The 72,089-nt window shown below is 18.9% G+C and overlaps 4 protein-coding genes, 1 non-coding gene and 4 pseudogenes across 5 annotated transcripts; 4 read left to right on the top strand and 5 right to left on the bottom strand.

The window, feature by feature from the left end:
* Positions 1 to 1,194: 1,194 nt before the first annotated feature.
* On the top strand, positions 1,195 to 1,268 carry trnar-ucu. The gene has a single exon. It is a non-coding gene; the product is annotated as a tRNA-Arg (tRNA).
* Positions 1,269 to 4,516: 3,248 nt separating this feature from the next.
* LOC125290207 (60S ribosomal protein L11-like) lies at positions 4,517 to 5,062 on the top strand. The gene is given in 1 exon segment (XM_048237130.1): positions 4,517 to 5,062. A coding segment is annotated over 1 exon segment (525 nt). The 5' UTR covers positions 4,517 to 4,537.
* A 2,754-nt stretch (positions 5,063 to 7,816) lies between these two features.
* LOC125290189 (rRNA 2'-O-methyltransferase fibrillarin-like) lies at positions 7,817 to 8,747 on the bottom strand. Its single transcript, XM_048237118.1, is given in 2 exon segments — positions 7,817 to 8,543; positions 8,740 to 8,747. Coding segments are annotated over 2 exon segments (735 nt in total).
* Positions 8,748 to 11,038: 2,291 nt separating this feature from the next.
* Positions 11,039 to 16,198, bottom strand: LOC125290190 (myosin-4-like). The gene is given in 3 exon segments (XM_048237120.1): positions 11,039 to 11,221; positions 11,693 to 11,839; positions 16,190 to 16,198. Coding segments are annotated over 3 exon segments (339 nt in total).
* Positions 16,199 to 28,725: 12,527 nt separating this feature from the next.
* On the bottom strand, positions 28,726 to 29,616 carry LOC125290191 (serine/threonine-protein kinase 24-like). The gene is given in 1 exon segment (XM_048237121.1): positions 28,726 to 29,616. A coding segment is annotated over 1 exon segment (891 nt).
* Positions 29,617 to 50,178: 20,562 nt separating this feature from the next.
* Positions 50,179 to 50,796, bottom strand: LOC125290192 (annotated as a pseudogene).
* An 11,439-nt stretch (positions 50,797 to 62,235) lies between these two features.
* LOC125290193 lies at positions 62,236 to 62,688 on the top strand (annotated as a pseudogene).
* Positions 62,689 to 66,384: 3,696 nt separating this feature from the next.
* LOC125290194 lies at positions 66,385 to 71,448 on the top strand (annotated as a pseudogene).
* LOC125290209 lies at positions 67,133 to 67,696 on the bottom strand (annotated as a pseudogene).
* Positions 71,449 to 72,089: the final 641 nt, after the last annotated feature.

Raw genomic sequence — 72,089 nt, forward strand, 5'->3', positions numbered from 1 at the left:
CATAATATAAAGTTTTTTTAAAAAAATTAAATGAAAAAAAATCTTCATATTTTTCATGATACTATTTTAATTTATAAGATTTTCAATTTATTCAATTTAAATATTTTATTCATATAGAAGATGGTAATTGATTTCATGGTAATAATTTTTCACATTTTAATTTTAAAGTTATATTTATTATTAATAAATTAAGTGAATAAATAAAATCCTCAATTATAAAAATATTTTCATTTATTTCATTAATTTCTGATACATAAATAATATTTGAAAAAATTAAATTTTTTATAACAATAAATTTATTTTCAGATTTTATAAAAATTTTTCTATTCTATTTTCAATTTCTATATAAAAATATTATACATAATTCTATTAATGTATCTAATCCAAAATAATTAATTGCATTCTTTAAATGATTTATAATTTTTCTATTATTTTTTATAAATATATGTTTTTTATTATTGATAATATTTCTAATAAATTGCTCTTTTTTTAAATATCTAAAATTTTCTATTCAAAATATTGAATCAATATAAAGATTATTTATACCCTTTAAATTCTTTATATATAAATTAGATAATTTACATCATTTATATATAATAATTCCTATAACATTTGGAAATCTAAATAAAAAATCTTTAATAATTTTTTCTAAATTTGCTTTTTTTCTTCACTCTTTTAAATTAATTTTATTTATTTTATAAATATTTAAATTATATCAAAATATATTCTAATTAAAAACATAACAAAGTGCTAATTCTAATACTGTTATTGGTGATAATAATTTTATATAATTTATTTTTTCTATATATGGTGATAATAAAATAATATCTGAATATAATTTTAATTTTCATTTATTTGGTAATATTTCATATTTTTCATTTCTTAAATAAAAATAATATTTTCTAATATGATTTAATCGAATTTCTTCTATTTGCTCTATTAAATCTATTAATAAATATTTTCCATTAAACTCTATTCCACTACAGTAAATCTCTTTTTTATAGTTATTTTTTATTAAATTATAATCACCTTTTAATATTGCTGATATATTCTCTAATCCATCAACCCCAAATAAGTTTATTTCTTTTTGATATTTTTTATATAAATTAAATTTCATTTTTCACAAATTTAAAAATATTTTATTTTTATATAAATTAATTTCCATATATTTTTATTTTTAAATAATATAATTAAGCCTTAATAGCTTAATTGGATAGAGCTTCTGGTTTCTACTCAGAAGGTTTCAGGTTCGAGTCCTGATTAAGGTGTATTTTTTAATAAAAAATTAAATTAATTAAATCTTAATAAATTCTAATAAAATTAATTTTATTTTAAAAAAATATTTTTTTTATTCTTCGATTTTATATATTACATAAAAATCTTTTTTAATACCATAAAAAATAATAAATATTTATTTATGATTCCTTTACTTATAATAATTTATATATTCTATTTTATTTTAAATGCAATCGAAATTCCAGAAGATAAAAATTATAATTTAATAGATATAAAATATAATATATTACTTAATATAGTATATGATATGTTAAAAAAAAATAATATAGTTTTTATAGAAACTATTCCTAAATTTAAAATTTTTAGAGAATATGAACTTATTAAATATACTAGTGGCTCATTAACTTATAATTTAACCGCAGAATTTCAATATGCTATGTATAATATATTAGGAATACATAGATTATTGATTAATAAATTTTATATTCCATTAATATCTTTATACTTTATTTGATTTGAATTGTTTTTATATAGTAGAGAAAAAAAATTTAGAATTTTTTGAATCAGTTTATCATAAAATAAAAATTAATAATAAATAGTTACAAGGATTAAAATATTTAAATTATTCAGATAATAATATATTTTATAATTAGACATGACAATTATAGCTTAATTCAGAATAGATTGAAAAAAATAGTTCAAATCCTATCATAAATTATTTTGTAAATCAACATAATAAACAATCATTTATATTTAATATAATAAGAGATGATACCGAAGAATATATTATAAGATTTAAAAAATATTCTATTATTAAAAATTTTACTAAATTAAATAAATCTTCAATTTTTGTTTATTTTAGTACTCCAACTAATAATATACAAGAATCTCCCCTTAGTGCTATGATTATTCTAAAAGATGTTTATTTAGTTTTCGGTCAATTAAAACTTACAAATAATTTTCAAGATTTTGATTCAATAAAATCAAAATGAAAAAAAATAGTTTTAAGAAATGATTTAGTTATTCAAAATGGTTATGTATATAAATTAGTAGATGATTTAGTATTCTCTTATAGAAATACATATATGGTTAAAAAAAATGAAGAAGTAGATACTAATTACGATTTATTATGAGAAAGTTTTATCTCCGTAAGAAAAAGAAGAGAAAATGATAGATTTTTTTAGAGAAACAGAAGATGTTGATAAAATGTATTCCGGATACTTATATGATAAAAATAAAAAAAGATTTTATTAAATTATGTATTTTTTATTTCTCTTATTTTTTATTCTTTTAATTTTCAATTATAAAGTAGGAAAAAAAGAAACTTCAATGCATGAATATATTTCTTATGAAATTCATCTTAAATAGTGCAGTAAAGAAAGAAGATTAGAACTATTAGAACATCTTTTCCCTTTAAGACATAATTATGGTGAAATCAATAAAAAATATACAGAATATCAAAGAAAAAAATATAAAAAAGATCTTCATTCAGTATGATTAACTAAAGAAGAATATTCTTATATTGAAAATCATTTCTCTGATTGCATAATGCATACTCAAATAAATAATTTTAATGAAGATGAACTATAAATTAATTCTATTTTTTACTTAAATTTAAAATAATTATCATCTAAATTCCATTGGAATATTAAATTTTGTTATATTTTTATTTAATTCTAATATAATCATAATTTTCTTTATTAATATTTCTGTATTTATTTCTCCACTATAGAAATTCTAATTCACATTGAAAAATATAAACTAATGATCTTCCGATATTCTCTATCATGTATTTATATCTAATCCATGCTTTAATACTCCTTTTATTAATTCATAATCATAAATATGAGAATTTCATCACTAAGGTAAATTATAAATTTTTTTAAATCCTTTTTCTAAAATATTTAAAAAATTTTTTTCTCCTTCTTCTGTATATATTTCATAATAATCTAAAAATTTTTTAATACATTCAAATAATTCTATCTTATTTAATATTTTCTATACTATAGTCTTATTAAAACAATACTATTTAATACTTGCACATTCATTAGTAAAATTTTTACATATATTTATTATATTCTATATTTCTAATTCTATTTCTTCATTTGATTTATAAGCAATACTATTAAAATTATTTCTAATTTTCTATAATTCTTCTATTTTTTTAAAATGACCATATCATAATATAGCTTTAACTAATATTAATCGAGTTTTCTTATTTCATCCCTATATTAAAACAGGCTTTTTATTATTTTTTATTTCTTCATCATAATATTTTTCTCTCTATATAAAATTAATTCCTTCATTCTAATAATTAATAAATTTTCTTTTATTTTTTCTCTATTCTATTAATGTCAAAAATATATTTCCTATAATTTCATATTCTTCTTTTCACTCTTCTATTCCATTCTACTTTATATTATTAATAATATCTTTAACGTTATCCTAATTATTATTATATTCAAATAATTCCATAAAATTAATAGTAAATAATACAATTATTTTCTTTATTATAATTTCTACTTCTTCAATTTCTTTTAATTCATTTTCAAAATATAATAAATTTTTTTAACATTAAAAAATTCTTCATTAACATGAGATAAACAACATAAATATAAAATATTTTCTAATATTAAATATTCTTTTTCTTTAGCTTTATTTAATAATATTCTTACATAATATCATGTTAACTATCATAATTCTATCTACTATAATTTAATGCCATGTTCTTTCTATAATGTTTCACTATTTGTTATATTAAAAATTCCTTTTTTTACTATATGATAAAATATAATCTTATGCTATTTTATATTAAAAATATTTGGTATAGAAATTTCATTTAATACAACTTTTATTCCTTTCATATTTCCATTATGAATTGTTGGTAATAAAAAATAAAACATTATATTATCAACTTTTATTAATGTCTAAGAAGGAATTATCATACTTTGATCTTTTTTTATATTATACATATCTAAAGAAATTATTTCATCTTTTTTATTAATAATTTTATATATTCCTATTTTTTCATCATATTCTATATAAAATAAAATAGTTTTTTCACTGTCTAATTTTATATATTCTAAATATTTATCTCCATAAATAGATGAATTATATCATAACAACTATAAGATTTTTTTATCATTACCAAATACAATTTTCTATGTTTTAAAATATATTGTTTTAAAATATGGTTCTACAAATACTAATTTAATATATACAATTTGATTTTTTACAATAAATTGTTCATAAATATTTTTCATTTTTATAAAATTTAAGTAAAAAAATAAAAATATCAAAAATGAATAAAGAAAATCCTATGAAAGAAATTATAATAGATAAAGTATGTTTAAATATTTGTATTGGTGATTAGACTGATCAATTAACAAAAGCATACAAAATATTAGAAGAATTAACAGGCCAAACACCATTATATGGAAAGGCAAAATATACTCTTAAAAATTTTAATATAAGAAGAAATCAAAAAATTTCAACTTATATTACTGTTAGAGGATAGAAAGCTTATGATATTTTATATAAAGCACTTGCTACTAAAGATTTTGAACTAGAGCATGCATCTTTTTCAGAAAAAGATGGTAATTTTGGTTTAGGAATAAAAGAACATATAGATTTAGGAATAAAATATGATCCTATGATAGGAATTTTTGGTATGAGAATTTATGTAGTATTAAAGAGAAGAGGATATAGAATACAAAAAAGAAAGAGTAGAAGATCTAAGATTGGTAATAGACATAGAATAAAAGTAGAAGAAGCAAGAGATTTTGTTAAATAGAAATTCGAAGTTACTATAAGACATAATAAATAATTTTATTTATGAATTTCTCTAAAATTAATTCAATAAATTTTTAGCACTTTTAAACAATTTTTTTTTTTTAAAATTTTTTTGTTCTATATTCTATTCATCATTTTGTTTATTCTAATTAGGATCATTTTGATTAAGGTTATTAGGCTAATTAGGCTAATTTTGTTTAGGCTAATTATTTTGATTATATTGATTAGGAGTATTCTAATTCTAATTCTAGTTTTGATTATAATCTGCTCAATTTGGATGCTAATTATTATCTGACTAATTCTACTCGTTATTATATGGCTACTATTGCTACATTAAATTTTCCTAATTTGGCTAAATCTATGTAGCAGGTGTTTTTATTTCTCTTATTACGTCTACTACACCTCTACCAATAAATCAACAATAAATTACTGATATTAAACCTGCTACTATAATAATTAAGATCATTCCCATGAAGAAAAATCTAAAGAATTTTATTGCATCACCTATTCTATCATGGTCATCTATAGAACATTTAATGAATAAAAAAAGATAAACAAGAAACAACATATAATTTTATGTAAGTTGTGTATGTTAATTATAATTATTTTATATAAGAATTATATATATCCGAAAATACATAAAAAAATATTATCTAAAAAATTTAAATAATTAATTAGTAATATTTTCATGATTCATTTGACTATATTCACTATCTTCTTCTAATGTAGTGCCTAAAATAAGACTTTTAATTTCTTCTAATGATATATTATTATATCATGCATATAAAAACAATAATAAACTAAGAAGAGAAACAACTAATAATAAAACAATAATGAATTTAATAAATGAACTAGTTATAAAAATTTTTTCTTGACTATTTGTAAAAATATTTTGGATTAATAGTAGAAGTAAAATCATTATCTTTTTATTTTAATTTTTATGTTATTATAAAAGTAATGTTATTAAAGTTAAATAAAATTATTTTTTTGAAATATAATTATTATTATGTTTTATTAAATTTTTATCATTATTATTCAAATATATTCTTATATAGGTTAATATTAATGTTATTTTTAAAATACTTTTTTTATTATGTTTGTGTTATTTAAGTAATCGTATAATAATAAATAATAATATATTTTTCTGTATAATAACACAAAATAATATAAAATTATGCATATATTAAAATTATTTAAGAGATAGTACAATAATAATTTAATAAGAAATAATTAGAGATAGGATTTAAGAAAAATTATTTCTTAGAGAGATTATAGTATTAATAAAATAAATGAAAATAAAATTATTTTATTACATAATAATTATCAAACTTTTATATTATTCGAATTAATAATAACAAAAAAAGATAATAATGAAGATTTAATAATAAATTTTTCTAAAAAAATTAATTTTGATATATCTTTTGGATTAATAATAAAACAAATTTTAGATGAAAATTTAAAAAATAAATTTATAGTTAATATAGATATTTATACAAAAGATGGAAATATAATAGATTTAATATTTTATGGAATAAAATATTTATTATCAGAACATATTTTTTTTTTTTAAATTTTTATTCTTTTACTTTTGGATTAACAGAAGAAGATATATGATTACAAGATTATAATAATGAAGAAAAATGTATACTTAAAGGTATATTAAATGTTATAGTTTATTTAAAAAATAATAAATTATTTATAATAGAAAATATTTTAAAAAATAAAAAAGGTATTAGTATATAGTAGTTATTATTTATACGTGATATTTATAATAATTTAATTGAAAAATTATTTTAATTAATTTTTAGTGCTTTAAAATTTTTATTTTATTTTAAAATGATTTTTTTAATTTTAATTTTTTAGATAAAATTTATTACAATAGATTTACCAAATTGTTCTTTAAATAATTATGAAATAATTATTAAACCAGAATAGAAAATAAAATTTATATGTGGTTCAAGATCTTTAATATATTTAAAGTATTTTATATAGTTACAATATAGTATTAATAAGGAGTACAATGATAAATATTCTTTAAGTTTTTTATATGGAGAAAAATGTTTATAGGATATTGATATTATTGAATGAAAGAAATTAAATAATAAAAGATCAGTGAATGAATAGGGAATAATATGTAGTTCAAATGAGACACATAATGGAACATGTAGAGGAATTTCTTCTATTAATATACCTGAAAAATAGGGACCTATTTGTTTAATAATTAATTGTGAAAATGAAAAATATAAATGTTATTTAAATTTAGAATTCGCATTTTAGAAAAAATTAAATATAGTATAGTCAGATTTAGGTATTTAGTTAAATGAAGCAAATAATATTCCTATAAGAGGATCTGGATTTAGTATTTATCCTTATGATAATTGATTTTTATGTAAGGATGGAAGAAAAAAAGCAATTCAATGTGAATGTACATATGTTTCTAAGGATATGAATTAGTTAACATTAACATTTAAGAAATTATCAATAGAAAATACGGGAATATTATCTGTATAGTTTAATGTAGATAATACGGGAAAAACAAATGCTTTATAGATAGCAACATTAATAACATCTACTTATTAGTATCAATTATTTTTATTATCTATTTTATTATTTTTAATATTTTTTTTCATTACTTATAAAATTTCTATGTATAGAATTTTATTAGATAAGACAAGTTTTTATATGAAGAAAATATAGGAAGAGGGAGAAGATTACAAGATTTATAGTGAAATATAGGGAGAAATAATGTAGCGTTTAGATGAAGAAGAAGAAAGTGATAATTAATTAATTAATTTCCTATGTATCTACTGACTATCATTGCATGACCTCTATGATATAAGGACATATCAAGTAATTCTAAAGGTTGAAAATTATTATCTTCTAATATTTTCATTTGTTCTTTATAAATGACGGAAGGTTCAGAAGTAGATTTTATACATAATGCTTTACAGGAGATTAATAATAAGCCATTATGTTTTAGGAAAAATAAGCTATTATTAATAGATATTTTAGTTTGATCAGATTGAGATATATCAGCGAATACTATATCTACTTGATCTATAAGAAATCTATAATTTTGAGGTTTTCTTGCATCTTCTATTATAGGGATAATATTTCTTCTTGACATTGACAATTGAACTAATTCTCTACCGCTTCTTTGACTAAATTCTACTGCAAAAATTATTCCTTTATTTTCAGGATCTGTATATAATATATCAGAGATATGGGAGACAGTAGTACCTGAAGCAGCACCTAGATAGAGTATTTTAGAGGATGGTTTAATACCAAAATTTTTTAAACCTAGGAGGATAGAAGCGCCTATTTTAGATCTATATGGATTTCACAATCTATATTCATCAGTAGATTTATCAGCTTTAATTATTTTTATGAATTTTTCACCGTATACACTAACAGATTTATTATAATTTAAGGTGCATAAAGTTTTATTATTATTAGAAGTAGAGATAAAAATTCCTTTATAATTATGAGGAATAACTTGTTTATTATTTGATCTTCTATTATTATTATTATTATATTTTCTATCATCATTTCTAAAATTATTAGCTGATTTTTTAACGTGTTGTTTTACTTTTTTATATTTATTATATTTACTTTGTTTTTTCATATTATAAAAATATCAATTTTAGGAGTTTTTTAAAAATATCAATTATTAAGGATATTTATTAACAAAATTTAAAAAAAATTATTTACACCAACATTTAGAATCTAATTTAAATTATTATAATCATCAAGATCGTTACATATTAATTCTAATTTTATATTTTCAGATTTAAAATCAGATGTAATGAGTCAATTATTACCAGTATAAGTTCTGAAAGAATTTATAATAAATTTTAAATTATTAGAATCTGAAGTTAATTTAGTATGTTTTAATTTATATTTATGTTTTAATTCATGGATAAAGAGATATCCTACTTTATTTATTGAGATATTATAAGTATTTTCATTATTATTTATAATTATTTTTATTAGATTATTATATATATTATAAGAAAACAATAGTTCAATTAATTTATTTTTATTAAGAAAAGATTCATCAGTATAATCAGTATTTAAATTATTAAAATCTAAGATAATATTTTCTTCTTTTTCTTTTTTATTATTATTAGATAAATAATTTTTTATATTTTTAAATAATTTACGAACTATATTTAATCTACTATTAATTAATAGATTATTATATTTATTAATAATTTTAATATGATCTTTAACATTTTTTAATAATATAATTTTTTCATTTTCTATTAGATAAATATTTTTAATTAGTAGGAAAGGATCAGATTTTTCATATATAGAAAGAATATCTTGTTCTGATATGAAGTTATTAATATTATTAATTAATTTTAAGACAAGAGTATGATATTTTTCTATATTATTTATATTATTTTGAATAGTATTATAAGAGAAAACATGATTATATAATTTCAATATTTTTTGAATTTTAAGATTAAAAGAATTTAAATAATTTTTAAATATTTTTGAATTTATATCAAATATAAAATTTGAATTTATTTTTTCTTTATTATTATTATTTTGATTATTAAAAGATTTTAAGTTTTGTAATAATAAAGATCAAGATTTTAAAATAAAAAATTCTTTTTGAAGATTTTCTTTTAATTTTTTATATTTATTTTTTAAAATATTAAATTCTTTTATTTCATTTTGAATTGAATATTTTAATGAGCATTGTTCATTAATTAGATTAGTATGAATATCATTTCTGATATCAAGTATATATTGACTTTTATTAATTATAGTAAAAAGATTTTTTCCGTAAAATTGATTTTTATTATAAAGTTCTTTTGAAATAATTTTTTTATTAGGAGATTTCTTTTCTTCTTGTTTTAAGTTTGTTTTATCTGAAAGTATTATTTCTTCTTTTTCTTCTTCTTTTATTGGTTCTTCTTCTTTTATTATATCATTTATTGATTCTTCTTCTTCTTTTATTTCTTTTATTTCTATTTTTTTATTAGATTCTTCTTCTTCGGCTTTTTGTTTTTCTAATAATAACTATTCGGCTTTTTGTTTTTCTAAAAGTTCTTTTAATTCTTTTTGTTTTTCTATTCTTTTTTTAGAGTATAGCATTATATGTACAACAAAATTAACTAATTTTTTCAATTTTTTATAATTATTTTTTCTTTTATTGAATAGCATTATGGCTTGAATTATATGGATTACAATTTTCATTTTATCTATTATTTTATTTAGGCATTCTACTCTATATTTTTCGAATATTTCGAATAATGTCTTCTCTAAAGAATATTTTAGTTTTTCCTATTTCTATATTTTTTATATTAATATTTTCTTTTTGTTTATTTATTATATTATTTATTAAATCTTTATAATTTTCATTTTTTAACAATTCTTTTTGTTTATAATAATTATTATCTCATAGGAAGTATAGGTATCTTTTTACGAATTCATCGAATGATCTTCTTTGGGAGAAACCTTTTTGTCTTATTTTTATTGCATCAAAAAGTCCGGAATTTTTAAGTTGTTGTAATACTTTATGGCTATTGTAGTTATGGGGAGTTTTTTCATCATTAGGTTTTATGCATCTTATGAAGGAGGGTTCTGTTATTTGAAGATCATTATCTAATTTTTCTAGGGATTTTCTGAATGAATTTAGAAGAGTCTATTTTTTAGATTTATTTTTTGATAGGATGTTTATATTTTGTAAATCTTCTTTAAATAATTCTAGTATTAATTCATCTTTAGCTTGATTTAAACCTTCTAGGATATTTTCTGTTAATTTATCTTTATTAGAGTCTAAAAAACCTTCTTTATTATAGAATACATCATCTGCGTAATGTTTAATACCGAAATCATCTTGTTGTTTTATATCAAATATAGCGAATTGATTATTTTTAAAATTTGATTTTATGGTTTCTAAAAGATTTTTATCTGTATTAGAGGGAAGAATACAGACTTCATTTATAGTATTAATTATACTAGGACCTTTTTGACTTTCTATTAGATCAAGACATTTCTAATTATCAACAAAATCAATAGTACTAATATCTATTCCTTCTTTTGAATATTCCTATTGTTCTAATTCAAATAAAAATTTATTAAAGAATCTTTGTAATTTTTCATTTGTTAGATTAATACAGAATTGGGAGAAATGATTTTCTCTAAAACTTTCAAATCCGAATATATCTAATATACCAATTTTTAATAATTTTTTATCAGTTGATTTTAATTCTAATTTTTTATTTATTTGAATATTTATATAATCAAATAATTTTTGATATAAGAATTTAGCGATAGAATCTCTTGAAGAATTACTTACTTTTTCACTACAAGAAATATATTTTACTTCTTTTCCTATGACCATTTTTCTTTTAATTATAATATTTTGAAGACTTTCTTTATCTATATTTCATTTAGATGAAATATTATCTAATAAAGATTCATTTTTTATAATAGCGGATTCATTTTCATCGCTAATATTAACAATTTCTAAATTTCCTAATTCTAATATAGAAACTAATAATTTTAAAATATTATTAATTTTATTCTATTCAAAACCTAATTTTGAAAAACAATTAAGAACATTTTTAAAATCTTTAACATCATCAATATTTTCTACTTTCATACAGTTTTTATGTTTTAAATAATTATAATCTTCTAAATTTTTTACATTAAATTTATTTTTTAAATCATTATCTAATCCTTGAATTAATTGATAAAAAATATGAAAATTTCTTTCACCTTCATCTTGAAATACAACTCTTGGTTTTTCTAATAAATATGTAATTATTTCGGAACCTGTAGCTGTTCTTTTAGACTAATCAAATAATATCTAAGTTCATTTACCAAATCTAGAACTATTATTATTTCTTAAAGTTTTAGCATTACCGAATGCTTCTAATATAGGCTAAGTTTGAAGTATTTTTTCTTCTAAACTATCTTCATTATTTATACTATTTATTGATTTTTGATTAATATAAGAATAAAATTCAAATAATTTTATAGTAGCAATTGTTTTACCAGCACCACTTTCTCCACTTATTACAATACTCTAATTTGTTTTTTTATCGAATAATCATTTATAAGAATATGCACCTATTTGATATAAATGAGGTTCATCTATTTTTTCTGATCTATTATATATACATCAATCTATATATTTCTATTTTATTTCATCCATATATAAATTTGAAATATCAAAAAAAGGATTTATTGATAAGTTAATAGAACCTATATTAATATATATTAAATCTTTTAAATACTATTTTCTAATCTAATGTAATAATGCACCTTCTGTTAATTCTCTTAATCCTATTAAATCTCTAAATTCCTAATTTATAGTAGTATCGATAACAGGTAAATATGTTTTAAATTCATTTTCTGAACAAGTTAATTCATGATTGTTTATATCTAATAATTTTCCTTTATTATTATTCATTGGTGGTGTAATTACTTTTACAGGTATTCATATATAATCATGATCTGGATATCATATTCAATTTATAAATTCTTCTTTCATTGTTTTAATTTTATGTATTTATTATATTAATGATTTAAAAAGATAATTAATTAATTATTTATGTATTATTTTTAAAAAATAATTACGTAATTTAGTAACACAAATAAAAATAAAAAAATTATTTAATAAAGAAAATGATAGATATAAGATCTTTAAAATTTCATTTGTTATTATTTTTATGAATTAAATCTTAAAGATCCTATATCTATCATTTTCTTTGTATAAATAATATATTTTCAAAAATAAATAAATAATATATATACATATAATTAACATATTAATTATGGAATATTAACACAAATAAAAATGAAAGTAAATGAAAAAGATATACAACCTTTAATTGATAATGGTGATGCTATTTTTGTTTTAGAAGTAGATGAAAATGGAAAAATACTAAAAAAATATGGGGATGTTCCCCCAACAATAGATAATGATATAGATATAAGTTCAATGGATAAATGATTAAAAACATCTGATGCTGCTTTTATAAAAACAGATTAGCCAATTGTATTAGATAAAAAATATTCATTCATTTCAATAGAAGATATTGCAGTCATATACTTTGAAGTATTAACTAAATCATGTAATGAATTTAATAAAAATAGTGGTCCAAAAATATTAGAAAGAAATTACGCTATTTGTATACAATGTTAGAAAAAAGTTTTTATATACATAACTAAAAAATCACCTGGAAGTTTTATTGCAATTTTAAACAAATTATGTTGTAAGTAACTAATTAATTAAAGATTTTTTTATAAAATAATTAAAAACACAAGCAAAAAAAGAAAGAAAAAAAAAATTAAATATAAGATTTTTAAAATTTCATTTGTTTAATTTATGAATTAAATCTTAAAGATCCTATATCTATCATTTTCTTTATATAAATAATATATTTTAAAAAATAAATAAATAATATATATAATATAATTAACATATTAAATATGGAATATTAACACAAATAAAATGAAAATAAATGAAAAGATATACAAACCTTAATTGATAATGGTGATGCTATTTTTGTTTTAGAATTAGATGAAAATGGAAAAATACTAAAAAAATATGGGGATGTTCCCCAACAATAGATAATGATATAGATATAAGTTCAATGGATAAATGATTAAAAACATCTGATGCTGCTTTTTATAAAAACAGATTAGCCAATTGTATTAGATAAAAAAATATTCATTCATTTCAATAGAAGATATTGCAGTCATATACTTTGAAGTATTAACTAAATCATGTAATGAATTTAATAAAAATAGTGGTCCAAAAATATTAGAAAGAAATTACGCTTATTTGTATACAATGTTAGAAAAAGTTTTTATATACATAACTAAAAAAATCACCTGGAAGTTTTATTGCAATTTTAAACAAATTATGTTGTAAGTAACTAATTAATTAAAGATTTTTTTATAAAATAATTAAAAACACAAGCAAAAAAGAAAAGAAAGAAAAAATTAAATATAAGATTTTTAAAATTTCATTTGTTTAATCTATGAATTAAATCTTAGAGATCTTATATTTAATATTTTCTTTATATAAATGATTAATCTAAAAGAATAAATAAGTCTAACGTTATTTAAAACGAATTTAAAATTTAAATATGGAATATTTACACAAATGGAAATGAAAATAAATGATAATGAATTACAAGACTTAATTAATAACAATGAAGCAATTTTTATTTTAGAATTAGATAAAAATGGAAAAATACTAAAAAAATATGGTAATGTTCCCCCAACAATAGATAATGATATAGACATAACCCCAATAGAAAAATGATTGAGAACAAAAGATACCGCCTTTATAAAAACAGATTAGCCAATTATATTAGATAAAAAATATTCATTCATTTCAATAGAAGAAATTACAATTATATACTTTGAAATATTAGATAAATCATATAATGAATTTAATATAAATTCTGGTCAACCAATATTAGAAAGAAATTACGCTTATTTTACATACTTATGAAGAAAACTTCATGTACATGTAACTAAAAAATCACCTGGAAGTTTTATAAGAATTTTACATCGAATAAAATTTAATAATTAATTAGTTAGTTAAAGATTTTTTTTATAAAATAATTAAAAACACAAACAAAAAAGAAAAGAAAGAAAAAATTAAATATAAGATTTTTAAAATTTCATTTGTTAATCTATGAATTAAATCTTAGAGATCTTATATTTAATATTTTCTTTATATAAATGATTAATCTAAAAGAATATAATTAATATAAAAATCTTAATTATATTATAACTTATAAGTGTTTTTATTTATTACACAATAATTATTTTTATAATATTTATCTTAAATTTAAATATAAAAATCATATAAATCCAAAAAAAGCTATTAAAATAATTATTATTCTCATTGTATTTATCATGTATCCATTGTTGTTAATTTCTCTATCTGTCTTTATTATACTATTACTATTTAACTACATTCTTAATATCACTAATAATTTAATGTTATTCATTATTTTTTTTATGTAAAATAATTATTATTTACTTATATATTGTTCTTATTAATAAGCTTTATCATCATAATAATTCCATCCATCGTCGTCGTCTTTATTGTTTCAATTGTTATTATATGGATCAAAATAATCACCCTTTCTTTTATTACTATTATCCTTTTCTCCTTTAAAATATCTATACATAAATACACTTAATAAAATTATAATGATAACTAACAATATCAATATCATATTGTCCTTTCCTTCAATAAAATTTAAAATTTTCTTATATATTCTCCTAAATACCCCCAACTATTCTTCCTCATGCTTTTCATACTTCTTTATAGAAATTAATTCTCTCATATCCTCTTTCTTTTTCTCTTCTTCATCATCCTAATCTATTTTACATTCATCCGGAATTTTCTCTCCATCCCTTAATATTACATTAATCTCTCATTCCTCAGGCGTAACCATAGCCTATTTTAATGCAAAATCTGTTGTTCCTATATTAAATATAACAATAATCTTTCCTGGACACTATGCTGTTATAGTAAATGTCATACTATCCCTCTTAGTATCACTATCAAATACAACCTTGTCAGGATTAAAATCTATTCCCTTAGCATATGGTATTAATTCTACTTGTTTAGCAGGATAATCATCCGTAAATACTTCTATCCTCTCACTCTCTTCCCCTAAATAATAATCCTTTGATATTATATCCTATAACTATTCAAAAAATCCAAATGATGATACCTAACTCTTCGTTACCTCAATAGATAATGCTGTTGGTGGATCATAATTATCCTTATTATTTCCCTACAAATCAAAATCTATACTAACATCTGTTGCTGAATCATGCGGTGTTATAGTAACATATCTATCTACAAATTTATTTAAACAATATGAACCCGGCTTCTTGATATCAAATGACTATGTTCATAAAACTAAATTAGGATCTGCCTTCCCATTACTCACATTAATTCTAACTCCAATTAATCCATTCTTATTTGGCCCCTTAGGACAACTAGAAATATTTAAACTAATTTTAAATGCTCCCCTAACTGTTCCTGGTCCCCTACTCTAAATATATTCTCTCTACTACTCCACAATAATTATCTAAAACTCAGATGGCATTATATATCTCTCCTAATCTCCAGTTTCTACCTCAAATTTAAATGTTAATTTACTCTCCGCATCTTTACTACTAGCTAATTCAAATTTACATCTCTATTTAATATCACTTTTAGGTGTTCATTGTAAATATGATGGAGTAAATACTATTAAATCTCTCTCATCCATTATCTTAATCTTTAATAAACTATCATCTCCAAATCTAGGATCTAATTTTCTACTTAAACCAATTTCAAATTCATATTTCTTGTTATAAGTTACTGTCTTATTCTTATTATTTAAAATCTTTAATCCTACTAACTATATCTTCTCTGCTATCATAATCTTTACCTTTATATCCTCCATATCAGGATATCACTCCTTATTCTATGATCTTAAATTTAAATCTATAACATCGTCAATCTAACATTTACTTCCCTTAGCTGTTATTAATAATTCGAATTCTGTCTTCCCCTTAATAAACTTTATATTATTATTCTTAAATATTATACATCCTTCAGGATGAACCTCTATTTTATATAAAAAATCAGCCGGTAATTTCCTATCTCATCTTATCTTTAATTTACCTTCTCCCCCTATCTAAATGTCAATCTCCTTCTTCTCTATAATAGGATGCATCTATTCAATCTCTACCTTTTCTATAATAAAACTTATCTCTTTAGTAATAACAACTTCCTTATTCTTTACTGTAACTCTTATATGTCCCTTAGTAGGCTCTGATCTCCCATCATACTTAATCTATATCTCTTTAACTACCTTCTTACTTGATGAAAACATTCCTGGTGTCAAATTAAATACCTTATTTCCCCCTATACTAACATGTGTAGAATCATGAACTTCTACTGTAACATTAAACACCTCTCCTTTCTATGGTCCTGGTGTTATTTCTAAACTCAACTTTTTACTCTCCTTACCTAACTTGAATTCTAATAAATCGGGTTTTAACTAAACAACTAATTCCTAACAACTAATTCCTATAAATAATACTAATCAGACATACATTTTTATATCATTTTTTTCACTTCACTTCATTTACTAATTTTAACTTACAAAAATATCCGAATATTTTTAAAAACATCGGATATTTTTTTAAATCCATAAAATAATATAAATATAAAATATTATCCTTTTCTACAAAATTTAAAAATTATAATAATTAATTTTTATATTAATTAACACAAACTAATTTATTTTTATGACTTACTATAGATTATCTTATCTTAAAAGAATATTAGTAATAAGTAACATTATTAATTCAGTAAAATATTTACTCACTTCTTTATTCTTATTTTTAGTCGCTATAGATCCTGCAAAAATGTTCTAGAAAAAATACAATAGATACTGAAGTATCAACTATATTACATTTCAGAGACGTAGCATTAAATCTTTCAATATACTTCCTATTTACATTTATACTAACAATAGTTTCATTACTCGCAATCATAAAACAAAATGTAACAATATCTCTAACAAGTATGTTTAATTTCTTCCTTTTCTTTAGCTTTTCATTTCAATATCTTTATAGCTTTTTCTCCATGTGAAAATATAATACATTTGAAATATATTATAAAAAATTACTCTGAACAGGACTCTCAATAGAATCTCAAAAAAAATTAGGAAAATTTTTATTATGCTCTATTAATGAAATATCTGATAGCAATGACTCTGTTTGTAATATAAATTTCATATATAAATTCTATATATTATGCTGAATATATTCCATTATCCTAATACTAATAGGAATAAAAGAATTATTTTATGTAAAATATTACTTAAATTATATCATTTCAATTCTACATTTAAAATAAATAATTTATTTACTTATTCCGATATTCTATTTTATTATATTCTCATTTTCTTCCATCCAAAAATTGTTATTTTTCTCTTCCTTCTTCCATATATTAATATATTTACCTAATCCTGAACTTCCTATTATCGGATAAACAGGATTTGGTGATACTGCATTTGTTACTTTCTTATTATCTCCATTCTAAATAATATATTCTATATATCCCTCTTTCTTATTCCATATAAAAATACATCCTTCATCTGATCCTGATATAATATACTCATCATTCTTTCCTAAAAAATTAAATTTCCTCATAAATGTAAAATTCTTATGTCCCGCATAATACTATATAGGCTAAACATCCTTTTCAAATAAAAATATTTTACCCCCCTAATAAGAAGCAACTATCTACTATCCATCTTTAGTATACTTTATTCCCGTACATGAATTATAAATACTCTCATTAATAGGTGAAAATTTAGATACTTTTTTAAACTATCTTATATCATACATATATAAATTACTTCCTTCTCCTCCCATCATAAATAAATTCTTGTTAATAGGATTAACATCTATCGCATGTATCTATATATCAATCTCTCCTATAAGATTGTCCTTATTAACTCAATCTGTTCTTAAATCAATTAACTTTATCTTTCCATCTTTTCCTCCACTTAATATTAAATTGTTATCTACTATAGATAAATTATATATAAAATCATTATGCTACTAACTAATAATTTTCTCCCCTTTATTTAAATCATGATATATAATAGAATAATCTGTTCCCGATGATATTATCTTACTATAATCTATACTTGGTAAAAAATTAACATATAATAATGATCCATTATGTCTTGAATCCATACTCTTCTCATACTTACTATTATTATATATCTCATTTACATTATATATATTAATAATCGAATCATTAGATCCTGATATTAAATATTCTCCATCTATACTCCACTCTAATGAATTTATATAACTCATATGTCCACTTATTTCATTTATTTTGTTATACGATAATTTTCTCTCAACTTCCATACATATACAATGATTATATACTTCCATAGTTTTCTCTATTTCAATTTTCATTTTTTTTTTTTTTTATTTTATGTATAACTTAAATTAATTCCTTATTTTTTTTAATTTAGTCCGAATATTATTTATTTAAAAATTTAAAAATTTAAAAAAATATTTAAAAAAATATTTAAAAAAAAATATTTAAAAAAATAATTTTAAAAAAATAAAATTTATAATATTTAAAAATTTCTTGGTATAATAAATCTTCATAATAATGAATCTGTACTCGCATGACTTTCCATTAACAAATGTATATTACTAGATAAAATTCTCTAATTATCTTTTATACAATTCTTAGTATATATGTCCTATTGTCATACTTTTATAGTATCATCTAAACCTGAACTTACCATTAATGGATACTTAGGATTAGGCGTTACTGTATTAGTTATCTATCTATCTCCTCCTTTTAATATATTCTCTATATATCCTCTTTTCTTATTTCATATAAAAATACATCCTTCATCTGATCCTGATATAATATACTCATCATTATCTCCTAAAAAATTAACTCCTTTAACAGTCTAAAAACTATAATGTCCAGCATATCACTAACATTCACTTGTAACTTCTTCTATATAATTATCCTACTATCAATTACTCATATTAAATAAATAAATTTTATTTCCAGAATATGTAGAAATTAATTGTCTTCCATCTTTACTATATCTTACTCCTGTAGAACAAAATAAAAATGGGTATAAAAAATATAATGACTCTTTCATATTATTAAATAATTCTTTTGGAGCTAATCTTTCTATTCCTTCATTATATTTAAGATATCTTCTATCATATATTCTTAAATAAATATTAGCTCCTCCTATAACAAATAAATTATTATTAACAGGATTAACATCTATAGCATTTATAGTTTCTTTTCTTGTTATTATAGTATTGTCAGTATTCTCCTAACATCATTCTCTAGTTCTTAAATCAAATAATTTAACTAATCCATCATCACATGAACTCAATACAATATTTCTATCAACTATAGATAATCCATGAACAAATCCTTTATGTTCTTTATTTATATTTTTAAATTCCGGATTATTTATATCCTAATAAATAACTCTTCCATCTGCAGCTGATGATATTATTTTATTATTATTACTATCAGGTAAAAAATTAGAATAAAATATATTTCCCATATGTCCAGATAATATATGTCCACTATACATAACTTTTTCTTTATCCATATCTCCTGCTCTATATATATTAATATATCAATCATCCGATCCTGTAATTAAATAATTTCCATCTTTACTTCATCTTGTAGTATTAACACAACCAATATGTCCTTCAACTACATTTATTTTCTTATAATTAACAACACTTCTAATATTATTTAATCTTTTACTAATATTACTTCCATTTATTTTATTATCTTTTTCCTAATATAAACAATGATCAAATATTTTCTTATATATTTCTACTTGTAAATTGTTATTCTACATTTATTTTAACTTTTATGTTATAGAAACACTAAAATAAATTTTTATTTAAATGTATATTATATATTGAAATATAATTTTCTTAATACAATTATCATTCTTCATATATTATGATTCAAATATTTTTTTTATAAATAGCTCATTAGAATCATCTTACATAAATACAATACTTTCATTTTCTTTATTATATATTTCACTGTTGTATCTATTACTATTAAAAAATAAAAAAATAAAATATATTCTAACCATTAAATGATTCATTGTTTCATTCATTCTATATAAAATAAAAAATCATTTAGATAAACAAATTCTTAATATAATATTTGTCTTTATTATCCCTCTATCATTAACAGTTCATTTAATTAATCTAATTTATTAATTAATAGTAATATATACTCATACTTCCAAACAAAATTCTAAAAAATAAAAGAAAATTTTCTTCTTTTAATATTAACCTTTAAAAAATAAAGGCTTATAAAATAAGTTTCTTTAAAATATACATAATTATAAATAATACAAATAATCATACTATAACAGTTAACTTATAATTTCTAGATATATGCTATATGTTTTCCATTGCTGTATGATTTATAAAAAATAAATTCTATTCTATTCCATATATATCCTTACAGATAACATCCAATAACTCATTGTGCATCTATCCTTCATTATTTATATTTTCTGTTACATTCCTTACATTCTTAATCATATCCTCAACTTCTTCTTCTTTTTTTCATTTATCTTTATTCTAATTTAACATAAATTTAAATTAAAAATATCAAAAATTTTTTTAATGCTTTCAAAAAAAGATATAGAAAAAAAATTAAAAGATAAATATAAAAATTTGTCCATAACTTCTAATCAAACTTCTGGATTTAGAAGAAAATTTAAACATATAAGAAATACTAATACTGATAGAGCAGATATGGAAAACTTAACAAAATTATTACATGCTAATGAATATGAAATAAAAGAAATATTTATTCTAAAAGAAGATAATTCTCTTATAACTATTAAAAATCCTAAATCTTATATTTCTTCTCTTCCTTGCTTCTATTTCATGGGTGAATAGTCTCAATCTACTCTTAATGATAATATAGATCTTCTCACATATATAAAACATAAAGATGAAATAAAATTAGAAGTATAATAAGAAAAAATAATTAATTAAAAATTCTTTATTTTAATAATGCATTAATTAAAAATATAATTACTATTATAAATAATATTATAGTACAAACTGTAGATCTATCCGATGTTCCAAATACATTCTCCATAGTCTAATTCATATTCATCATAGACTCATTTCTTTTCTCTATTTCATCTCCAAATTCTCCTATTAACTATTCCTATTCATTTAATTCATTTCCAATATTACTACTTAACTAATTTAATTTATTTAAATTATACTAAATATTATCTAAAGTTTCTTCTTCATCCATTTTCTATATTTCAGACTTATACTATGATGATATTAAATTATTTTTATTACCTGAAATTTCTGTCTTGTTTTCTAAATTATTTTTCTTTAAATACTATACTATATTATTTATTATCATTTTTATCTTATTACAATATTGCTCCCTCTCTTTTAATACCTCATCTGTTATATGCTTAAACTTTTCTCTATTTTTTCTTATATTAATCAACATATTGTTGATCTATTCCATTATTTTATTAATTAATTCAATGTTTTTCTCTAATTTATCCCTAGATTTAACATCTTTATTCCTTTTATAATACTCAAAATCTATAGATATCTATGATGTATTCTTCTATAATAATTCTTTTACTTTAATAAAAGGGTCTTCATTCTTTTCTTCAATCATTTTATTATACATTTGTGTTTAATAAGTAATCTTTATTTAATTATAATAATTCCTTCCATTATATCATCATAAACTTCTCCTTCTATTAATTCTGCTTTATCATTTCTCTTTAGTAATACAGGCGTCTAATATTTCTATATACATGTTATAATTTCTTTCTATAATCCTATTTGAGAATGTATATCAATATTCTTTCCTATATTAACATCATATTCTTTATATATTTCTTCCTCTGTACTATTAATATGTTTTTCTCCATCTAATAATAGTAATCAACTAGGACTTATACAATTAGCTAATAGACCCATATTAAAGAATAAATTATTGTCTTTATTATTAGTACTATACTATTCTACATTAAATAATACTGTAGGTGAACAAATAAGATAAACTAATGTACTAATACTGTTATAATTTAAATTCTAATTAGAGATAATATTTAAACTTAATGTTCCTACACCTAAATTAACTAAACCTTGACTTAATCTAACTCAAGAGTCTAATGTATCTTGTATATTAAGATCACCATAATACTATAATTTAATATTTCCTAAATATTTTAATATTTTACTGTTCTAAGTTCCACAACCAATTATTCCTAAACTTAATATTGTAGAAATTACAGTTGGAATATTTGAGTCTTTACTTATTAAACTTTTCATTATATCTATTATTTTAATATCTGGATTTGAAATATTTAATAGAGCATAAGCGTAAGGTATTGCGGGATTATTATTATAAACTTTATTATTATTATTTGAAAATAAATCTATATTTTTTCAATTAATATTTGTTTCTAAAATATTTTCTAATATTTCTGTTATAGAAGTAGAGACAATATTATTACCTATTGCTAATAAGCTTAAGCCAATAACAGATAAATATTTCTAATAATAAATAAATAAACTTTTATTATTTTCTTCTATAGAAACATAAGACAAAATCTTTAAGTATCAATTAATATATTCTAAATTACAAGAACCTGTATATATAAACATACTTAAAATTATTTTCATAGTAATTTTAACTTCATCTATACAATCTATAGCTTCTATTGACTGAATTATAACATCACCTTTTTCTTTACTTCCTATATAAAGGATACCTAATGAGATACAAAGATTTATTATATTAAAAAAATTAGAATTATTTTCTTCATAAGTAGTTACAGACAATTTTTCTCTTAATTTTATTACATTAAAAGATATTTTATAAGAATCTATTTTATTATATAACTAATTTAGAATTAAATTTCCGATAATATCATTATTAGAATTACAATAAATAAAGCTTAAAGAGATAAAAGACATTGTAGAAGTTATTATATTAGTAGAATTAGATAAATTTATTAATTTTTCATCAAAATAATTTGTACAAGTTCCTATATTTACATTAATAATACTTAAAAATGTATTAAATAAAGCGATATTTTCATCATCTAAATAGTTAGAGAAGAATTCATTAATAATATTATTACTATCTAATTGATTAGAATAAGATATACCTAACATAGAGACAATACCTGGTTTAATTGAATCAATTCAGTCTTTATTTATGTCTGAATTTAACAATTCTAGAGAGAATAAATAAGTAAAATCTTTATTTCAAAGATAAATAAATCCTAGCATCATTAATACAGTATTCATACCATTAGTATTAAGATAATATTCTTTAGATTCATTATATAATTTTTGAATTATTATGGAAATATTTTGAGTATAAAAAATATAATTAAACAATTCATCTTTTGATCAACCGCAATAGTATAAACAATTATAATTTAGCATAGGAAGAAGATATTGTAAACCGGCATCTTTATTAGTAACAGTATTTTTATTTTCTTTATTTAGAATATCTAATACGGATTTAGGATCTATTTTATTTATGAAATAATTAAAATGATTTTTTTAAATAATTTTTTGTAATAATATTTTTTAAATGATTTTCAAGATTTGAATTTAAATTTAAATTTTTTAAATTTGATAAAAATATGAAGGAAAATCTATTATTATTGGATAAAATATAGGACAATTGTTGTAAATTATTAATTGAATTTTTATTTTCTATCATTATATTAAGAATTAAGTTTCAATTTTGCAATAAAATAGCATATCGTAAGGAGGAAGAATAATTTTAAATTTTAAATTTATATTAAAAGCAATAAGTAATAAAATTTCATATAACTAAATATCATAATCATATTGTAAAGCTAATAGATAAATATAATTAGAAATAATTTTATAATTATTAGTATTAGTATGGGATAAAATTAGATCATATTTTTTCAAGTCTATTATAAAGTCTACAAAAAGTAATTCTTCTTTATTTTCAATTAATATTTGAAGAATTTTTTCTATTATTATATTAACTTGAGAAGAATAATTTTTTAAGTAAATAATTTTATCATTATATTCTGAATTAAAAAAATAAATTATATATTTTAACAATTGTTTAGTATAAAATAATTTTAAAGAATCAATATCATTATAATTATTTGATTTTATTTTAAAAATAAGAGTATCAAGAGAAAATTCCATATCATTTTCAATAAATATTGAAGTATAGGATAAGATATTACTGTATAAAAGAAGGGAATTTTCATTCATTATATTATTAATTAAATTATAATGAATTTTCAATTCATTATAAGAATTTATTAAAAATTTTATTTCTTTTGATATAGTATTAGAATTAGTTAATACATATGGATAGAGTTCAGATAAAAATTTTCAATTCTTTTTTATATTTGATTTTTTCATCAAGTAATTGATTTATTATTGTATTAATTATTTCTTCTGAATCATTTTTTGAGATATTTCTATTTTAATTTCTGTCATTGTTTGATATTTTTTATTTTTTTTTTTTTTAATTTAAATTTAAGTTAATTTTTTATTTTTTTAATTTAAGGAAAAATTAAATAATTATTTTCTAATTTCATATTAATTTGATTTAAGAGTAAATTAGAAAAATTTAAAATTTTTTGTTCAAATTTTTTATTATAAAATTTTTTCAAGGATGATTTTTTATTTATTAGTACAAGGGGAAAAGATTTATCATTTCTAAGAAAGAGGGAAGAAAAATTTTTATTAGAGAGAAATTCTAGCATAATATTTTTTAAAGCGATATTTTTTTGATCTTCTCAAGATAATCTTTTTGAATTTATATTTATTAAGGAGAAATTTATTATTCCTAATATGCAAAAAATATTTAATTTTAATTTTAAAAAATTATTTTTATGAGAAACATTAAAGGATTGATTTTGAAATTTATATTGATTTAAATTTATTATTATTTTTTGATTATTTATGATTAATTCTAGGGGAATATTATTTTGTATTTCATTATAAATTAGAGAGACAGGAATAGTTTGAATAAAATTAAATTCATTTAATTTAAATTTATAGATTGAGAGATTATCTTCTTCTAATGTTATAAGACATTGAGAAGAAGAAAATTTAGAATTATCAGGAAATAAAATATTTATTTTAAATGATTTAATGTCTGGATTATAAAATATTATTTCATCGAGAATGATATTTAATTTTAAAATTGCATTTCTATTATACATTTTTTTAATTTTAATTTAAATTTAAGTTTTTATTTATTTTCTTTATTTTTATCATAATATAATGTAGACAACAGAAGTAATAATAATGTTAAAAGCAAGAGGAGGAAAATTAGTGGGAGGATCTATATTAGCACCAAGAGTATCACCATTGGGAGTTAATGCAAAGAAATTGGCAGAAGATATATTAAAATAGATGGTAGAATATGACAAAATAAAAACTTATGTTAGAATAACAATAAAAGATAGAAAATATACTATAGAAGTATTACCAACAACAAGTTCATTATTAAAAAAGAAATATTAGAAGAGTAATTCTATAACATTATCAGATATTATTGATATTGTTAATTTACATGATAAAATTTATTCTAATTCTTTAAAAGGAAAAATTTTATAGGTTTTAGGAACATGTGTTTCATTATAGTATAAAGTAGATGGAATTTGTCCTAAGGAAATGTAGAAAAAAATAAAAAATGATTAGATTAAGTTACCGGTATAATAATAATAATTTTTTAAAATTTTAATTATTTTAAAAAAAAAATTTTTTTTTAATTTTTTATTAGTTCATTATAAGGTAAATTATTTTCTTTATATTCTTTTTGAATATTTTGCATAGTTTCTATAAATAAAGATTTCTATTTTTTCTCTATTAGTATTAGTTTGAGTATTATCTTCTTCTAGTAATTGAGATAAAAAATCGATATCATCTAAATTCTATTTTTCAAAAAATTTATTATATTTTTTTATATTACTCTACTATCAAATTATTTTCATTTGATTTTCATTAATAAAATAAGTAAAAAATATTTTACTACAAGTTCAACTACAAGGTTTATTATTATTACAATTATTACACTTTATTCAATCATTTCATATATACATTATTAAATTTAAATTTTTATAATTTTCTATTATTTCATCTATTTCTATATAAATTTTTTAAATTCTAATTTTTAATTATTTCATATAAACTATTTATTTCATTAATTTTAATTTTTGTTATTGTTATTTCATTATGATTTATTAAAAATAATTATTTTCTTTAATTATTTTACATTTTCTTTTATAATTTTTTTTTTTTAAATTTTTAAATTTATTATTAATATTTATTTCACTCATATTATTTATTATAATATCATCTTCATTTAAAATTTCATTATTTTCAGAATATTTCTAAAGATAAATTAAACCATAACTTGTTAAATAAAGTATATATAATTTATTGTCTATTAATTTTAATTCAAAATCTAATATTTTATTTTTTAAATTTCATATTTTACTTATTATAGTTTTCTAATTTGGTTTAAATATTTCTATATTATCATAATTTAAATAAATAAAATTTTCTTTTTTATTTAAATTTCCTATTATAGACTAAGAAATTCTTAATTCTGATAATTCATTATTATTATTTTCATATTTTATTATAATACTATTATAAAATCTAAAATCTCTTATTTCGATATATTTTTCATTCTATAATATCATATGAAAAATATTATTTTCAAAATTATTATAAATTTTTTCTATATTTTTAATATTTAAATTTTTCTTATTACTATCTCTTATATCTATAAAATTTACTTCTTTATTTATTGTTAATAAATTTTGATCAAAATTTATAAAATTTGTTATTGAAAAATTTTTTATTTTTTCTTTACATAATAAAATATTATTTCTTTTTATTTTTTCAATATTTTCAATTTTTAATATTGATTCATTATTATCTACTCAATAAATCGATTCTCTTCTTTTATTATATATACTATTTAAAATATTATTTATTTCTATATTGTAATTTTTATTAATTTCTATATTTTTTTCTGTTTCTATTATAAAATTATTTTTATTTATTTTATAAAAATTATTAATATTAGAATTTGAATTTTTAAATTTTCATATTTTTTTAAATTTTTTATTTTCTATTTTAAGATATTCTATTCTATTATTATTAACATAATATATTATATCATCCTCCCATAATATATTTCTTCTTATATTATGTTTTATATCAATTATTTCATCATTAAAATTAAATACTATTGTTTTTTCTTTAGATAAATTTAAATTAGTTTTATTGTTTATATAGTTAGAAATATTATTATGATATAAATTTTTATTTTCTAATTTATTATTTTTTAATATATTAAAATAAATTATGTTCCTTTTTTTTCATATTTTTATAAAAATAAAAATGTTATTATACAATTATTTAAATAATAAAAAATTAAAATTATTTTAAAAATATATAAAATAAATAAAGATAAATTAATATTAAATGATGAATATATTAAAATTAAAACAATTATTTCTAAAAAAATTATTTCTAACTTAATTAAACTTAAAAATATTGATTTATTAGTTACAGATTTTTTTATTTTTTACAGATTTTTATTTAAATAAATTAAAAATTTTTTTTAATTATTAGGAAATGTGATCCAATATTTAATTTAAAATTAAAAAATAATAACAACCTAAATTATATTGAAAAATATATAAAGAAATTTATTTAACCTAAAAGTATTTTTCCTAATTTTTTTAAAAATTCATTTGAATTTTTTTAATATTTTCATCTTCCGAAATTAATAATTTTTTAATTCCATCTTGTATATTAGATAAATATCTTATTTTAGTTGGAATTTGTTTATAATATATGGAAAACAATTCATTTAATTCATTAATTATCTAAATATCTTTATTATCTTCCATTTTATTTATTTTTTTCTTAATAGTTTCTGATATAATTTCTTGATTTGATTTAGTATTAAATTTTACTGTATCATTATCATTATTATTATTATTAGATACTGTTATTTCTTTTATAGTATTAAAATCTCATTCTACATTATGCCCTGATTCAACCATACCCTTATCTATATGAACTGTATCTGTTTTTATTATTTTTATATAAACTTAATTTTCTTATTACTTCTAAAAGTACTGTATCTTCTTTTACTTTTTTAACAAATGAATGTTTTAATAATGTTTTAATTTCTGGCCTCTTTTCAGGATCTATTTGACAACAAACAGTCACAAAATCCTTTAAATCTTTACTTAATTTTGGTATATCATTTAAATTAGGAGGATCAGATTTTGGTATTAAAAATAAAGCTTTCATAGGATGTAATGAAGAATGAGGAGGACTTCCTTTAATTAATTCTATTATAGTTATACCTAATGATCAAACATCAACTTTTTGATTATAATCTTTATGTTTAATAATTTCAGGAGCCATTCAATAAGGTGTACCTACAAAAGTTTTTCTTTTTGTCATACTTTCTGTTATTTTAGCTGTAACACCAAAGTCAGCTAATTTAACATCACCTTTAGTTGAGAGTAAAATATTTCCTGCTTTAAGATCTCTGTGAATATGTCCTTTATTATGGAGATAATCTAATGCTTTTAGAACATCTAAAATAATTTTACCTAAATATTTCTCTGAAATTTTTGGGGGATTATTAGATTTTAATGCTTTAAGAATATCTAATAGAGAACCTCCACCCATATATTCCATTACTATTCATAATTTATTACTACTAATAAAGGAGTTATAAAATTTAGTTATATAAGGAGAATTACATTCTGAAAGAACATTAATTTCTTTTCTTATTTCTTCAATATCATCTTCATTACTATCAAGATCAATTATTTTTATGGCAACTATTTTATTATTAGTTTTGTCTATAGATTTATATACTACACCAAAACTACCTTTGCCTACTTGTTCTATTAATTTATAATTTATTCCAGTAGAAGACATAATTTTTTATTCTTTGTGTTATATATGTAGACAGTAGAAGAATCAGATGAAAATATGTAGAGTGTAAAATAGAAAATAAATGAAGATGAAATTTGATTAGTATCAAATGAGGGAGATAGAGAGGGAGTATCAAGAAAAATATTAATTGAAAATAGTGTATATATAAAGGAATATTTAGAGAATAATCCAAATGAAAATTATATAGAATTTGAAAATATTAATACATGAAGTTTAAAAAAAATTTGTTTATTTTTTACATATACAAAAAAGTCAATATCTATTAAGAAAATATTAAATGATATAGCAAGACCGATCAATACATCTAATATATAGGATATATTACCAGATTATTTATGTGATTTTTTAAATGAAGAGAGAGACAATTTATTTTTATTAATAAATTCTTCAGATTTTTTAGATATAATAGATTTAACGGAGTTATTAGCTATTAAGATGAGTATAATATTAAAGTAGTTATCAATTGAAGATATAAGAGAGTATTTTAATGTTTAGAATGACTTTACTAAGGAAGAGTAGGAATTTATAGATGAAAATAATGCATGAATAAGTAAAATATAATTTTTTATAATTTTTATATTTTATATTTTTATTATTTTTTACGGTATATAAAAACACATTAAATTTATATGTCTAATTAGAATGAATTTTCAGATTTTGAATCTACAGGAAAAGAGGATGAATTAAGTGAAGAAAGTATAGATTTAATAGAGGCTAATGAGATGAAAAAAGAGGAGGAAAAGAATTATGATTTTGTATTTACATCAGATGATATTTACAAGAAGTATGGGGGATTAAATATATTTGGATAGGAGAAGGGGTTTTTATTATATTGAGAGATTATAGTATTTATAATAACGGTAATAGGATCAGTAGTATTTTTATATGGATAGGGATTTAAATAGGATAGTATGTATCCTATATTTGGATAGTGAAGGCCTGTATTATATCCTATAGTATCAATAGCGTATCCATTAATTACTATATATGCAGTTAGTGGAATGTCATTTAGATTTGGAAGAATTATTAATACAGTAATACCATTAGGATCAGTATTATGGGGAGTATTATTATTTATAGAGTTAGGAATGAGATTTAGTGACGAGAGAAAGTATTATATGGATTGGTGTATAGGAAAGCATGCTATAGTTACTGAATTATGTGATGCATGAAATTAGGCATTTTGAATATAGGTAGTAGGGGTATCATTACTTATATTAGGTAATTTTCTTAATACAGTATTTTCATTTATGAATGGGTAGTTATTAAGGGCATTAGCATAGGAGAAGAAGAGTATAGGGACTAATGAAAAAATTTAAATAATTTTATTTTATAATAATTGGATAATTAATATTTTCGGGATAATTAATATTTTATGTTTTTAATGAATAAGTTATATATTTTATTTATAATAGTAATATTATTAATAATTGGAGGGTGTAGTTCATTTTTTATTTATTATATGGTTAAAAGGAAGAGTATATAGATGGGAGAAGAGTATATTTTTCTTAGGATTAAATTTAATGGGAAGAATTATGAGATAAAGAATACGGAAATAGATTCTACGTTTTATTATTATGTTGTATTAATATTAGAGATTGGAAAATTTAAGAATGGGGGAATGTGAAGAAGTTTTATTAAAGAGAATTTATTAGAAAAATTTAGATAGATTGTATATGATATGATTAAGGAGGAGAATAAGGTAATAAATATTAAGAGAATTAAAAATAGATTAGATAAGGAGGGGGAGAGAAAATTATTATAGGTTAATTTATTAGCATCATTAATAAGGAATTAGGTTAGAAATTTTTTAAATATGGAAAATGTATATAATTTTTTCGAAAATTTTTTTAATATGTTATATTAGAATAATTTATATAAGTTAGAGGGGATAAATGACAATATTATAAGTACATTTGGGGATGATATAAAAACATTTTTAATAATATGTATTTTATTTAAGGAGACAATAAGATAGAACAGTAATAAGAATATTAAAGATATGAAATATACTGAATTATTTCTTATATTTTTTTCACCTATTACTATATAGATTATGATGGAGAATTAGTTATTAATATTTGTTGACAATAGTAATAGCGATATGATATTAAAGAAAATATTGGATGGGATAGAGGGATATTAGTTTTTTAAATATTTATAATTTACAATCTTTATTATATTGAATTAAAATTAAAATTAGTATAAGATATTATATTTAAAAAATAAATTCAGTGTTTTTTAATCAATTTTATTTAATTTGTGTTTCATAATAAATATTTTAGAGTATTATTATATGTATTTTGTAATAAATAAGATATAATTATTATGGAATTATAATGTACATAAAAAATGAAAAAAATATTTAATTTTTATTAATTATATATTAAGTTATTTTTTTTATTTTTTTGATTAAAATATTTTAATCGCATTATATAATTAATATAATTATATTAATTATTTATTTTTAAATTTATGTTTAAAAATACTTATATAAGTGAATATTATATAAGTATATATTTAATGAATATACTTTTGATATATATATATAAATAATAGAATATATATATATATTTAATATTTTTAATCTAATTATAGTTCTTTTCTTTTATTTAAACTTGTTTTATATTTTATATTTTTATTATTAAAAATTATAATATAAAAGAAAAATATATTTTTAATTAGGGTTAGGATAATTTATAAGATTTTAATTATTTTATTTATAATTTGTATAAATGTATTATGGATTTCATCTTTTAATAAAAAATATTTTAAGAATTTTTCTAATTCATTATATATTTAGATAATCTGAAAATAATTATTTTAGATTTTTTATTTTTAATGAGAACTAATTCTTGAATTACTAATGATGTATTACTTCCTAATATTTCTTCATTTGAAGTAGAAGGTCCAGGAATATTTTGTTTCTCTTCTGTATTATTAGTTTGAATATCAGATGAAAGTGAGTTATAAATTTCTTCTGATTCTTGAAATACCTATTCTCATTCTTTATTAGAATTATTAGATGTATAGTTAATAAAAATTTCAAATAATATTATTTAAATCATTTTTTAAATATAACTAATAATAATTAATTAATAAGTTCATTCATAATTTTTTTTATTTTTTTTCTTAGATTAATAGGAATATTAGAAAGATTAAAAAATCTATTATATAATCTTGTCATAGTATTTTTACTAAGATTTGCACAATTTTCTATAAATTCAAAATAAGCTTGATAAAATACTAAATTATCATAAGTATTTTCTAAATTTGTCTATAAAAAAATTTCTAGATTAATATCTTCATTTTCATCATCATCAATATCTTCATTAATATCTTCATTTTTACTAGTATTTTTTTTAAAAAAATTATCAATTAGGGGTAAAAATTTTTCTGATATATATTTACTATAATACTTTAATTTTTTTTCAAAAATATATAAATTTAATGATATAATAATATCTAATACAGTTTTTTTTTGATCATTTAAAATTTTTATTATATATTCTATTTTTTCTGACTTTTTAATATATTTTAATTTTGTTGGACTTAAAATATTATTTCTCTATATTTGTTTCATTTTCTTATATTCATTTAGGTTATATTTTAAAATATATTCTTCTATATTTTTATTTCCAAAATCATTTATTTCGATTAATTTAAATATTAATTTCTAAACAGGGATTGAACTATAACAATGTAAATAATCAAGATTCTAAGTTAATATATAACATAATTTTTCAAATCTTTCTATCTTTATCTATAATCTTTCTTCTTTATAATTATAAATTTCCATACATAAATTAAATCATATAATTTTATCATCTTCTTTTATATTAATATCAATATAAAGCTAAATTCTTTTACTATATTTTATTTTTTGGATTATTATATTTTGACCTAAATTATTTATTTCTGAGATATTATATTGTTTTAATATACTAATTTTCTTTGGCCTTTGATCATCTTGTGTTTCATCTTCTAAATTATTTATTTTTCTTTTTCTCTTATTAACATTAGTCTAATTAGTATTATCTTCTAATTCCTAATTCTATATATCTAAAGTACCAGAACATAATGGTTGTGAATCTCCCTCTGTTTCCATTTGAATTGCTTTTATTTTATCATTATCATTAGTCTTAATATCTTCTTTTAATATCTAATTTAATATATCATCTAAATTTTTAGAAACTGATTGTTCTAAATCTCCCTCTGTTTCTAATTGAACTGCTTTTTCTCTCTTATTATAAATAATCTAAATCTATTCTTCTATTAACTATTCAACTGTTTTCAATGAATCTGATTCTTGAATTATTGATGATGTATTATCTTCTAATATCTCTTCATTTGAAGTAGAAGGTTCAGGAATATTTTGTTCTTCTCCTGTATTTATAAGAGTTTCTGTAGATTCTCCTATAGTATTATCAGTTTGAATATTAGATGAAAGTAAATTATAATTTTGTTCTGTTTCAAAAAGAAAATTTGATTCATCAAGCTAAAATAACTATTCATCAAGCTAAAATAACTATTCATCAAGCTAAAATAACTATTCATCATTAGAACTATTAGATGCACAGTTAATAAAGACTTTAAATAATATTATTAAAAACATTGTTTAAATATATTTATATTTATATACTAATAATAAAATTAAAAATATCAATAATTAATTTAAATAATATAATAATTAATTAATAAGTTCTTTCATAAATTCTTTTAATTTTTTTTCTTATATTAGTAGGAACATTAGAAAGATCAAATAATTTATCATATAATATATCTATATATATAGTATTTTCACCAAAATTTAAACATATTTCTATAAATTCTAGATAAGTCTGCTAAAATACTAAATTATTATAAGTATTTAATATATTTTTACATAATTGAAAAATGCTTAATTGATCATCTCTTTCTTTTACAAAAACTAAATCTGTATTTATTCTTTTTTCAAATTGATTTAAAAATTCTTTTGATATATATTCTACCTTTGTTTTATTTATTTCACTAAAAAGAAATAAATTTAATGATACAATGACATCTAATACAGTTTTTACTTTATCTTTTATAAAATCTATAATAAAGTTTTCTATACTACTATGCGATTTTTTCCAACGAATTATTTTATAATAAGTTAAAATAGACTTTTGTTTTTCTTTATCTATTTTATTATAATCTTTTAATGTATATTTTAAAGTACAAGCTTCTATTTTATTATTTTTTCAATCATTTAATTCGATTAATTTAAATATTAATTTCTAAACAGGAAATGAACTAACATATAATAAATACTTAATATTCTATGTTAATATATAACATAATTTTTCAAATCTTTCTATCTTTATCTATAATCTTTCTTCTTTATAATTATAAATTTCCATACATAAATTAAATCATATAATTTTATCATCTTCTTTTATATTAATATCAATATATTTTAATATATATTTTTTATCATATTTCTTTTTTTCTTCTATTATATTTTGACCTAAATTATTTATTTCTGAGATATTATATTGTTTTAATATTTTAACTTTCTTTGGCCTTTGATCATCTTGTGTTTCATCTTCTAAATTATTTATTTTTCTTTTTCTCTTATTAACATTAGTCTAATTAGTATTATCTTCTAATTCCTAATTCTATATATCTAAAGTACCAGAACATAATGGTTGTGAATCTCTCTCTGTTTCCAGTTGAATTGTTTTTTTTCTCTCATTATCATTAGTCTTAATATCTTCTTTTAATATCTAATTTAATATATCATCTAAATTTTTAGAAACTGATTGTTCTAAATCTCCCTCTGTTTCTAATTGAACTGCTTTTTCTCTCTTATTATAAATAATCTAAATCTATTCTTCTATTAACTATTCAACTGTTTTCAATGAATCGGATTCTTGAATTATTGATGATGTATTATCTTCTAATATTTCTTCATTTGAAGTAGAAGGTCCAGGAATATTTTGTTTCTCTTCTGTATTATTAGTTTGAATATCAGATGAAAGTGAGTTATAAATTTCTTCTGATTCTTGAAATACCTATTCTCATTCTTTATTAGAATTATTAGATGTATAGTTAATAAAAATTTCAAATAATATTATTTAAATCATTTTTTAAATATAACTAATAATAATTAATTAATAAGTTCATTCATAATTTTTTTATTTTTTTCTTAGATTAATAGGAATATTAGAAAGATTAAAAATCTATTATATAATCTTGTCATAGTATTTTTACTAAGATTTGCACAATTTTCTATAAATTCAAAATAAGCTTGATAAAATACTAAATTATCATAAGTATTTTCTAAATTTGTCTATAAAAAAATTTCTAGATTAATATCTTCATTTTCATCATCATCAATATTTTGATTTTCATCAATATCTTCATTAATATCTTCATTTTTACTAGTATTTTTTTTAAAAAAATTATCAATTAGGGGTAAAAATTTTTCTAATATATATTTACTATAATGTTTATCTGGTTTTTTCTCAAAAATATATAAATTTAATGATATAATAATATCTAATACAGTTTTTTTTTGATCATTTAAAATTTTTATTATATATTCTATTTTTTCTGACTTTTTAATATATTTTAATTTTGTTGGACTTAAAATATTATTTCTCTATATTTGTTTCATTTTCTTATATTCATTTAGGTTATATTTTAAAATATATTCTTCTATATTTTTATTTCCAAAATCATTTAATTCGATTAATTTAAATATTAATTTCTAAACAGGGATTGAACTATAACAATGTAAATAATCAAGATTCTATGTTAATATATAACATAATTTTTCAAATCTTTCTATCTATAATTCTTCTTTATGATTATAAACTTGCATACATAAATTAAATCATATAATTTTTTCTTCTTCAGATATTTCTCTATTAATATAAAGCTAAATTCTTCTACTATATTTTTCTTTTTGGAGTATTATATTTTGACCTAAATTATTTATTTCTGAGATATTATATTGTTTTAATATTTTAACTTTCTTTGGCCTTTGATCATCTTGTGTTTCATCTTCTAAATTATTTATTTTTCTTTTTCTCTTATTAACATTAGTCTAATTAGTATTATCTTCTAATTCCTAATTCTATATATCTAAAGTACCAGAACATGATGGGTGTGAATCTTCTATTTTGAATGGAATTGATAGTTTTAAATTGCCCCATTTTTCTAATACAACTAATTTATGAATTACTAATGATGTATTACTTCCGACTATCTCTTCATTTGAAGTAGAAGGTTCAGGAATATTTTGTTCTTCTCCTGTATTTATAAGAGTTTCTGTAGATTCTTCTTCAGTATTATCAGTTTGAATATTAGATGAAAGTAAATTATAAATTTGCTCTGCTTCAAAAAGAAAATTTGATTCATCAAGCTAAAATAACTATTCATCAAGCTAAAATAACTATTCATCAAACTAACCTAACTATTCATCATTAGAACTATTAGATGCACAGTTAATAAAGACTTTAAATAATATTATTAAAAACATTGTTTAAATATATTTATATTTATATACTAATAATAAAATTAAAAATATCAATAATTAATTTAAATAATATAATAATTAATTAATAAGTTCTTTCATAAATTCTTTTAATTTTTTTCTTATATTAGTAGGAACATTAGAAAGATCAAATAATTTATCATATAATATATCTATATATATAGTATTTTCACCAAAATTTAAACATATTTCTATAAATTCTAGATAAGTCTGCTAAAATACTAAATTATTATAAGTATTTAATATATTTTTACATAATTGAAAAATGCTTAATTGATCATCTCTTTCTTTTACAAAAACTAAATCTGTATTTATTCTTTTTTCAAATTGATTTAAAAATTCTTTTGATATATATTCTACCTTTGTTTTATTTATTTCACTAAAAAGAAATAAATTTAATGATACAATGACATCTAATACAGTTTTTACTTTATCTTTTATAAAATCTATAATAAAGTTTTCTATACTACTATGCGATTTTTTCCAACGAATTATTTTATAATAAGTTAAAATAGACTTTTGTTTTTCTTTATCTATTTTATTATAATCTTTTAATGTATATTTTTAAAGTACAAGCTTCTATTTTATTATTTTTTTTCAATCATTTAATTCGATTAATTTAAATATTAATTTCTAAACAGGAAATGAACTAACATATAATAAATACTTAATATTCTATGTTAATATATAACATAATTTTTCAAATCTTTCTATCTTTATCTATAATCTTTCTTCTTTATAATTATAAATTTCCATACATAAATTAAATCATATAATTTTATCATCTTCTTTTATATTAATATCAATATATTTTAATATATATTTTTATCATATTTTTTTTTTCTTCTATTATATTTTGACCTAAATTATTTATTTCTGAGATATTATATTGTTTTAATATTTTAACTTTCTTTGGCCTTTGATCATCTTGTGTTTCATCTTCTAAATTATTTATTTTTCTTTTTCTCTTATTAACATTAGTCTAATTAGTATTATCTTCTAATTCCTAATTCTATATATCTAAAGTACCAGAACATAATGGTTGTGAATCTCTCTCTGTTTCCAGTTGAATTGCTTTTTCTCTCTCATTATCATTAGTCTTAATATCTTCTTTTAATATCTAATTTAATATATCATCTAAATTTTTAGAAACTGATTGTTCTAAATCTCCCTCTGTTTCTAATTGAACTGCTTTTTCTCTCTTATTATAAATAATCTAAATCTATTCTTCTATTAACTATTCAACTGTTTTCAATGAATCTGATTCTTGAATTATTGATGATGTATTACTTCCTACTATCTCTTCATTTGAAGTAGAAAGTCAATGAATATTTTGTTCTTCTCCTGCATTTATAAGAGTTTCTATAGATTCTCCTATAGTATTATCAGTTTGAATATTAGATGAAAGTAAATTATAATTTTGTTCTGTTTCAAAAAGAAAATTTGATTCATTAAGCTAACCTAACTATTCATTATTAAAACTATTAGATGCACAATTAATAAAGACTTTAAATAATATTATTAAAAACATTGTTTAAATATATTTATATTTATATACTAATAATAAAATTAAAAATATCAATAATTATATTTGAACTCTATTTAATAATTAATTTGAATAATATAATAATTAATCATTCTACTTTAAAAATAAATCCTTATTTTATATTAATTTAATTTAGTTAAATTTATATTTTAAAAAATATATTTTATTATTATTATATTTTTGTTATTAATTCATTCTAAATATTTAAAAATAAAATTAATATATTTATCCATATTTTTATTTTTTTATTATCATAAAATTTTTTAAAAATAAAAAAATTAATATTAAAATATTTTTATAATACTAAAAGATATAAAAATCTATTTCTATTTTTTATAAATAATTTATTATTATTAATCTAATGTATATTCGGAATATAAATAATATATTATTTTAACCAATATTTAAATATAAAATAATTTAAAATTAATCATAATTAATATTATAATTTCGGATAACTTTTAGTGTTGATATTTAAATTTTATGCTTAGAACAACAGATAAAAAAATAAATAATAATAGAATTTTCATTATTATTATTGTTTTTATTTTGCTTATTATATCCACAGTTATATTAACCTATCTTTTAATAAGACATATTAATAAAAATAAAAATACCCCTTTATTAAATTCAAATCCTGAACCTCAATAGATGCCATCAGATCCAAAACCTAAAACAGAAAATGAACCAGCAATATTAAATCCAGATCCAAAATCACCGGTAAAATCAAATAAATCCGATTTAAACTCCGAACATAGTTCAATAAACTTAGATAATAATAAACCGGATAATAATAAATTTGAAATTAATATTTCAAAAAATGAAATTGATATTATTAATGATAAATTTGAAATAGAAGAAGATAATAAAGAAGATAAAATGGAAGAAGAATAGTCTGATGATAATAATCAATAGTCTGAAAATAGTTGTTTTGTTGAAGATGAAGATCCTACAAATAATATATCTAAAAAGAAGATGAAGAAATAATATTAAATGAAAATATAAATTCTATAGAACAAGACGAAGATTTACCAGCTCCATTAATAGCTGAAGAGGAACCTTTATATACTACTATAGTTAAAAAAAATGAACCAATTGAAAATCCAGATGAAATTAATATAGAAAAACCAATTGAAAATCCAGATGAAATTAATACAGAAGAACCAATAGAAGACCAATTCTCTCTAATAGAAAATGATGATGACGATGATTGATCAATAGACGCACCTTCTGTTCCTCTTAGAACATATTCTAAAACTGATGAAAATGTAATATATGATGAAGTATCGTATGATAATGATTCATAGGAACCATAGTCATTAAAAGATGATATACATATAAAAAAAGCATCAACTGTTAATCTTAATGCTGGTATTGGTGGTATTAAATTTCCTTTAAATAAAAAATGAGTTAGTATGGGAAATTTAAATAGTATTAAAACATCATTATTATATAGAACTAAAACTAAACTAGAAAATTTAAAAACTAAAATAAATAGTAAAATGGGTAAAAATCAATCCCCTCAAATAGATTATACATTCCTAAAAATAAATTATAATCATAAAGATTATTTTTTTTGTAATACCGATATAGAATCATCCCTATACTTTCCTTTAGTATTATTATTAGAATTAAATAATTTTAATGAACATGGTATATGAAGAATAAGTGGCGTAAACTCACAGATAAATATTTTAGATAATTTATTAAAAAATTATTATAAAAAATATTCTAAAAAAAATATAAACATAAACATAGTATCCTCATTAATAAAGAAAAAAAATGAAAATGATAAAATTAAATTATTATTATCTACAAAAATATTAACAATCTTAGTAAAAAAATATATTCATAATTTTATCGGATCTAGTTCTGAAACTAAAAATTTTTTATCTAAATTAGTTGATATAATACTATCCGAAAATTTAACTACAGCTATTAATTCAAATAATTTAACTGAAATAAATGAACTCGTAAATGAAATTATTGAATCAATGAATTCAGAAGAAAAAAGTTCAAATATATTGATTATAATTCTATTTTTATTTAAAAAAACAAATAAATCTTTAAATACAAATGAAATGAAATATAGTAGTCTCTTTATATTGTTCTTCCTTCCAACTATATTACAATAGAACCCTACAACAGATATTAAAAATAAATTAGATACTATCGATTTCATTTTTGAAAAATTAATTGAAAAATTATCTAATCATAACTTTATAACATTCCAAGATATTTAATTTAAATGAATTTTAAATTTTTAAAAAATATATTTTATTTATTTTTAAAAATATACATAAAAATATAAATGTTTAATAAAAAAGTTTGATTATCTTGATATAATAAAAAAAAGTGAAAAATACTATTTACTATTATATTTACAATTCTTTTTGTTATATTTTTTATATATTTTTTAATAAATTTTAAAAGTTTACTTAATGAATCTGAAGAAACTAATAACTCACATACAGAATATGAACAACCCAAAGGATTGTTAGAATAAAATAATGAAGAAAATAAATAAATAAAAATTAAAATTATTTTACTCATATCTATATTTTATATTATTTATCAACTAAACTGTAAAATTTATCATCTTTTTATACTCATTCTAACAATGATAATATAATCCACTCTTTGGATCTGTATAATTTCCCTCCAACATACTAATTTCACATATCTTCATCTTCGGTTTGTATAATATTGGCGCCTAAATATACATATATGATGGATTGTTTTCATCAAAATCATCAAATTTTTCCATTCCTATTATCTATTCAATACTTTTATATATTTTTAATCTTTTTATAATCTCTTCATTATTTTTATTAATTTCTTCTTTCATATAATTTTTCGTGTTAACTATAAATAAAAAGTAACATAAAAATGCTTATATTTATTTTTTTATTTTTAAATACAAATCAAAATCAAAAATGCAGTCCTGATACTAAATTAATAGTTCAAAAATTAATAACTATAAATCGAGATAGCTCTTATAGTGCCTGTCTTTAGACAACTTTTAATGTTAATAAAAGAATATCCTTTATTATATCCTCACCTAATCAAAGAAGAACTAGATCCTCAATGTTCTTTGCACAAGGTGATATATGTCTAAACATAGATTATAATGAAATTAAAAATTTACATAATCCTTTCTGTACCCTAGATGAAGCTAATCAATATACTTGTATTGCTAATAATTATATATATCAAATAGAACATGATATAGATAAAGCGTGTGTTATTATAAGATGTGATAATGAAAATGAAAATTGTACCCTAAATATTAATATTTCAATCTTTGATAATTTTTATATCATGGAATCAAAAAATAATTTAAGAATGAATACTCAAATCCTAATATTAACAGGTACAGGATTTTCATCAGATATAACTATCTATAATTCTAAATGTTGATCAAAAGATGGTACTAAAAGTATTAATTGTCATATAGATAAAATTGATAATCCATTTAAATTATATTTACTCCTAGATTATCCCCTTACTCATAGCGATGCTGGTTATATTAAAGTTTATATAGAATTAACTGATAGTGGTATGGTTAGTGAAGCTATTGTAGGTATATATATTATAGATAAACAAATACTTTATCTTAGATATTCTATCTTAACCTTAATTATTTTATTTATTTTTATTTTCTTTATATATACAGCTAATAAAATAAAAAGAAATAAAGAAAATTTTAATAAAGATATTAAACAAAAACAAATAGAAATAATAAGTAAAAAAAAGATTGATCCAATTCAAGAATTTGAAGAAATTCATAAAAAAGATAAAAATTATCAATATTATTAATTAATTAATTTTTAATAAATGATTATATTCTTCTTATTACTAATATTAGTAAATTCAAATTTACAAGATCTAAAAACAAAATTTAATTTACTTATTAAATTGAAACCTGACAATAATATTCAAATAAAAAATACTTTAGAATCAATTTTTTATGCTTTAGATGAAATCAACTTAAAAAATAATAAATTAGTACATAAAAATGTAGAAAATATTAAAAACTTAATTTCTAACATATTAGAAGAAAAAAACTATGAAAATATTGATACTCTCATTATATTATTAAGTTCATTGATCCTATTACTAGAAGAAAACTCAAAAAATAAAATTGAAAATAAAATTAATATCGCTTTTATGATAATATTGTCCCTTACAATTTCAACAATAGTATTTATTCTATTTTATCTCTTTATTTTTATTCCTATAATAAATTATAGAATTAAAAACACAAAAAATATTAATGTCAAAAAATCCAAAAGAAACCCAAAACATCCCCAAATTATTATTACCAGATCTTAAAATTTTTATTAAATGTTTTTGCTTTTCAATTTTTCTTTTTTATATCAAAATTGGACATTATTTAAATTATTATTCATTAGAATATCCATATATTTTTAAAATTTTAATCATAACATACTTCATAGAATTATCTGTTGGTGTCTATTTAGGATTCTATTTACCTCTATTAAAAAAAGAGTATTCAATTAATTATTTAGATCATTCCAAATTATATATAATACTTTTTGGTTTAAATTTGTTAGTTAGTACATTATTATTATTTTATATGACTGCTCCTCAATTTCATCTCTGAACAATGTTTGTCGTATTTATTATTCAATATATAATCCATACTTATTTACAATTATTGCCAAGAATAATATAGACATAAAATTAAATATTAATTTTTATCTTAACATTAAAAAATTTATTATGAAATCTTAGAAAATTTTAAAACATCAGGAATTAGAAAATCTTCAAAACAAATATCCTATATCTTCCCATCCTGATATTAGATCAAAAAAAGATTTTTCTAAAAAATTATAGTTTAATGATTCTCTTTATATGATAACATATATGTATACATATCAAATAAAACCTCTTCCGTGTTCTCTTTTAAAATTTGATGGAATAAAATAGAATGATAAATCTTGATATAACTGAATAAAAAAACAATCTCTTAAATCATTTGATATTATTCAAAATATTGAAGTACAATCTCATGAGTCATATGATTATAATAAAAACAAATTATTAAATTTAGGAAAACAATACCATTTTATTTTTGAAGAAATTATTTTACAAATTATTAAACAAATATCCTGTAATAAAAACTCACAGTTTATTTTCAATATTCTAAACGTACTATATGAAATTATCCTTATTTATAGAAATAAAACTATTTCTAATATCATTTTAAGTTCTATATGCATATATGTTAATTTTGAAGAAGAAATTAATTATAATATTAATAATATTTCATCTATAATTTATGATATTCTAACTACTGAAAAATTCGATAAAGAATTAGATAAATCTCTTTACATTAATAGAATATTATCTTCCTTTGAATTAGAAGAATTTAATCAAACAAATGAAAATATTAGAATATTTCTCTCTGATAGAATATTTTATTCAAAATTTTATAAAAATAAAGATTATTTATTATATAATGATATTTCATACATAGATCTAAAAGGAAAATTTGATCTTAATTCTTATACCATTAAATCAATTATTCTTTTCATTATTAATAAACTTTGCATCTACTCCGACAATTCTGAAAATATTTTTGATCTAAAAATAATCTGAACCTTTCCAGACTTACAAAAATTATATGATCTAAAAATTTGAAACGAATTAAAAGATAGAAATGTAACTCTATTAGAATTAATAAAAATTTGCTCTTCTCAAAAATTAAATTTTATAAATTATTCAGGTTATACCATAGACTTTAAAATAATTTTTTATAAAAAATATTATACAATAAATGATTATGATATTTCAAACTATTCTTTCTATTATCTTAGATTGTCCTATACTCAAATTAAAAATGATTTCTATAATCTCAAAATAGAAAAATTAAATGATAGTATTTTAGAAATTATTGTTATTATTTATTTAATAGAAAATAATGGATTTCTTTTCTTTGATGAATTTTTAATTAAAAATATTGTTCCTAAGGATTTATACTATAGCTACGGTATTGATTACTGAATTAAAAATATAAAATATTTTGTTAATAAAAATAACGTAAAATCAATCCAAAATAAATACTCCTTACAAAGAGATCTTATTCAAAAATTAATAGACTTAGATAATCTACAAAATGTTTTTCAATGCAAATTTTTAAATTCAAATTTAAAAATTTTTGATAAAATTAATAATAAAGAAAATCTTCTTATCCATCTAGTAGTTATAAAAAATTATTTAATCCTTCAAACATACAATAAATTAATCATTGAAAAATTTAAACTATCAGAAATTACTAATTTCAATCAAAATAAAAATATTATAAAATTAGAATTTAAATGTCAACTCTTCCTATACATATCATTCTCCTCCAATCAAAATACTCATTTTGAATTATACCTTAAAGATATTCTTCTTCTATCTCTTATTAATCAATATAATGTAGATAATCTACCAAAAAATTTAAATGAAATATTCTCCATTTATAAAAATTTATACATAAAAAATATTTTTAAATCTTTAATTCAAAATATTTTCAATATAATCGAAAGAAAAATAAATCTAAAACTTAAAAAAGAAGAAGATGAAATCCAATTTAATGATTATCAAAATCTTAATGTTAATATTAACCTAGATTTTCTTAATCAAAATATAGATAATCTTTTAAATGATCAAGATATAGTTCTAAAAAATCCTCAATTTTTAGATAATAAAGATATACCTCATTATTCAGACATAGAATACATAGATAATGTTGATAATGAAACAATAGATCAAATTAATACATTAATATACGAATATTATTCCAAAAAAAAAAGAATATTAAAATTTAAAAATAATATTAATTACTAATATAATTTTTTATCCTTTTCTATTATTTTTCATAAATTTTTCATCTCCCAATCTACTATCTTTATCTCCCCATCTCTACTTATTATCAATGATACATCTCCCCACGTATTCATCATAATATAATTTCTTACAGATTCATTAACCTAACCTAACCTAATTTGACCTAATAACCTAGCTAGATCTAATTTGTTAACCTAGCTTAACCTAGATCTAACCTAAATTATGTTCTTGACCTAATTAATTATTCCTAAAATACTATAAAATAATTTCTTATTCTTAAGTATAATAGAAATAACCTTATTAATCAAATTCTAAACTCTCATCTTATTCTATACATAAACTATTAATCCATTCTCTTTACATAAATATCTCCTCATCTATTTTCTAAATAACTCCTTCATTATATCCCTATCCATACTATAAAAATTAATAGGACAATATAACTTATTCCCTTTCTTCAATCTATTCCTATTACAATATGTACATAAATCCTTATTATTATTTTTTAAATCTTCATATATTATATACTTAGGCTTTATCTCAATCACATCATCCTTATTATAATATATATTCTTACATATTCTACTACTAGAATAATCTAATGAATATAAATTACTCTTATCAACCCCTACCCTTATCCTAACTCTCCTATACTCTAATAAATACTTATCCTATATAATACTCTTAACCCTATCAATATATCATTCATCCTAAACTAATCTCTTCCTATTTATAATTAAAACATACATATTATTTTCACTAATAAAAATAATCTTTTCCTTCCCTTCTCTAAAATATTTTCAAATCATATTCTATAACACTAAATTCTTATTTAATAGATGATATTTTATTTTTGATATTCTTATTTACCTTAATTATCCTCTCAAATAATAATTAGTAAATTTTAAAATAAAAACACAAAATGGAATTGTTCAGTCTATTCATTATTAATAAATATGGATTATTGCTATATCATAAAAAATATAAAGATCTTTCAAATATTAAATCAACTGATAATTATATAAAATTTCCTCCGTTTTTCATAGTCTTGATCTAATGTCTAATAATCTCTTCTATAGATATAATGATACTTGCTCCATACAAAAAATTCAAGGAAAAAATTATACTCTCCATTTCTTTAAATCTGATATATCAATAATTATTCTCTCCTCTATTACTAATAGAAATTTAAACTATTTACTTAAATCAATCTATAATATTTACCTTTCTATTCTACTAATAGATCCATTCTATCAATTAAATGATCCAATTAAATCTAAAAAATTTATAAATTCATTGAATCATCTAATAGATAATCAATTACTGAAAATATTAAAAATAAAAAGTCCAAAAATAACCCATAAATAGTCATTCTTCTCTTAATTAATTATTATCTAATCCCTTTCTCATGATAAATTTTCTATCTTAATATCCTTGTTTAATATTACTGATATAGGATCCTTCTCATATACATCCTCTATCATCTTAATAAACTTCTCTATAGACTCAACATTACTAACCATATTATTGTCCTCATAAACTCTCCTTAACTCCTTAGTATCATTAACTAAAACTAATAACTCCCAATAATACTTTGTACTAGGAAATAAAATTTTTAATAATCTCTAACTTAACTTATTATAACAATAATTAATTCTTGTTCCAACCTCCATTAATGTTATATTCTTAAATACACACTATGTAACATGCGTTGGATTGTTTTCATTGTCATAATCACTCTTTATATTCTAAAATAATGAACTGACATTTAACTCACTCTCTATCTTAGATAATATTATAACTATTAATGATTTAGGATTTCTATATATAATCTTATCTATATATTCACTCTCTTCTCTCTATATTTTCTCCTATGAATTTAATTCTGATATTAAATAATTGTCAACTTCAAACTATTTAAACTATTCCCATGTTACTATAGGCTTTATCTCCATACTTTCTATCTTAGTATTTAATACCGTAATATTATTAGATACAATTTCTTCCTCCTTCTCACAGTAAATTTCAATCATTTTATCATAAATTCTCCTATTATGTCAATACATAAACACCATAATAACAGCTTCTCTAGATAAAACTTTACTATTATTATATCCCTTACATAAATATATATCTTTTCCTTCACATCCTTTAGTAGCATATAATCTACTTACATAAATATCTTTAGTTTCCATATACTATATCTTATAACTTAATCTCTCCTATATAATATTAATAAAACTTTCTTCTTCTATCATCTAATCTCTATCTAATAATTCCGTTAATAATTTTAATCCCATAATTTTAGTTAAATTCTAAGTATAATAATTAAAAAATACTCTAATATTCTAACATTTAAATAATATTTCCATTTTTTCCTTATTAAAGACACAATTTTTTTTCTCTATAATAAAATTCATATTAATTTTCTTTAAATAAATATAATATAATTTTTCATTCATTCTTTTAATAATATATTGAGACAATTTATCTAATGATCAAAAGGATTTCTCTTTATTATCTATAAAATTATAACCATCTAAATAAATATTATAAAAAATTTTATCTTTACGCTTTATTTCACTATATGTTATTGTCTTAAATAAATAATTCTAAACATAAGACTCAACTAAATTTATTCATGTTTTTATATTAGTTATATTTAATGGATGTCTTTTTCATCTTTCATATCCTTTATTTATTATAATTGAAGCTCTTTCTCATGAAAATATTTTATCTCTCATTTGTGTATAATAAAAAATAAATAAAAATTAAAAATTAAAAATTAATATTATATTCTATATCAAAATTTATATTTTTAATTTCTTCCATTCTTTCATTTAAAATATTCATTAAATCATTTTTGAATAAATTTATTTTTATAGTCTAATTAATAGTATTAATAAGATATTGGATAAAAAAATCTGTTATTATTTTTCCTTTTAAAATAATATTTTTTTCTATTTTTATTTTTTTAATTTCACAAATAACTAAATAGGAACCTTTAACAATTTTATCTATACCTAAAAATGAATTTCAAATATCGCAAAGTCTTATTAAAATAGAAAGTTTTCCTATTTTTCTATTTAATTTTGAAATTAATTTATTATTTGTATTAACATTTATTATATCTGTAAACAAAATACAATTTTTTAAATATTTTTTAAAAATTTTTATATCTTTATATTTTCAATTTTTTAATAAATTTGTTTTATTTAAAATTTTTTTAGTTAATTTTATTGAAAGTTTTTCATTATAAGATTCTTTTGAATTATTTATAGAGTTAGGAACACCTTTATGACCAGCATCATGGACTAACCCTGTTATTAATAGAACAAATTTCTAAATATTATTAATTTTGATATTAATATAGTCAAAAAGTAAAGAAATTCTATACATGACTTCAAAACTATGAATATGATTATGATATAATAATTTATCATCATAAGTTTTAGAAACTAATTTAATAAAATATTTTAGTGTATTAATATTTATATTTATATCAATTAGAGATATATTTTTAGATATAATTTCATAACATTTATTTACATACTCTTTTTTATCAAAATATTTTATTTCTAAAAATAATTTTTCATAATTCATTTTTATGTTATTTTTATTTTTATCATAAAGAAAATGAATTTTTTGAAAGAATATAAAATATCATTAATAACAGAAAAAGAAGAAGGAAAAATATATACAAGTATAGTTTATGCAAAAAATGAAGTTATAGCAAAAGCTAAATTTTGAAGAAGTATAAGAAAGTATACAAAAATTAAGAAACATAATAGTAGAATAATAAATATTGAAAATTTATCTTTATTGGATAAAAATGATAAAATTTATTTTTTTAACATAAATTTAAGATATAGAAGTAAGAGAGGAACAAAGCACAATATGAATAGAGAAATTAGAGCTAGATCAAAGAGTGAATCAGTATGTAAGGTATTAATAGAGATGTGAGATAGAGAGAGAATATTACCATAGGATATAGAGATAATAGAGGTTTTATTAGTGAGTGAAGAATAGATAAAGAAGAAAAAATGAGATATTTTTAAGAGTGATAATATAAAGAAATTAAAATTTATTATCTAATTTTTATTTATTTATTTTATTATTATTAATTAACACAAATGACTAATGGATTAGAGAAGAAATTTGGAATAGATAATAAGAAATTAAAAAGTATAAATAAAAAAATAAAAAATTTAAAAAAGATAAATTTTATTTTAGGAATAGATATGACTGAAACTCAATATAATAAAATTATATCAAATAGTATTTCTAATGAAATAGATGTTTTATTAACTGAGTTAAGGGAAAAAGAATAGAAAAAATTATTAGAAAATATGGAGAAAAGAAAGGAAGATCCTATATATAAAAGAGTGGGTTTTGATCAACGATAGATATATTAGATAGAGCAGTGTAAGACAATAGTTAATAAAATATGTAAGAGTGAAGAAGAAATAAAAGATTTATTTAATTAGATATAAATCTTTTATTTTTTAAAAATATTTTTAATTTTCAATATTTTTTTTAAATTTAAGTTTTTTATAAACTTTTTAAAGTAAAAAAATATTTTTAATTTTTTTAAAAATTAGAATTTAAACTTAAGTTAACAACAAAGATATTTATTTCCGGATAATTCTTTTAATTCAATTTTTTCATTTTCTTCTATTTGTTTAACTTTCATAATTTCGTAGCAATCATCAGCTAATTTATTAAAAATTTCTTCTATATTTTCACCGTCTTTAGCGGAAGTTTCAAAAAATTCTATATTATGTTTATCAGCGTAATTTTTACCGTCTTCGAAGGAGACTTTTCTATTATTTTCTATATCTTTTTTATTACCTAAAAGTATAATTTTAATTTTTTCATCTGTTTTACTATTCATAATATCTTTCATTCATTTTTCTATATTTTCAAATGATTTTTTATTAGTAATATCATAAACTAGAATCATTCCTATAGCACCTCTATAATAAGCTTTTGTTATTGTTCTGAATCTTTCTTGACCGGCAGTATCTCATATTTGTAGTTTAATTTGTTCAGTATCTTTTTTTATAATTTTAATTTTAAAGTCTATACCTATAGTAGTAATATAATTTTCTCTGAATTCATTTTCACAATATCTAGCTAAAAGAGCAGTTTTACCTACACTACTATCACCAAGAATAACTACTTTAATAAGCATATCATATTTGTTTGTAATGGATTTTTTTCTTGAAGACATTATATATAAAAGTAAATTAGTGTTAAGAATATATAAAAATATGTATCTTGTGGTGAACCGAAAATTTTTTATTTATTTAGAATTGATTTTATTAGGTGTTTATTTTTACTAATTTTTTGTTTAATTGATTCTATGAGTGATAAAGTCTAATTGCATTCATCTTTAGTTTTTTTATAATTATTACTTATTAGTTTATCTTTAGCATAATTCTATAATGTTATTTTTTCTTCATAAAGATAATTTAAATATTTCTATAATTTTAAAATTTTTTGTTTGGTTTTATTTGCAGTATTAGAAGGAGTAAGAGGAGTTTTTTGAATATCTTCCATTTTTAATGTTAATAATAATAATAATTATTAGAGTAATTACTAGTATAAATTACTAGTATATATTACTTATATAAATTATCTTCTTTTTTTAATAAGGATTTTTTAGATTTATTTTTTTGTATAGGGGAAGGAGAAAAAAGTTGATTAAATTCTTTATCATTTTCAAAGAGATCTTTTATTGATTTAATTTTTTTTTCTTTTTAATTTTATTTGATCTTTATTATTTTTTAATTTATTTTTTAGAGAATCTATTATTTTATCTTTTTCATCTAATTTATCTTTAAGTAAATCATTTTGAGATTTTAAAATATTTATATAAGAATTTTCTATAATTAATAAATTTTTAATTTTATTAAAGTAAGAAGAAAACATATCATAAATATTTTTTATTTCTGAAATATGTTTTTGATTAGAATTTAATAAAATATTATAAAAATTAATATTTTGTTTAGTAATAGGAATATAAAAAGTATTTAATATTCTATGTATAGGAATAATATAATTACAGTTAATAGATTTCAAAATTAAAAGTTGATTTTTATTTATTATTTTATTAATATAATAAAAAATATAAGTATTAATATTATTATGGAAAGAATCTATATCATATTTTAATTTTTCAAAAATATATTTTTTCTTTAAGATATTAATTAATTTATTTTTTTCTTTATTTATTTTATATAATTCTTTATCATAGAAATAAATAATAAATAATATAATATTGGATTTATTGTTATTTTTTCTATATATTCCATTATTTTAATTACATCATTTCAATTATTAATTTTCAATATATTATCTTCACTGTAATTGCCATAAACATATTGATTGGACATTCAATTTATTTAGTGTTTTTAATATAATTAAATTTATTGGATTATAAGTGTGTATAATTGAATAAATTAAATTAAATAACATTATTATATTTCATAAAAAAATATTATACTTCCCAAGTTACTAATTGACCATCTGATAAACCTGCAAATATTTTAGTAGTGTCATACGAAAATTCTATAGAAGATATAAATAATGGACTTGCTTTTTTAGATAATTTCTTTTTCTATTGTTCTAAAATAATATAATCATTAGGATTTCTTAAATCTATTAAAAATATTTCTAAACCTGAAGAATATGCACATAAATAATCTTTATTACTAAATTTAACATCTGTAATATCATCATTTGAATCTCAAAATAACATATTTTTATTATCATTTAAATCTTGAATTAATATCTATTTATCTATAGTACTACAAATAAATTTATCTTTATTTTTACTAAAATCTATTTTCTTAATAGGTGCTTGTATATCATAATATGTTACATTATTTTTATCCATATCAAATAAATTTAATGTATTTGTTCCATTACTATATAAGAAATAATTATCATTAATATTAGAAAATTTAGTACAATAAATTGGACCTTTATTTTCTTTAGTAAATTTCAATTCTCCATAATTATTTCATATCTAAATTAAACCAGATCTGTCACCTGTTACTATTTTATTTCCTTCTTTACTAATAGAAGAAGATAAAAAATCATTTTCCTTATTTTTTAATACTAATATAGATTTATTATATTTTTCTGTTTTATCCAAATATAATGGATTAAGCTTGACTGTTTTATCCCAAGATGCTGATAAAAAATATCTAAAATCTACAGTTACTTCTAAATCGCTTATATTATTGTAATGAATCGGATATGTTTTTAATGGAATATAATAAAAATTTCCTTTATGATCAATTTTAACTTCTGATTTTAATATATTGTTTTTAGATACTGTTAATATCTAATGAGAATTCTCTTCTATTATCTTAATATGTGATATCTTATTGTGGTGCATCTATTGGACCCCCTTGTACTTAATTTCTGTTTCCATCTTTAATTTTAAGTAGTTGATAAAAATAAAACAATATGTGAATTTCTGAATTTTTGAGAATTACGATTCCTTATACTATAAATTTTAAAAATATTAAACCTTTAATTATATATAAAAAAGAAAATGAATTTTTGTCTAATATAAATAAATTAAAAAATATTTCTCTTGTTACTCTATTAGATAAAGATTTAATTCTTAACTCTTGATCCTATTTAACTTCTGATAAATTTTTATCAGAAAATTCATTCATTTTATTCCAATCCATATACAATGAAATAAATTTTAAAGATTATATAAGAAAATTTTCTCATAAAATAATAATTTACGATAATACTATCTGATCAAATGATATATATAAAGAAATAGAAAATAATATTCCCGAAAACTTTTCTCTCTTTACTTATAATAAACTTAAATTATTTAATTTAAATTTAAATATTTTATCCCTAGCACAAAATGAAAAAATATCTTTCCCTTCGCATTCCTTATCTAACCCATATAATAAAGGAATATTTATTGCATATCAAAATTCCTATGGTAATAAAGGTTATATAATACATAATAATGAAAAAATAGATATAATTTCTCATATTTCTGTCAATAGAGCCTTCTCTGGTGATGAAGTCGCTTTTGTTAATAATGAAATTGTTCATATATTAAAAAGAAATAAATTTTATTTTTGAGGCACTATTAAAAATAATTCAAATAAATTTGATCCTATAAATAAAAAATATCCGAGCTTCTATATAAAGAATTGTAAAGAATTTGATGATTCAGATTCCGTTTATTATAATGCATTATTTTTATCTTGAAATAAAAATTCATTTTATCCCTCCTGTAACATAATAGAAAAATTAAAAAATAATTTAAATCTTAACTCTCAATTAACAGATTTATTACTTGATGAATACGATATTCATTGAAAAGAATATAATACAAATTATTATGATAATATATCAATAAATAAACAAAATTTTAAAGATAGATTAGACTTAACTGATCTCTGTATACTCTCTATAGATCCAGAAAATTGTACCGATATAGACGATGCTCTCCATATAAAGAAATTAAATAATAATTTATTTGAAATAGGTATTCATATAGCAGATGTTTCATATTTCGTAAAAGAAAATTCTTTAATAGATACTGAAGCTTTATACAGATGTAGCACCGTGTATCTAGTAGATAGAAAAATAGATATGCTCCCTAATATACTAAGTTCAAATCTCTGTTCCCTAATATCTAATCATGATAGACTAACAAGATCCTGTATATTCAATATAGATAATGACTGTAATATATCAAATGTAAAATTTCATAAATCAATAATTAATTCTAAAAAATCATTAACTTACGATCAAGCTCAAGATATTCTAAATAATAATTCAAATGAATCAAATCAAGATATAATAAATTCAATAATACTCCTTAATAATATATCCCAAAAACTAAATAAAAAAAGAATAAAATCAATAAAATTACATAATATAAAATCATACATTAGACTAAATAATAATACTTTAAATTTCAAATTATCAAAAAAATTAGACTCCCATATACTAGTAGAAGAAATGATGCTATGCGCTAATATACTAGCCGCTAATCATCTATACAATAATAATAATATAATACTTCTAAGAATTCATGATCAAATATTAGATACTAATTACTTAAATAATATTCTAGAACCATTTAAAGATACTTATAACTTACCTAAAGATTGATCTAATTCTGATGAAATAAATAATTTCCTCCTTGATCTAAAAAATAAAGAAAATAATGATAATATAGAATTACATCTAGTAATAACAGAACTAATAACAAGAAAAATGTCTAAAGCTAATTATATCCTATATAATAAAGAAGAACAAAAAGATGATATAAAAAATATCTCTCATTTCGGTTTAGGATTTAATCTATATACTACTTTCACCTCCCTATAAGAAGATACGCAGATATAATAGTTCATAGAATGATATGAAATGAAATAGAAAACATAAACATAAATATGATAAATAGACTCAATAATATAACCGCAACAATAAATGATCTATCTAGAACTTGTAATTCAATATACATATTAGAATATCTAAAAAATAAACAATTAAATAATATAAAAGGAATAATCTCAACTATAAATTCTAAAGGTATAACAATCTACTTCAAAAATTATAATATACACATTTACTTCCATCTAAATAAAGATAATGCAATAATAGATTCAGAAAATAATAAAATAAAAATAATAAATGATCAAGAAAATTTCATCCTAATAAATAAAAATAAAGAATTAAAACTATTCGATACCTTATTCTGTAATCTAATAAATAATAAAATAACTATTCTATAAAAATTTACTAATTAATTATCTTATTATAATAATTCTAATTCATATAATAATACTTATCATTTCATTCTATACATATTAATATATCTAAATTCTCTAATTCCTTTAATCTAATAAATAAATTATTAATATTTCCTTCATATTCTTCCACTATTGAACTTAATTCTTTATAATTTTCCATTTTATTAAAATATTCTACCTCTTTTTCATATGTAAAAATAGGAAATTTTTCTTTAAAAATTTTAATTTCTTCAAAATTTTGCTATTTCTAATTGTTGAAAATATATTCCGTATATAAATATTTTCATATTTTTTCTATTTCTTTAAATAAAAAAATAAATTTAATTTTTTCCTTACTAATATTATTTAAATATAAAAATTTCTTTATTATATAAAAAATTATCATAAAATTTATATTATAATTTCTTATACTATAATAATATTTCTATATATTAAATTCTCGCTTCTTTTTTATTCAATATTCTCTTACTCTTTCATCTCTATTCCCTATATAAGTTAATAATTCCTATTTAAAAATACTAATATTTTCTCTTTCTTTTATACCAAATATTTTTTCTCCTATTACTCTTAATACAACTCTTTCTTTTATTTTATTTTCTCCTATAAAATTATAAATTTTTTCTATTAAATTTTTATCATATTTTATCTTTTCATATAATGAATTTATTTTTAATTTATCCCCATTTTTAATATTTATTTTTCACATAGAATATGTTTTTAATCATGACTCTTTATTAATATTGTTAATAATATCTATATCCTAAACTTCTTTATCATTTATCATTATTTCATACTATATTTTTCCCCTCTTTATTCAAAAATTAATTTTAAAAATTTTAAGTCCGTAAAAAACTGAAAAATATTCATTTAAAATTTTTTTTAAAATTTCATATCTAGAATAATAAATTAAATCTAATAAATTTTTTTCTTTTATTTCTTTTATTTTAATATTAAAATTTTTCTTAATTAATTCTATCATATCTTCAATATAATAATTTATTCCTATAATTTTAAGATATTCACTTAATAACATTTCTCCTATTATTAACTAAATAATTTTCTTTCTTATATCTTTTATTTTGAAAATGTCCGTAACAATTTTTTCATTCATTAAATAAAATATTTCCTTTCCATTATCTAAAAAAATATTATCTATATTATAACCAATTTCTTCCTAAAATAATATCTAATTTTCCTTTATTATATTTTTAATTATACCTATAAAAATCTTAACACTTTCTACTATATTGTCACTAAATCCAAATAAATACTAAATAGTTCCTGGATTATTTAAATTCTTTATAGTTTTTATTCCTGTATCATAACATATTGCCGTATAACTAAAATTATTCATTCCTTCTATTAAATCTTGTTTTAATATTTCATCTGTTAATTCTCACTTAGTTATTACCGTAATTTTCTTTATTGTTATATTAATTTTATTAAATTTAACTAAAATATATTTTTTTAATACTTGTTCTTGATGTAATTTATTGAAAAATCTTTTTCTCATCTTCTAATCTCTCATCGTAGACTTTAATTCTGGATGATCTAATTTATTTATATCGATATATTTTTCATTCTATAATAAATTTATTACATTTTGTTTTCTTATAGTATAATATTCATCAACTCTTCTATTATTTAACTCTTCATTTGTTTCCCCCTATCAATAGCGATAAAAATAATATTTGTTATTTCTATTTAATTCATATTTAACATAAATTAATTTTTTTACTTTTAATTTTAAAATAATTTTAGTTATAGTTTCCTTCTAAAATGATAATATTTTTCTTAATTCATTTAAATTTATGCCTTTTTCTTCTGTTTCTATTATTTTTTCTAATAAAATTATCATTTTTCCAGAAAAAGCTTCTTTTAATTTATTATAAGAATATTCATCAAAATAATAGCGCATCTTCTAATATAAATATTTTTCTTCAATTTTTATAAATATTTTTACCTTTAATAATAATTTAAATATATTTTTTTCATGTTTTATACAATCTATCATAGAAATAATTTCTTTATCTTCATATATTTTATTATTTTTAAATAAATTTTTTATCTTATCAAAAATACTTATCATTTTACAACACTAAATAAATATGGAAAAAAATAAAGAAAATTTTTTAAATGATACTTTTACATTATTACATCATTTAAATCCACATTATATGAATAAATCAATTAAAGATATTAAAGAATTAAATAATACTTACGGAAAATTATTAATTGCAAAAAATATTTTAAAGCCATCAGAACAAATACTTCAAGATGAAGAAAATAATAAATTTATTTGTTGTAAGATAAATGAATATAATAATAATTGAAGATCTCCTTATACTAATAAATATTATCCTAATCACAGTGAAGATTATCCATTACCTTAGAAAATAATAAGAGAATTAGAGTATAAATTATCTTGTATGTTGATAATTTATATACAAGAATATTATAATAAAGAAAATTGTATTTCTTCTGTATATTTATATGAAGGAAATTCTTTAGATAATTTTTCTTTATATATAGAAATAAAAAATAATAAAAAATTAAAGATAGAAATTTCAGAAGAATTTATTTTTGAATATTCAAATGTTATAAGTAATGGAGAATGAGATTCTATTATGAGAATAAATATAACAAAAATTAAGGATAATTTATACAAATATGAGGGAGAAATTATAATATTTTTAACATTAGAATCAGAATTAAGAACAGAAAAAGAGAAAACAAATAGTTCTATAAAACAATATCATATTAAAAATGAAGAAATAAAAATAGATAATAAAGTTCCTTTAATTAATGAACATATAAAACATATTGGAATAATGATCGAGTCATTAGAGAATAAACATAGAGATAATATTTTAGATGATATAGCATCAATACCTAATGGTATAATGAAAAAGTTAAGAGGAACACATGACCCTGAAGGTGAATAGAAGTTAACAAATAGTTTAATATCAGAATTAAAAATATTTTAGAAGAAAAATAAAAATTAATTAATTTTTATTTGTATTATTAAATTTTCGATAATATTTTTTACTTTATTTAAATAATATTTATTCTATTTTGTATTTAAACAAAAATCTAAATTTTTATTATTAATAATAAGAGAAGGTCAAATTTTATTATAAAATAAAATGAAAACAAATTTAGGAATTTTATTATCTAAAATATTTTGTAATAAATTTATTATATTTTTATATAAAGATTTAATATAGGAAATATCATTAAACAAAATATTTAATCTTTGAGTATCAGAAAAAGAAATATTTTTTAGCATGTTAATAAAATCGTAAATTGAATAATAGAAAAACATTTCTGTATTATTATTATAATCAAAACAATATAAGAAAAGATCGATTGAATATTTTGTATTAGTTAAATTATTAAAATTTATATTTTCTGTTATAATGGAATAAAAAAAATATTTTATTATAATTAATTTTAAAAAATTTTTTATTAAATTTAAATTTAAATTTTCTATTAGGATAATTGTAATAATATTTAAAGAGAATAATAAAATAAATTGATAAAAATTATTTTGATTAAATAGAGAAAGCATTTTCTATTTTCTATTACTATTATTTAAGAATCATTTTTAGTATTTATATCTATAGTATTAATAATAAAAAGTAAAAGAAATGAAAAAAAATATTTTTATATAAAAGGAATAATTTAATATATATAAAAGAAAGAAAAAGTCTAAAATGTATAAAAAAATTTTTTTTAATATTTTTAATTTATTTTGATAAAAATCATATCTCAAATTTATTGTAAGTATAAAATATGACAAATTTATTAATATGGAATAAAAATTAAAAATTGAGTGTATTAAATTATATTTATTAAAGAAAACAATATTTTTAATAATATTATAAATAATATTTGAAAAAAGTAATTCTATTATAAAAATAAATAAAATTATTGTTAATTTTCTAACAATTATTTCTTTATTTAAAATTTTTTTAATTTTATTATTTATCATACTTTGTGTTTTTAGAATTTGATTTAAATTTTAAATTACGGAGTTATTTTATTTTATATATAAATACATAAAATAGGTTTATGAAGAATAACCATTCAGTATTAGATACAAGATGTGTTGAAAAGGAGAAAATTGAAAAATCTGAATTTTCTTGAATATTTATTGTATTACCAATAACAATATTGTTATTATCATTGGCAATTTTTTCAATTATAATTTATTCAACAAAAGAAGAAAAAAATAATATTAATATGAAGGATGAAGAATTTGAAGATGATTTAGATTTTGATAATAAGACGCATAATGTTTATAAGTATAAAGTATTTGGATCTTTATAGACAAATATGGATATAGACGATTTAGAGAAATATAATTAGCTTAATTTATCAAGATTTACATTTGTAGTATAACTTAATTAGTAAGTAAGTAAGTTATTTGTATTTTATTTTTTTTTATATTTTAGGTTATAGGACATATTGCTATTATTATGGTATTAATAAATTTTATTTCTTTAGAGGATAATTTTAGTAAAACAATTAATACAGAGATAGAAATAGATTAGGAAAATTTAAATATTATTTTAAATGATATTTTATAGAATAAAGAGAAATATTATTTTTATTATAACAATAAGATTATAGAAAAAAAATTAAATTTAGAAAAAATTAATTAGGAAAATATTTTATAGATTTATTATTTAATATTTAAAGAAGATTTTTTAGATTAGAAAAATACAGAATTAGAATTTTTAGTTAATAATAATATAATTTATAAGTTAGTTTAGAATGAAAATATTTATATTTTATTACAAAGTAATGAAATAATAATTTTAGACAAAAATTTAAAATAGGAAAAATATATAAAAGTACATAAAAATATTTATTTTGGATTTTATATTTTTAATAAAAAAATTATTTTATTGGATATATATGGAAATATATATACGGAGATAGAAGAAAATAAATATACAAAATATAATTATTATAATTAGAACATTTCATTTTTCAAATTTTATAATTAGAGGTTATATTTAGGTTATATGGATGGAAATATTTAGGTTATTGATGAAAATTTTAAAATAATTTTTAATAAAAAAATTAATAATTTTTAGATTAATTATATTTATGTTATATGAGATATTATTTATGTTATTAGTATGGAGAGAGTATTAAAAATTATTAATATAAAAAATGATTCATTTAATATTATAAGTATAAATCTTTAGTTTTATCCTATTAGTATAAAGTAGATAGAAAATATTTTAATAATTTTTTGTAATAAAAAAATATTTTTAATTAATAGAATTATTAATTAGATTATAGGAACAGAAGAAATTTCTTTTTCTTCTTTTTATAAAATTAAAATTTTTGAAAATAAAATTTTTATATTAACAAGTTCTAGTTTAAATAATAATGAAGAAAATAATTTTAAAATATTAAAATTATTTAATAATAAATTATATAAGTTAAAAGAGTTTTAGATTGAGGCAAATGATTTTAAAGTTTCTAATAAAATTATATATTTTTTTAATAATTAGGTAATAAATTCTTATAAAATTAATTAATTATTTCTTCTACATAGTAATTTCAAAATGTTTTGATCTTCCTAATACTTTAATTCTCATTGCTTTACATGTCTAACAAGTTAATTTTAATACTATTTTTTTAGTCTATTTTGCTTTTCTTCTTAATATAGGTTTAGTCTAACCTTTATATCCTGTCTATTTTGCATCATATCTTCTTTTTCCTTGAGCTGTATTACTTGCTTTACCCTATTTATACTAAGAACATGTAAATATCTTGTGACTATTACACTTTTTGCAATGAGTTCTTATCTATTTTGGATGTTTTGTCATTTTATTAATAAAATTATGATATTTTTATTGCAACATGAATTTGATCATTGGTATAAATACGATTGGAACATATTTGAATGTTTCTGAATATATGTTCCAATTGTACTTGTACCAATCATCAAATTCTTTTTTTATATATTTTATTTATGTTTGAAGTAATCTGTTTTTTGTTATATATAAGAAAAATGTTTTCTTTAATTTATAAAATTTAAATTTGTGTGAAAAATAAAATTATAAAAAATTAGTATCTTTTGTTATTATAAACTTTAGTTTCTTCTAAAACTCTTTCATATTTCAATTTACTTTTATCTTCTGTTATTTTATTTATATCTAAATTTTTAAGATTAGCTTCTTCTATATACTATTCATTAGCTTTTTCCATTATTCCCCATTTATTTACTGTTAACTACATATATCCACTTTTCATCTATAATTTAACATTTCTTAAAATAACACACTATGGTTCTTCTAAATTTTTAATAAAATTTATCTAATCTTTATTACTAATTTTTAATTCTATTTTTGCTGAGTCATCTATTACTATTACTTTATATAATATTTTATTTCCTTCTTCTGATTCATATACTTTAGTTAAAGTATCTATTAATATTTTACATATAATATTATAAGCCTTATATCTTGGTATTATATTTGTAATTTTATTAAAAATAGGTTTTCTCTTATGAATAATTCCTATTTTAGGATTTGCAAAAACTATATTTTCTGACATTGATAAAAATAAAATTTTTAATAATAATATTAAATGGAAGAAAAAATAAATATTAATAATAAATCGAAAGAAATGATTTACGAAAATAATTATTCTTTATCACTCATTAATAATCAGAAAGAATATTTTCTTGAAGATATTGTTAACAATGAAAATAATAAAAAAAATAATTTAAAAAATTTAAAATAGAATTTACTTAAAGAAATTGAAGATAATTCTTGAATTTATAATTAATTTTTATTTTTTCAAATTTAACCCTAATTTTATTATTTTTATATATTATGTCATTGAAGAGAATATTAAAAGAATATGATTCTATTAAACAAGAACCAATTCCTAATTTAATAGCAACACCAATAGGTGATGATTATTTTACTTGAAATGCTATTTTAATTGGTCCTGTTGATACACCTTATGAGAATGGAAAATTCCATATAAAAATAGAATTTCCAACTGATTATCCCTTTAAACCACCTAAACTTTAGTTTAAAACTAAAATTTATCACTGTAATATTAACAGTAGAGGAGAAATTTGTTTAGATATTTTAAGAAATAAATGAAGTCCCGCACTTACTATATCTAAAATACTCTTATCATTATGTTCTTTATTAAATGATCCAAATCCAAATGATCCTCTAGAACCTGAAATTGCAAGACTATATAAATCAAATAAATCCTTACATGATCAAAAAGCTCGAGAATATACACTAAAACACGCTACCCCTAATCAATAATTAATTAATTATATAAAATATTTTTCTATAGATTCATTGTCATTAAATATCTATGTTTTGTTATCTATTATATGCTAAAATAACATTCCACATTCTTCATTTATTATATTAATATTTCCCATCTTCTTAACTTTTCCATAAATAAATAAATTTTTTGGCTTAAACATTTTTTAATTTAATTAAATTACTTAAATTTAAAATGCATTTATTTTTATTTTTAATCTTATTTTTTAATTCAATTTTCACTTTAGATAACCCCGATCCAATTCTAAATGATATACAAACCATAATTATAAATACTTATAACCAAAACTTGATCCAAACTTGACAATTTATTACAGCTTTTAATAATATATTAGAAAAACATAATAATAATACCATAAAAATAAATAAAAATTTTATTAATGAATTTTTCTGAATCTTTATCCCTATCACCTTAATAAATAATGAAAATCATGAAATTCATTTCATCGGAGACTCCTTTAATGAAATCTATATTAATAAATTATCAAAAAATTTTCAAATTACATATAATAATATTTATAAAAATATTCCCTCTTATAGCTTAGATAATTTTGATATGATAAAATTTAATGAAAATATTTTAGAAAATATTGCCAATAATAAAATGTCTTTTCTTTCCCTCTCCCCTGATCTCTTTTTCTTTACCATAGATAAAATTAAAGAATATATTATTCCCGTAAACTTATCCATATACAATATAAGAAAATCATTTTATTTCTTATCCATTAAAGAAAATCAATTACATATTAATAAAAATACAATTCAAAATATATATCTAAAAATATTTCCTAATCTATTATACAAATATAAAAATAATATCTGCAGTCTCATTCTATTTAAATACTTTAATAAATTTTTCTTAAAATACATATGCATAAATAATGAAAATTTAATCGATGAAAATTTAATTAAAATTCCTAATTTAAAACCTTGAAATGATATGATTTTAAATCTATATAATAATAAAAATGATAATAATCCAATCAATAATACATTAATCTACTCATATAAAGATGATCCATTCAATTATTTATCATTTTCCGTTCCCTTTTTTTGATTACAAAAAATTAAAATTAAAATTTCTCCCTTTTATAATTTCAATAATAATACTTTAGAAAATGAAATAAATGAAACCATAAAAGATGAAGAAACAACAAATACAATAATAGAAATAAAAGATAAAGAAATTTTAAATATAAAAACAAAAGACGAAGAAACAAATACAGAAACAAAAGACGAAGAAATTTTAAATATAAAATATGATCCTTATTTTATATCTCCAGACAATGATGAAACCGTTTTTAATAAATCCTATAAAATAAAAAATAAAAAAATAAAATTTACTCCATTTCTTCTCTTCGTTTTTATATTCATTGTAATATTAATATTAATAATTCTTCTTGCAAAATATTCTTTAGATTATTTCATAAAATAAATTATTAATTTATTTTTATTAAAAACACAAAATTTAAATTTAAAATAAAATAAAGAAAGAAAAGAAAAATATCAAAATCACAGCATAAAAATATTTAATAAACTTAAAATAAAAATATTTAATCCTTATTAAATTCCCATCTTGTATTATCTAAAGGACATGATTTCTTAGTTTCTAATCATTTATTAATACAATGCTTATGATAAGTATGTTTACATTTACCAGTAGATACTAAACATTCTTTATTTTCTTCAATATTTTCAGTTCAACATTTTGGACACATATCCATTATATGATTTCTACATATTGCACAATTATCATATGTTAAATCTCATTGCCATATTAAAAAATATTTTCAATCCACAATTTTATATTCAATTTTTTCTTCCATATTATAAAATTAAAAAAATTAAAAAAAATTAAAAAATTAAAATCTGTGTTTTATATAAATATATAAAAATATTGAAAATAAATGGACCTTTATTTGTCTCAAAAAATAACAATAACTAAAATGTTATTATTAAATAAATTGTCTAATAATGATATTTCATTATTATTAAATAATAATTTAAATCTTTCTCTCATGAATAAAGATATATTTTTTCATTTCTATAAATCTGAATCAGATTTTTAGTATATAGAAAATATTTGAAAAATTTTGTTCGTAGATAATAAAACAAGATATATTATAATGTCCCTATTCTCTAAACAAGAATTAATAGACATAGGAATAACCCTCATAATAAATATTGATCAAAATATAACCTATACTAAAGAAATTATTAAAAATGTTCCTGTAATTTATTATATAGATTCTAATAATAAAAATATAGATTTTGTTCTTAATGATTTAAATCTAGATTTTTATGATTCTTATAATATATTTTGATTGACAAATATTGATCATAAATCTATTAATTATTTTATTAATAATTATAATAATAATAATTTTGATCTTAAAGTTAATAATCTTTATGATACTTATTCTAATTTCATAAATTTAAATAAAAATTTGTTTATTTCTAATATAAATAATAGCTATTTTAATACAGAAATAAATAAAATTTTATACTCAATTTTTTCAATAATTTATCATTTAAATTCCTTTCCTATAATAGTATATGAAAATAATGAAAATATTAAAAAAATTATAAACTTACTCTTCCCCCTTATTAATAAAATAAAAAATAATAATAAAATACTTTTACTTATTACATCCAGAAATAATAGTATTTTTCCCCCTATTCTCTCACTCTAATATTTATTCCTCCCTCATTAATGATCTTCTAAATAATAATTTAAATAATATTATATTGAATAATGATAATAAAAATTATACAAATATTTCTTTGTCAATTGATGATTCTTTCTGAATAGAAAATTAGTCTCTCCCCTTCTATATAGTCACTCAAAACTTACAGAAAAAAATAGAAAATTATAAAAAAAATCAATTAAATAATAATATAGAAAATACTAATTCTCTCATATATGAAAAAAAATTAATCGATATTCATACTAAATTGTGCGATAATATTAATACAGAAATTAAAAAAAGAAATTATATAGAATTCTTCTTTACTGAAGATCAAATATTGAAAAATAATTTTTCTAATGTTAAAAATCTTATACTTGATCCTAATAATTCCATAGAAGATAAATTGAGACTTTATTTTATCTATAAATTATACATAAAACAAGATAAAGAAGATGTTGAAATCTCTATACATTTAAAAAATATTGTTGAAAATTTTGATTCTTACTATAATTATATTAATAAATTCATAAAAAAAGAAAAATAGATTACAAAATCTTATCTCTCTAATATCGCTGAAAAATTGACCGATAATACCTTCTCCTTCATTAATAAATTCTTAGATAATGATCATAAAATATTTCCCCTCATAAAATTACTTTTTGATTGCATGAATAATACAAAAATATTTTTGGAAAATAATAAAAATTTTCTTTCCCTAAATAATAAAGAAAATAAAAATATTTTATTTTATGATTCTATCCTATACATAACTAATGGCTCTTGCTATTCCGAATATAATAATCTTATTAATAATATTAAATCAGAAAATTCATCCCATACTAAAAATATAATTTTAGGCTCAACCGAATTACTAAAACCAAAAGATTTGCTAAAAAATATTTCTGAAAATTTTTTAAATAAATAAAATTATAAAAATCTGATAAAAATAAATTTTCAATGGAAGAAATTCAAAAAGAAGAAAATGTCCCTGTAACTAATGTAAAAGATAAAGAAAAACCTATAAAAAGAATATTCAGAAAACCAGAATGAAGACCTAAAACTATCCTTGGTAATTTAGTTAATAATAAAATTATTCATAATATGGAAAATATTTCCTTATTTTCCTATACCATAAAAGAAAAAGAAATTGTTGAACATTTTTTTAAAGATAAATTATTTGATCATGTCTTTAAACTAAAAACTGTACAAAAAGTAACCGCTTCAGGCCAAAGAACCCTATTTAAATCAACCGTAGCTGTAGGTAATAAAGATGGTTATATAGGAACAGGAAGTAAAAGTGCTAAAGAAGTTGCTAATGCTATACAAGGTGCAATGGCTAAAGCTAAAATGAATATGATACCCATAAGAATGGGATATTGAGGAAATCATAAATTTGGTTAGCCACATACTGTACCCTTTAAAGTTACAGGTAAATGTGGTTCAGTTAGAGTAAAACTATCTCCTGCTCCTAGAGGTGCTGGTATTGTTGCCTCTCCAGAAAATAAAATAGTATTAGAATTGTCCGGTTTAAAAGATGTTTATGTTTCAAGTAGAGGTTAGACTTCTAATGCATAGAATTTTGTTAGAGCTACTGTAGACGCATTAAGAAAAACTTATTCAATGTTAACTCCTGATCAATGAAATAAATTAGACTCTAAAACTATAGACATAAAACAATATAATTAATTTATTTCTTTAAAAATTTATTTTAAAATTACTTAATTTTTATTCTATTCAAGAACTTTAGATAATCATCCCATTGCTTCTATAATTCCTTCTCCAGTTGTAGCACAACATGAATAAATAGCATAAGTTCTACCACTAACTAAATTACTCTTTTGACCACTATCTAAAACTAAATTCAATTTTTCCTCAACCTAATTCTTAGAACTTGCATTAGGTAAATCATTTTTATTAGCTAAAACTAAAAGTATAGCATTTCTTAATTCTTCTTCCGCTAATATTCTACTTAATTCCTCTTTAGCTTCCTATTCTATTCTCTAATGATCTGCTGAATCTACTACAAAAATTAAAGCATCCGTGTTCTAATAATAATGTTTTCATAATGGTCTAATTTTATCCTAACCACCAACATCTCATATAGTAAAAGTTATATTCTAATATTTTATAGTCTCTACATTAAATCCAATTGTAGGTATAGTTGTTACTTGTGAACCTAATTTTAATCTATATAATATAGTTGTTTTACCAGCTGAGTCCAATCCAACCATAAGAATTCTACTCTCTTTACCCCCAGCAAATTTGCTTCAAATCATAGATAAAAAATTTCCCATATTTAATGATAGTTTGTGTTAAATTAAAAATAATATGTTAATAAGTAATAATAATGAAGATGTTGTTTGTTCAATAAAAATAAATTATGATCCTGTAGAAGGAACAGAATCTAAACCTATTATTTATTTTTCAATTGATATTATTAATATAAAAACAATAAAATATATATGATATAATAGTGTAAAAAGATTATGTAGTGGAATAAATTGTAAAAAAATAGCTTAGTTACAGTGTAAAATATGTTTAAAATAGAATAAAAAATAGGATCTTTCTTATTTTTGTTCAGTTGAACATTTTTTAAAAGAATGACCTACTCATAAAAATTTACATATAGATGAAGGTGAAAAATTTATTGACAATTTATTTCTTAATAAATTAATGGATGTTCCAGTTATAAGATATGAACAAGAAGAATGAGAGCAAGTTTCTAATGAATTAGTTTATATTCCATTTAGTAAAGATATAGGAAGAAGTCTTAAATTTAGAATAGAATATATGGCATTTAATAAGGAATATTTCAGTGAAATTATAACACTTCCTGTTATAGAGAGACCAAAGTAGCCACCTCTAAGAAATTTAATATTTTTATATCATGAAACATTTCCAGCATCTAATATGTTAAAAGTTATGAATTATAATATATTAGGAAGAAATATAGCTACTAAAAATTTTTATCCTTATTGTCCACTATGAGCATTAAATTGAGATTATAGAAAGAATAATATATTAAGAGAGTTAGCTATATATGACAGTGATATAATTTGTCTTCAAGAGATAGATCTTGACAGTTATCTTAATTTATTTTTTCCTTAGTTAAATACAAATTTCGGATATGGAGGAGTTTTTAAAAGTAGGCCTGTTATCAGTGTCAATAAAAAGGAGAAAAGTAACAATGTTATTCAATTAGAGGATAGTGTAATATAGTATGGATCAGCTATTTTCTTTAAAAAAGAGAAATTTAATTTATTGCATGAGGATGTGATTGATTTTAATACATTATTGAATGATTATATAGAAACTTTAAAGAGAAATGGATGTTCTAATAAGAATTTATTACATATAGTATATAAGAAATTATATAGAAATAACAATGCATAGATTATATTTTTAGAGGAAGCATTTTCATTTAATAAGCCTAAGAGGAAGAGAAGACAATTAGTTGTTGTTAATACGCATATATTTTGAGATCCAGAGTATGAAGAAATTAAGTTATGGCAATGTTGAGTATTAATGAATAAATTATCACTTTATACTATGACTAAAGGGAATAAATTATTTAATATAACGGATGATACGCCTATAATATTATGTGGAGATTTTAATTCAGAACCAGGTAGTGTAGTTTATACATTATTATAGTCTGGATATACTAAGCTTTATAACAATAGATTTGGGGATGTTTTTTATAAGTAGAGTAATATAAGGCATAAGTTTAATTTTAATTCAGCATATGGAACATTAGGTGAACCTGAATATACTAATTATACGGAGAAATATAAAGGGACATTAGATTATATATGATATACTAAGAAATTTTTTAGAGTATTTGCATTATTAGATATTACTAAGAAAGAGGAGTTAGAACAGTATAGGGCATTACCAAGTCCGGTATATTCATCTGATCATTTATCATTAATAGTAATGTTCATATGATAATTAAATAAAATTATTTTAAAAAATCATAAATTCATTTTAAGTTTAAGTTTTTATAAAAATATAAATGGAAATAAAGTTATGTTATTTTTGTGGTAACAAGATTTATCCATGTAGAGGTATTATATATGTAATGAATAGTGGAGATGTATTTGACTTTTGTGTAAGGAAATGTTTTGCTTATTTCTAGGTAAGGAAAAATAGAAAAAAAGTCAAATGGACTACTATGTCAAGAAGGAAAGGAAATAAAATATTAATAGGGTATTATTGAAACAAGATTAATTCAGTAAGAAAGGTTAATGATAATGATATGATTAAAGGGATAGAAAATATAAGGAATTATATTATAATGAAGAGAAGAAGAGAGAGATTATTTCATATAAGGAATAGGATTAAGTTTAATCTTATTAATAAGGAGAGATTAGTAAGAAGATATGTTAGAAAATAGTATAATAAGGAATTAATTAATAAAGAATATAATTATTAGTATTTATAAGTAATATTTAAAATATTATTAATTTCTTTTATTATATCATTATTATAGCTATGGGATAGGGTGGAAGGAGGGGATAATTTTTTATTTGAATTTTGTATATTGGATAAGTCTAGGAAATTATCTAGTAGAAATATTAATTCATTTTTTATAATTTTTTCATTATTATATATTTCTTTTAATTTTTGAATATTTATAGACAATTTTTGAATGAAATTTTTTATGAATATTACAAGATAAGAGATTGATTCTTTATTTAGGTTTGATTTTTTCTATTTTTTAAGGTAAATATTTAATAGATTAAACAATTCTATATCCAAGTTATCTTTCATATAAAAATATCAAGAAATTTTTTATAAAAATGAATCAAAAATCAGAATTTTCACCAAGTGAGATATATTTTATAAAAGGATTAATATTTAAGTACCCTAGTATATAGAAGGAATATATTTATAATATTTGTGAGGAATAGTAGTTTAATAAGAGGAAGATATATTGAATACTTGAATAGAAGATAGGAAATAGTAACAATAGTTTAAGAGAAGGTTATTATTAGGTTAATCAATAGTATAATAAGAATTTTCATTAGAGAAAAAATTATGAGTATAGGGGTAATTAGTAGTAGTAGAGAGGATTTATTGAATAGTATAATAATAATAGGGAGATAGTATGTAATAATTCTAGGCATAAAAAATTAGAGGTATTATTAGAGTTAATATCAGAATTAATAAGTAAAAAATAAATTATTTTTATATTTATTCATTATCAGAGTCTAATTCTTGTAGATATTTATTTAATATTTCTTGACCTTTACTTATTCTTGGAGTAATTTTTTTATTAATTGGGGTATTAACAATTTTATGTTTTAATAAATCTCTTTTTTTATCTGACAATTGTTGTCAGATTAATAGTTCATCAAGAGAATTATTTTCTGAGATGAATATATCAAGAGATAAATCAAAATTTTTAAAATTTTTAAAATTATGAAGAATATTTTCATTTTTAGTTTTATTATAGAGATCTAGGCAGAATTTTTGAAGAACATGTGTATTTATTTTATTTGAATTAAAGGAGATTAAGCCGCTAGATCAGATAAAGCCTGTATTAAAGCAGAAGGTTAAGATTTGATAATCTTTTATTAGATTATTTATAGATTTTTGTTTAATTATTATAAGGATATCACCAATTATTTTTATATTTGGAATATTTATGATTATTTCAGGGTGATTTATTGTAAATTCTTGAATATTTTTAAGGGAAGAGAACAATAAAATATTTTTATTATATATTTCTATATAGGGTCTTGAATATTTATCATTTTTATCTACTATGGAGAGAGGGATAGAGTTTAGTATAAGTTTATTAAGATAAAGTATTTTATTATGGGGATGTTTCATATTAATTATGCTATCATTAATTCAATTTATGTATAGAGTTTGAACATTTATTTCCATGAATTCAAGTTGCATATTTTTAACTTTATTAAGGAATATTTCTTTTAGATCAGGGGAATCGTTAGAGATAAATTCTAGGATGCTTACGAAGAAGAGAGATCTTATGAAGCATTTATCTTGTATTATAGTTATAATATTATTAGGGTTATAAGACAATCATTTTTCGCATATATTAATGGCAGTAAAGAGGATATCAAGGGTTATGATAGGATAATCGAATATATCTAAGGAGATTATATTATGATGATAATTATTAATATCATAAGTATTAAATTGAGAAGAGAAATTTATGAAGAGGATATTATTATCATTTTCATCTATAATATTTTTAATTATTTTTTGGAAAGAATTTAATTCTACATAATTTTTATTATTATTTAATAGGGATATTTTAGAGTTTATGGTGTATAGAAGATAAGGATTTTGAAAGAAGGGTTCAGTAACAACATCAAAAATATCATTTATATAATCTAGAGTTTTTATATTAACATTTGACAAGAAATTATTAACAGAATTTAAAAAATTATTAAACATTTATTTTATATAATTTGTGTTATTGGTTAATAAAAAATTAATTAGTTTATAAGATCTACAAATTCATGATGAACATTTTCTTCTTGTTTAGTATGATTATTTATTTTGAGATAGGTATCTATTTCATTTTCATTTTTTGAAAAATTAGCGAGATGAAGTTTAACATTTTGTATTTTTGGTATTCTCAATTTTTTCATAGTTTCTAATTTCTATTCTTCTAATTTTTTTAATTTTTTTTTATTTGATCAAGATTTTATT

The sequence above is a fragment of the Alosa alosa genome, unplaced genomic scaffold (assembly GCF_017589495.1).
Source record: "Alosa alosa isolate M-15738 ecotype Scorff River unplaced genomic scaffold, AALO_Geno_1.1 AALO_1.0_unplaced_2, whole genome shotgun sequence".
Lineage (NCBI taxonomy): Eukaryota > Metazoa > Chordata > Actinopteri > Clupeiformes > Clupeidae > Alosa > Alosa alosa.